Raw genomic sequence first — 72,089 nt, 5'->3', positions numbered from 1 at the left:
CTTCCCCCCCCACACACACATTTTTGACATTTCATGAGAGGGCCAGCATAATGTAGTGGTTAAGATGCTGTGTTTGGGCCAGAAACAATCCAATTTAAATTACCTTTGGGCCAGTCACTTTCTAAAATTAAGAGGCAGCCTCATGTTACTCCTGATGCTCTATACAATACAATAGCAGAGTTGGAAGGGACCTTGGAGGTCTTCTAGTCCAACCCCCTGCCTAGGCAGGAAACCCTACACCTTTTCAGACAGAAATCCAACATTTTCTTAAAGACTTCCAGTGTTGAGGCATTCACAACTTCTGGAGGCAGGTCGTTCTACTGATTAATTGTTCTCACTGTCAGGAAATTTCTCCTCAGTTCTAAGTTGCTTCTCTCCTTGATTAGTTTCCACCCATTGCTTCTTGTTCTGCCCTCAGGTGCCTTGGAGAATAGCTTGACTCCCTCTTCTTTGTGGCAACCCCTGAGATATCGGAAGACTGCTATCATGTCTCCCCTAGTCCTTTCTCTTAAGCTAATAGAACAGGCAGAAGATAGATATTTTAATGACTTGCTCTCAGTTGAAAGTGATTTCATTTCCCTGCTATGAAATCATCAGATCAGGACATGGATTATGCATCGTCATGATCTCTAAATGAGGCAAGGATCATCTAACTGTTTCATATTAGCATCTGTATTCTGCATTCTTCATTTACACCTGAATGCTATTTCAATGTCGCTACAACTAGATGATATATATATCCATGTTTCCCTGAAAATAAGACCCCTGTAAATTATTCTTCTTTTGACCCCCAAAATAAGTGTTTGACCTTATTTTCAGGGAGGTCTTATCATTTTTGAGGTGCAGGAGGCCCCTTAACTTCAGCCCCGCAGCCCATGGATCAGTTGATCCAGAGAGGGCCGGAGTTCTGTCTGTTTCTGGCACACTTTTGCCAGCCCTAGCATCACTGGGCCTGTAGCTCTTTTTGCAGCTGCCACTAAGAGAAGGGACACGGTAGCTAGGGTTTGTGGGAGTGACTTCCGCAAGGCCATTCTGCATGGATGGCAGGTGCATGTGGGAAGCATGGAACATGTTCCCCCGCCTCTCCCCCACCAGGACATGATGGGAACTGGCTGTGCATGTGCTTAAATATTTTAGGGAAGGGCTTATTTTCAGGGAGGGCTTATTTTACACATGCAGTTGAAAACCCGATTGGGCTTATTATCCAGGGAAACAGGGTAGTATACCCAATTATATAGTTCCTACTTCTCATATTTTAATCCTTCTTATCTTGTAATGTGTTTTCCTATCTAATGATGGAGCAGGGACCTGCATTAGAATTAAATCCAGAAATCTTAACCTGCCAGAGCAGGTTATCAGCTGCTATCACTCACTAGTCAGGTATCCAACTACAGAATTGATCCCAAATAATAAAGTGAGCTATAAAAGAAACTGAAAATTAGCACAGAGTGCTAAATATCATTAGCATTTGTTTCATGATAGTGTAAATAATGTGGCATTATTCATGTGAAAATACAGTACTTAGCAAAATATGAAGCAGAGAATTTCATAAGAATTTCAAGCAGCAAATTGATTACCAGTCTCTTCCATACTTCTATAAATTATCCTTGATGGGAGTGATGGTGCACTGTTATGATTACACCAGCTGCCTACCTAGTTAGAACCCACTCACCCTGGATGCCTTTCATTTTGCTTCTTATCTCATTTCTCAATTTGTTCTCATCTTTAGTTTGAATCTCTACCAATAACTGTTCTTGTTCACTAAAATAATTCAAACATCAACATTTTGTGGTTTTGCTTAAGATGCATATGGCTTGGCTAATATAATTTGACTCTCAAATGTGTTTCTTGGTTGTTGACATGTTTGATTTGGGAAAAGTCATTACTTTGATATTAATCTTATTTTCTTGATAAATGTTATATCCCAACAATACTGTTGCCTATATAATTTTTCAGACATTCATGTGTTGTGTTGCTTTAACACTGTTTTCATATTTTTGACAAAAGTAAATCCCATAGTGAGAAGCTCATACTTCCAGGCAAATGAAAAACAGGTCATCCTGTTAATCAAATATTGCTTGGAAGTATCTCAGATGGGAAAAATGAGTTATTCTGTTCTAGTCCTAATTGGTTCATTTATTTTGTGCCATGAGATTGCTGTTGACTCTTAATGACCACATAGATAGATGACTTTCTCCATGAAAAAGTCCTAACTGGTGGAAATTATATAATGGATCAGATCCTCCAAAAGTCATGAGGGGTTGCAAAATAATGTGCTAGTATTAAAATCTGAAAACGTTTCAAGCAACTGCATTACATCTCATGAGCAAAACAAATCTAAAGAAAAGCAAAATTCTTGATGGAAACTGATAGTGGGTAAAATGCACATAAACATGAGTTCTTTATCTAAGCACACAACGTGTTTGAATCACAGAGCCCAAAATAGGTCGAACTGGTCTTCTATGGCAATTGGTTGATGGAATCTGGGGAAATGATATAAAAGTTCAATTACGTTTGGCATGCTTACTTTAAGGGATGGGCCTGGAGAGTACAATTAGTCCTTTTAAAGAAATTACAGTTTCTAGATGGATTGGAAATAGTTGAAAAAGGAGAACCTGTTGGAGTGTTCTGGCATTGTACTGCAACTTGACAGTATGGCTGCTGCCAAGGCATGATAGAGGGAGATGATTATATTAATGTAGTGTTATCATTTGTATTTTAAAGCCCACTGTGCTTTGGGGAATGTGTACTTCCTTTTATTAAAAATAAAAAAGCAACACAGGCAGAGTAAGGATCAGCAAGAGGAACAGCATATTTCAAGCCAGCATGGTCTTCTGCTCTCTCCAGGATGGGTGTCACTCCAGCATTTCAGTTCAGCAATGAAGAAGGCATTTACACTAAAAGAAGTTAGAAATCAGGAATAGTCATGGAAGTTCAGAGTTTCAAGTTCAGCTGAGAATGCAGCCCCAGGGATTCTCTCCGAACAATCATGAGGGCACAACACCCAGTGCCTTTGAAGCTGGTGTTTAATTTAATACTTCTCTGCACTTGGGGGAAGAAAGTGGAAAGAAATACCAGCTCAGTAAGAATATATTAAAAGGATTTGGGATGGAAGATTGTCATGATTTGGAAATAAACCCCAGGCTCTTGGACATTTTTTTGAGCAAAGCAGAAGCTAATTAACTCTCCATACTATAGGTCTAGCTTCAGCACAGTCAGACAGGTAATTTTCCCTCTGGATACTAGCAAGGATTTGTTTTTCTCAGAATGTCCAAAACATATAATTTCCATTTTGATCCCATCTGGAAAAAAAATAAAAATAAAACCATCAAAACCAGGTTAGGTGGACCTAAAAATGTAAAGGTACCTCCCTGTAGATTTCAATAAGCAGAATTTTACAGGAGCCATCAGAATGGAATGATTTTCACAGCCACCCTGGATTAAACTTTTGCATAGTTAAAAATTCACTGCAGAGTACCTAAGAATTTGAAAGTTGCATCATTTATAATCATTTATGTTCTGGAACATTGTATATAAGAGATTGTGACCTTAAATTTTGTTAAAAGCTTACTTAGAACGATATTCAGTATGTGTTTTAAAAAAGCTGCTTCTGAAAAATAAAGGTAACAAAGATTAAGTTCAGAGAAACTTGTCAATAGGAACAAAACTTATTTTGAATCAAACTTGAATCAAAACTTATTATGATTCAAAAGGCAGTTCTGCCTTAGATATGAAAGCCGGTTGGGTGACTTGGGCCAGAGTATTAGATATGTTTGCCACCTTATTTGTAAAAATAATAAAGGGAGAATTTAAGAAAATGATCTAAATTTAAACCTGATTAAGGTTTAGGAATCGTGAGAATTTTCTACCTCCAGTTTCCCCATCCCAGCATCTTCCAGATGTTCTGAAAGTGCCCTAAATTAGGGAAATTGAATACTCGATAGGTCCAGTGCAGGACTGCAGAATATTACCCAGTAATGACAAGAAATGAAGTCTGGGAATTTATCGCAAATATGAAAATAAATAAAATTAAAGAGAAAAACAGAAAGTGCAAAAAGCAATCCAATAAAAGAAAGAAAAAAGATAAAATAAGTAAGCTTCTTCTTAACCATTATAAACTTAATTTTCCTTGTTCTCTCTTTAAGTATTGTAAAAATCTCTTCAGGCCCAATTCTTTTTCAAGCCTCAAGTCTAGAAATCATCATTTCCATTTTTTCTACTTTCAGCAAAAAGTCCATAAAGCATTTCTAGCCTTTTATGAAAAGATTTATTTTTTGAGCCTGACCAAACAGGTCAGTTTTGCATTTCTGCCATTTTCATAATCCTTTCCTCCATTATGTGTATTTCAGTATTTCACCATTGTTGCGTGTACATAATCTTCCTGCAGTTAGTGTATATAATAAAAACAGTCTTTTGTGAGTCTTTTTCAATTGGCTCTCCATAAGTTGTACTAAAAAGAGATTTGGTTTCTTTTCAAAATTAATTTTTTGAATTATTTGTTTATGGATGCAAAATGCAAATTCTGCCCTGCAACATACATAGGACAAACGAACAGGAGAATAAATGCATGCATCGCAGAACACAAGAACGCAGTAAGAAAAAAAGAAAAAAACTTCCTCCCTTTTCCAGCACCTTAAAGCTACAGGACATGAAATTAATTTTGAAGGAACCAGGTTAATCTCCTAAATTGAACACTTCATCAAGAGAATAATTATGGAAGCTATCGAAATAAAGAAACACCCCCACAACATGAATAAACGTGATGATACCTCCTGCCTACCAGACATCTGGAAACCAGCCCTAATCAACAAACAAGCCCCACCCACCACCCAGGCCATTACAACACGAAACAACAATGGACACACAGCCAGCACCAATCAGCACCAATCTACCAATCATGATGCAACCACACAACCAATCATTCCACTTACTGAAACAACACCAGCACTCCACACATCCCCACCAAGATTTATAGAAAGGCGGCAAAGCCCAAAATCCAACCTGAAGATGGCGAGTGAGACCTCGCCAAAATGTTGCGAAGATTGATTGGCCAATCAGCACCAATCTACTAATCATGATACAACTACACAGCCAATCAATCCACTTACTGAAACAAAGCCAGCACTCCACACACACACACCAAGATTTATAGAAAGATGGCAGCTCCAACCACGCTTTACTCACACAAACACAAAGCCGAAAACACCAGCCTGAAGATGGCGAGTGAGACGTCGCCGAAATACATCTTAGATAATTTCTCTGGAGTCGTATATCAACAGTACATCATTTTGTAGAAATTCTGCCTTAAATTACAATATATCCCATTTATCAATATTTTCTCCCAATGATTCATCTCTGTGTGGCTTTCTTTTTAGGCTTGCCAAATATGTGAATGGGCAAAGAAGGGCATGGATAACTGGAATGAACAACTTTCTTAGCATCCAGGACAAAAGTTACAGAGAAAAAAAATTGCAAGCAAAAATGTCCTTAGGGCTGCATCTTTATGAAATCACTTGTTTCAACTTCAGAAAGACTGGTTTTTCAATCATAATATTTTTCAATACATTTTTATTTCAAGAACATATGCAATAATAATAACTGAAAAATCTAAAATTGACTAACATCAATTTCTGTTTGCAATTGTCCTATCCAGATCATTATGAGAAAAGCTGACATTTACATTTTTCTCCTTCGCCTTTCTGTGTTACTTTCATCTCTTTAATAGTATTTTTAAACCACCATTTTCTTTGTGTCATAGATAGATAGCTGACACATCAGCAACAAAAGAAATACATTTTAATATGTTTTTGCAGTTTTGGACTTTGTAGATGAAATATAACCATTAGATAAAATGTGGGAGGAAGAGAAGTGCTGCTTACTAGCAGATTATATTAACTAGTTTGGTTAATGAAATGTCTGCAAGAAAACAACCACGCTCAGAGAGTGCCAAGGACTCCTCATTTCAATCCAAGGCTACAAATATCCTCCTGTATTGGTAATATACAAGTTTCTGCAATTCTTAATATAAGCACAACATTTGTGGAAAAGCAAGACCCGTATGCAGGTCGGCTTAATCCATTTTCCCCAGATTAACATCCTCCAGATAATTTGGGCTACAGCTGTGATGTAAAGTAATAGACTGGATTTCCTGAAGGGAAGGGGTGTCTTCCAGATGAATAAGAGACAGCTCAATTTAGATATTTTGTGCAACAGAAAGAAGGTGAAAATATTCCCTCCTTAATAGTTCTCAGAATATATGCTTGAATGTAGATAGCAGTATGTTTAAATTGGCAAAATTCTGTCTACAGATGTGAAACAATAAAGAACTCTGCTTTGCCATCCATGGTTTTCTTGTTTTGGGGGCCAGAAAACAGTTTCTATAAATCAAATGTGTGATATTTGAGTATTAACCACAGGAAATTATAGAGCAACATAGTTGGATGTCATCTAGCTGAAGAAGGTTACATTCAACTTGGATCAGATTTGTAGGTGATCTTTCTGTTCCTAGACAGGTCATCTGTTTTTTATTGCTAGACTTCAACCAATCCTCTTTGTAAACAAGAAAAAAGTCATGTCTTTATGACTTAACCAACCACTGACTCATCATTGATTGATTGATTGATTGATTGATTGATTGATTGATTATGGGCCATTAAGTCATTATTGATTGTTAGTAATCACAGATAGATTTTCTCATAATAATAGAATTCAAAGGGACTTTGGAGGTCTTCTAGTCCAACCTCCTCAAAAAGTAAGCTCTATACCATTTTAGACAAATGGTTGTCCAATCTATTCTTTAAAATCTCCAGTGTTGGAGCATCCACAGCTTCTGAAAGCAACTCATTCCAATCTTTATTTGTTCTAGAAATTTCTCCTTAGTTCTGGGTTGGTTCTCTCCTTGATTAGTTTCTATCCACTGCTTCTTGTCCCGCCATCAGGTGCTTTGGAGAATAGGTTGACCTCCTCTTTCTTGTGGTAGCCTCTCAAATTTTGGAACACTGATATCACGTTATCCCTAGTTCTTCTTTTCATTAAATTATCCATGATGATCTGTCCTTAATCTGATCTTTCAGTGCATTCATTGCCACTTAGCTGAATTCATCCATCTTACTGCTAATTATCATTTTCATATTCCTTCCCTTCCTGAGCATTGACCCTTTCCCAGATAATTCAGTCTTTGTATAATGTGTCCAAGATAGGATGAGTTGAACCTGATCATTTATGCCTTGGATTCTTTTATTCAATGATCTCTTACTTTATTTTTTTTGGCTGTTCACAGAATTCCCAGGAGGCTGCTCCAACATCAAATTCAAAAGCATCTTCATGTTGTGCTTCTTCAAAGTCCAAATTTCGCTTCCAAAGAGTGTCACAGGGATTTCAGAAGTAGTCGTTGTGACAGCTGGTATGTAACCAACCTATATAAACTTCATAAAGAGAGGTGTGTCCAATGTTTGGATAAAATGCTTAAACACTATTATTATTTGTTTTATAATTTATCTCTCAGTCTCTTGATTATGATGCTATAACTAGGCCACCATGGTTCTATACGCAGCTGTCTAGAGTTACAAGTTAAAATAGCACTCTAAGTCAAGACTCTGAAATTTGTGGCTTCAAATATTGTTACAGAGCTCTCCTCATTCCTAAATACTGGCTATGCTAGCTAAATGTTATTAAAGTTGACATTCATTCCTGAAGGCTAGAAGGATTCCACCTGTTCAGACTAGGGCTTTGTTCTCCTTAACAAAAATGATTTTAATAAAGGTTTTTTATTTAGATTGGGATTATAGTCTTTACGGCTCTGTGTATGATGTTACCTCCCTGTCTTCTCTTCAAGAGTTCACCAGCAAAGCTAACAGAATTCACCTTGATCTGTGTCTGTTGTTTTCATAAGTGAAATTACCTTCTAATTCTTACAGCAATGAACACGTTCATCTTTGCTGTATTTTTACATTGTATATAGTCGAGTAAGATAACATGCTAAGGTTAGTTAATATTAATGTTACTTAAATATTCTGTAGTATGGTATGTTTGTGGTTTTTCTGTGATTGTTGTTGGAAATATGAAAAGGATGAAGCATTTTTACCATGCAAGGTGAACTTGTGAAAAAGCAACAAAAATTGGACAACAAAATGTATGATCGTGCAAAGAATGCTCTAATGCTCACTGCCAGTTTCCATAAGGAAATTCAATAGCAAAATCAACATAAAGTTTGAATGCATTCCCATTCCCACTGCATTTTTGCCTGCCTGAAATCATTCTATTTCTCTATTTAGACAAGGTAAATGTAAGCAGAGGGGGGAAGGAAACCTTGCACACCCTCCCTGTTCCATGCTCTCTCCCACATGCCCTCCATGTCTCATGTCTGGCCCTTCTCTAGTCTGTGGGAATGACATATTGCCTGTATGTGGGGTTGACCTGATCTCTCAAGGCCATACCCACATACCCTTACAATAGGCAAAACAATTGAGTGGAAAATGTTGCATGTTGTAATGGGCTTTCTTAGTAATACTAGTTTGATTAAAGAATGTGGAATAAGATCTTTGAATAAGGAGTTCTTTTGTTTTGTTGAGAATAGAATGATAAACATAATTTCTCATCCTTTTCTTTCTTTCCCATGTTAATGCAATGCATCTCAGTTCTGAAGTCAGGTTGATTTTGTATAGACTGAGACATATATATTTTTGGGCCTGGTTTTTGCTTGTAAGGTAAAATAAACAATAGTCGGCTAATGAGCCATCACCTCATTTTGGGCATATCAAAGTCCTCTTGGGGTGGCGAGAGTAATGTTCCTTTGAGCTTTTCTCAGTTTCTCAGATCTCAACTTGCTTTATGTGGCCAGCCACAAGAGCCTCTTTTCTAATCTCTTGTGCTAATGGAATGGTACACTTCAGTGTTAATGCTGCCAACACAGCAATATATGTAATTAATATAGAAAGGAGCAAGGCTCCAGTTGTGTGATTGCTACAGTCATGTCAATTCTTTTGACCCTTCCTGGGTCAAACCAATGCACCACTTTAGATCAAACTTTAAATGTTTTATTTGGGGCAAGCTTAAGATTTATAGCAATGAATACATGGCCAGGCTTACAGTGGTGGCAGCTTTCTGTTTTTAAGACTGGGATGTCAAGACTGCAAATGCCATTTTTTTCTGCCACTCTTTCTCTGTAGTGTTACACTCCTTGACTTGTAGCCACAATTGGGACCAGAACTTCCATCGGTTGTTAAGTGAGTCACATGCATTTTTTTTGTTGCATTAATTAAACAAACCACATCATTGTTACATGAATGTGGCCTCCCCAATTTGCTTATCAAAAGCCATTGTTTACTTAGCATATGGTAAGACCAAGACAAAGAGAAGTAAATGTATACACATAACAAAAAGCCATGGAAAAGTCACATATGATGATCTCCTAAACCCAGGATACTGCAACCATTATAAATACGTGTCAGTTACCAACTGTCCAAATTTTGATCATGTAACTAGGGGGACACTGAAGTGGGCATAGTGTGAGGACAATTCACTAAACAAATGGTTATAATTTGAGGATTATCTGTATGTAAGTTAGACATTTTTTGCATTGCTCAGAGAAACTTCAGGTTTTTTCCTGTTTGGATGCTGTCGCGATATCCTTTTGTTAACCCTGCTGTTGCTTGAACTAAACATTTATTGCAGTGAAATTATACAAGATACTAAAATTGAGACTTCACAACATTTGTATTTGCTAAAGGGTCTATTATCATAAACAGGGTCATCCTTTCCAGCTTTTGGATGCATCTGCACTATAAAATGTGGACTCTTTTCAAATCAAATTTTGGAGCATCTGGAATCAAATAGGTTCCAACCATGAATCCAAAGTGAATTATGCTCTCTTCAAATTTCCTATCTCAATCTGAATAAAACTAGGGTAATTTGCACACGATGATGGATATTATTTATTTGCGGTCAGAGACCCAAACCATTACAAAGTAAAAATAAATAGAGAATATTGGGAATAAAAAAAACAATGAGTATGCAGCAATACCTAAAGAGATAACAACAGAAATTGGAAGTTAACAGTTCCAGCATGAAATTGAAGCCTTCCTTTTGGCCATTGCCAATGGACAGAATTTAGGTACTTCCCTGGTTATAAACTGGCAGAAGAGACTAGTGGAAAGCATTTTATTTTCCTCATCCACCTGATCCATTGTTTAATTAGCAGGGGCAGAGCATCAGGACAATATAATAAAAACTTGCAGAACCAACACAGCTAATCTCTGTAAACAGGGATAGAACCTGGGTTGAAGGATGATGTTATAATACTTGCCTCCAGAACTCATAGACTGCATAGCATCAAGTCTAGCCAGTGGGTCTACTGGGTGTCTATTTGTCTACTGCCTAGGCATATAAAGCTAAGGTTAAAGGGAGGAAATGCTGCTAATACACATGATCATCAGGAGAACAAACCTTTGAAGTTGAGTTGTCATTTTAAGGGGAATTCTTCACATCATTTCTAAAAACTGATTCAAGTTAGATGTCTATAGAGATTTTGGTTATCCCAAAGGTGCTTTTTCTTCCAAAAGGCAACTAAACTGTCTTGGTTTTTTTTTTCCTTTGAAAACATTTAACTTCTCACCCAAGAAGCTTCTTCAGTTCAAGTTAGTCCTATCCTTCAGAGCAGAAAACAAACAGAAGGGCTATATAGCACTTTCGGTAAACTAAATTCACATTCATACTGTAAACCAAATCAATTAAACTGGAAAGTAGCAAGAAGTCTCTCCATAGGCCCCTTTTCATCTTTGACCATGATGGATCATAGATTACAGATGTCCATGAGGAAGGCGGAAGGGGCAGAAGTGGAAATGTGTGTTGTGATGCATAACACATGACCTGCATACTTGGATCTGACCTTGGGTTGCAAGTACAAAAGGCCAAACATCATATGGTGATATTATAGCACATATTTCATTATTCCTATCTCATTGCAACTTGAATAAGGTGTCCATGTGGATTCCATTTCCATCATCTCAAGATCATCATAGCCAGCATTTTTTCCCAGTTCTCAGGAATCAGTAAAAGGAAGGGAAGTCAGGCAGTGACTTCTTTTTCTTTCCTTTTGATGTTTAGGTAAACCTGTCTGTGTGTTTGGTTTAGTTTGCATATTAAGCACACAGCTTCACCTGCAGCAATGTAATTATCACCATCCTAATCACGGTTACAAATGAAACTTTAGTTTATCTCGAATATTTTTGTTCCTGCTCTTCAAAGCTTCGCCAGTGCAAAGGCTGGTTGACTGGTGTTTTTAATATATTCATTTTGATAGGCTGGCATTTTCTTCTGACCACCATTTTGCATGTGCAAGCAAGCAAAGGCTTTCATCCAAAGGTCTGAAATCACACCATCTGAAAGCATCAAAGTACATAGAGTTGTGGCATGGTGGATATGTTTAATTGAGCAAACAATTGGGGTTTCGTGATTCCTTGACTTGAAAGAACATTCTGTATAGTGGCTGCAGGAATGCTAAGTTCAGAAATAACAGAAGAGTGAAGGGTTGTGCTGAAGGGTTTGCAACTGGGGTGAAAATATCAAGATGGCAGCTGTGACTGTATGATCAAAATCTGCCTTCTTTTTTATATATGTCGTGCACATTAAATAAAAACAGGTGGGGATTTGATGCTGCCCTGGTGGCAACCTTGACTTATTTTGGGATATACATACAAACCCAAAGATTCTAAATCTTGGAAATCTGCTTTTCTATTCCACTTGAATAGATTTTCTCTGTTCTATCATATTGGCCTAAAAGGCATCACTAAAAGGATACAGGTAGTTCCTCACTTAGCAATCACAGCTAGAACCAGCAATTCTCTCATTAAGTGAAGCAACTGTGCTCATGATCTTAATTCAGATTTTCTTTGCTTTATAGAACTGCAAAGGTCATAATACTTGGTCATAACGTTACTTTATTATCACTGTCAAAAAAAGTGTGAATGCTCACCAAACAGTTACTAAACAAGGACTACTATTACAATGAAAGTTTCATACTAAACTGGTATGTATTAAAAGCAATCATGAAGGAATGCAGCTAAACCAACTTTTCTGAGGTACACTGACAAAATGTCTACTAGGTTTTTATAGACAGTCATCATAAATCCCATTTACCCCAAAGCCTACAGATTCACCTGTGGTACACTCTACTAACTAAGGATATTCTTGATGACCTTTATAAGACCCAAATGCTTGTCTATAAATACATGTTTTAATATCATTTTTATATTATTTATTGTCAGATGGGCCTGGAAATATGCTAAGTATGCCATCCATATTTTTATACATATGAGGGCCAAGCTGTCCCTTTCGGCTAGACTTTATTGTGATAGTTGAATCACACATTTGGTACGAAGAATTTGAAAAATCATCTCAACCAGGTATAAGCAATGTGTCTGGACTTGAATTACCATCAGATCTGGCTGGGGATTGTAGAAGTTATAATTAAAACCTGAGGGTGGCACACATTTTCCTGTTCTGATCTAAATAACGAAGTATCAAGGTATTGGATGTTTTTACCTTTTTTTTCATTAGTAGCAGAGGTGGGCTGCTGCGGTTCGGCCTGATTCGAACCTATAGTGGAATTCAGGCCTGGGTTACAGAACCGGCTGCGACCAGGCTTGCCACACCTCTGAACTGGTTCCCTTGCTGCCGCTGAACTGCCGCCATTTTGGTTTTTAGTGACTGCATATGCTCGGTTCACTGTAAATTGTTCTGCGCATGTGCAAAGAACAATTTACATAGAACAGTGCATATGTGTGTTGCACACGTCTGGGGTGCACACGTTGCGCACGGGTTGCAAACTGGTAGTAAAACCGGCAGCAACCCATCCCTGATTAGTAGGTTAGTGAATCTTAGAAGATAAGCAGAATTAGACTGATTAGTATGTGGGTAAGATGCCACCAGGATTAAGCTGCCTAAGTTATCTTAGAAGTCCAAAACAAAAAACAAAACAAAACAAATTCCAAATCTATATTGTTCTATATTGTTACACACCCCCATTAAAAAAAAACCAAGACCCTATATGGAAATATTGAAGAAGTAATCAGGGTCAACCTTAATTTGAAGCAGAATTTACTATCTATTTCTGAGTAGGTGCTGAGTATTATAAGGTTTTTATGACCTCTTTTTTTAAAAAAAAAATCTACATTTTCATGTATACTGTAACCCAACATTGTTCCCCTTAAAATTTGGCAGCTCACTGCTTTTCTAGACGTCCAAAAAGCACTTAAGATCTTATCTTTCCCACAAGCACTAGGATAGGTTAAGATGGACAAAAGGATTTAATGAAGATGTTAAAAGTTTAGTGTCATTTTTAATATTTATGGTTTTAATAAATTTGTGCTGTTTTACTGATGTTATAATGCTTTTTACTGATGTTGTTTCCGACAGATAGTAAGAAACAGCTGAAATTTAGGGTGGGGATCACATCAAATATCCAAAGAACTAACACATGCTCCCTCACCCCAGAGCTTTGTTCTTTCTTATTATTCTTTTCTCTTTATACCAATGACTGCATCTCTAAGGATCCTTCTGTAAAAGTACTGAAGTTTGCAGTTGATACAACAGTCATTGGTCTCATTTGAGATGGTGATGAGTCTGCATACAGATAAGAGGTTGAACAACTGGCCTTGTGATGCAGCTGGAATAATCTGGAGCTGAACAGACAAAACTGTAGAGATGAGAGTGGATTCTAGTAGGAGTCCTCCTATTCTATATTTATATATTAGCAATATAGTAATTATTATTATTGTTGTTGTTGTTGTTGTTTTGCATGTACACTGAGAACTTTTACACCGAAGACAAATTCCTTGTGTGTCTAATTAAACTTGGCCAAACCAAGTATTCTGTTCTGTTCTGTTCTATTTTGATGAAGACTCACCTATAGTTTATCATAAGATGGGCAGCTATATAAATATTTAAGTAAAATAAAAATAAATATAGAGCCTTTGTATCTAACTTTCTCTTAATGCACTGATATAAATGCTCTGATGTTACTTTTTATAATGCAGATTGTCCTGTTATAAGTTTAAGTACATAAACTCCCTTCTAAAATGTATCTACAAAATAGGGGTTTTTGTGCAGATATTTCACAAGAAATGAATATTTCATTTGGTACTAAAAATTTTGCAAGTCCCACAGCAACTTTCTTTGAAATCTCTAATACAGCTCAACCCCATAACATAGAAAATGTATTGCTACAGTAGCCAAGTTGAAAATAAATGCACTTTATTCTTTTTTGAAGCAAGTTCCTTCATATAATACCATCAGAAGATGCTTATTAATGTACGGTGGCTGGGGAATTCTGAAGGTTGAAGTCCATACATCTTGCCATTATAAAGTTTGAAAACATTGTACTAACTCCGGAGAACACAGAATAAATGATCTTCCTTTTAAGTAAGGAAAATTATATCATATTAGTGTTTAATTATTTCTACTCAAAACTAAGCTGTTAGGTATCTAGTAATAAGTCCTCTTAACATGCTTTATTTTCAGTTGTATGTTGAACATATCAAAGTCACTAAAATTTGCTGTGAATCTTACGTGTACTCGAGAAATTTGAAGTATATATTATGTATTTCTTTAAACTGTATGTGCTGCCTGCTCCCACTTTGCATGTCTGTTCAGTACACAAACATTTGTGTGGCAGCAGATTCTGAAATGAATCAATAAGTGCCTTCAAGCTCATTCAGATATTAATACATTGAGTGGCTTCTTTTATTTAAATATGTTTACTTTTGGGATTTTTCTTTTCTTTTCCTTACGGCAAAATTGTTCATTTTTGTTTTATAATACAATAGCAGAGTTGGAAGGGACCTTGGAGGACTTATAGTCCAACCTCCTGCCTAGGCAGGAAACCCTATACCCTCTCAGACAAATGGCTATCCAACATCATCTTAAAGACTTCCAGTGTTGGGGCATTCACAACTTCTGGAGGCAAGCTGTTCCACTGATTAATTGTTCTAACTGTCAGGAAATTTCTCCTCAGTTCTAAGTTGCTTCTCTCCTTGATTAGTTTCCACCCATTGCTTCTTGTCCTACCCTCAGGTGCCTTGGAGAATAGTTTGACTCCCTCTTCTTTGTGGCAACCCCTGAGATACTGGAACACTGCTATCATGTCTCCCCTAGGTGATGTATATGTGGGTGATATTGGGAAACAGAGGTAAGATCCACTCAGTAAAAAACAAATAAGAGCCAGCTGAGTCTGCAGAAAGAATGGGTATATGTCAAACATCTACTAGATTTTCTAGGCAAGTAGGGACAGATATATTTTCAGACTTGCAAAAACCTTAAAATAAAGATAGAGCTAATTCTTCTGGGTGTGCTTCATGACTGAACTATCTCGCTAGTCTGACAGCTACAGAGAATTACCACAAATTTTAGCACCTAGAAGGAAAAGACAAGAGAGCAATGTTTTCACAATTGTTTAATCTCTTTTTCGAGGAATGAAGTATGTTTATTGTTGGAGATGAAAAAAGAGAATGTGACTCATCTCAACAAGGATACAACTCTTCAAGATTACTGGAAATCTAGATGTTCTGCTGAGTGTAAATCAGAATTTTACCACTGATGAGACTCCAGGCCAAGTTCAGAAATGGGCATAATTTGGACCTGCTGACAATGTCACTGCCTGAATCCTGCTTTTACTCTTAGTTTCTTTTACTAAAATTTAAGCTTGCCAAGATGGCAGACCTGATGACGCAACTGAAAATCTAAAGGTTTTTAGCATACATCAACATTTATCTGTTCTCTTGAAACAGAGATAATGATGAGAATGTAAAACAGAATGGGTCCAAACAGTTGTGTACACAAATTGGATAAGAGGAAGATGGCAACTGGCTGGACAATGGACCCAGAAGAGAAAGTAAGCTAATTTAGAAAAGACCTCCCTAAAGTCATTTAGCCCAAATTTTAACATGGCTTACATTCTCTGGCTAATTGTGTTCCATGGTAAGAACCTGTGTTTCGCAGGAGCAGAAAAACAGTGTTTTTATTATGAATCACCTTGAACCATGAGATGGTTGGCAAATAAAGTTGACAAATAAATTAATTGCTGACATACAAGTTTATTGTTAAAAAATCCTGATAATTGTACCACTTTGTTCCCTTTTTAATCCAAACATACAAACTACAAACTACACAAAAATATGCACTACAACTACTTTTTCAGATATGTCTTGGAGTACGTAGAATCCTTTTCAGTATGCATTCTTTTGGATTTGTTCACGTGAAGAAACTACTTTCCCATCTTCAATCTCCTCAACAACCATGCGGACTTGGCGAGATGTTTTTGGTGCTGCAAAAGAAAAAGGCATAAAGATCACATTTTCTTCAAGTAAACCCAAAGGGACACTCGCTGACATCAGTTTGTAATGATCAGGACTTGAATTTCCTAAAGCTGTCAAGAAGCTTCTGTTGAATCTTCAATTAATTACGAGGTTGTTCTAAAAGGTTTTTCCTGCTTTTTATGCTTCTCATATGTAGAGAACCAGAAAGTGTTACTGCTTCCAAATCCTACCATTTTTCTGAACTAACAATGGTTCTGTTATAGTATATAACTTGAAGGGAAAAAAAGTAGACTACTGTGATGCAATTCCCTAACTTGGTGCTTTTTTGTTAGGACTTTAGGTCCCAGAATTAACAGTACTCTCATCATGCTAGTAGGAAGAATTTGGGAGTTGCACTGGCATTATGTCAGAAAGACACTAATTTGGGAAAGACTGTAATATTACAGTGGAGTTCTTAGTAATAGGAAATTACTAGGGGAATTGGTTAAAACTACTACAGTGCCACACATGTTCATTCAAAAATAGGGATGTGTGAGATTGAGTCTTAAGGTTCAACAGCCCGAAATATACTTAAGATCATGGAATATTATAATGAGTAGTATGTCACTCAAATTGATGAACATTTGGCATACTTAGTTTTCTTGAAATATCTTCTGGCTAACTACCATGTATTAATTTCTAGATGTTCAGTATGTATGTTCTGATTTAGAAAAGACAGAAGGTGTATATAAAAGAATTGATTTACCTACTTACTTGTTATTTTAGAATAATAAAATATTTTGATTTAAAAAATAAATATCAAGAGTTGGGTTTATCACTGATTCCCCAACTATTTTTTTGACATTACACTTCTCTATACAATGGCGTCACTCCTTGATAAATATGCCCAGAAAGTTTTCACAATCTGAAATTCTCCAGATGTATTAAACTACAATTCCCATGAACCCTAATTAATATGACCTGTTGATCAAGGGAATTGCAATCTACAGTAGTACAGTCCGGAGAGCAATAAATTAATGAGAATTAGGATACAATTAAATGACTATTGTTTATTTGAGTTCCATTCTTACCAGGTTTAGCTGCATTGTATTGCGAGGAGAAGCTGTAAGAAATACAGAATTGCATGGGCCAATTAGAAACTCTGATAGTTTTTCTACCACACAATGCAATTAATGAGGCAATAACATATGTCTTATTAAACACAAAAATAGACTTCAGTCTACTGAAAACATTATTAGATACTATTATAATAAAATATTTATGTAACGTAACTTTTGACAACATGTAAAAATAATGATTACAGGACCAACAGATAGGTTTTCTAAAGAAAGGAATGCAGGATTTTTGGGAAACTGTATACTGAGGAATGAAACGAATATTAAAGATGGAAACCTGGAATAAATATGTTTCCATTTAAAAACCCTTCATCCCATATATGTCATTTTAGATCACTTCTCTTGGTTTCTCCTGCCAATCCAGCCATCTCTATCAAACCCCACCCCACTCCACCTCAACCCATTCTCTTTTACATACCTGGTTTCCTCTCCGTCCAGCAGACGACGGTAGGTGGCAATCTCCTGTTCCAGGCGTGTCTTGACATCCAGGAGAACATTGTGTTCATGGTTCTGGCGCTCCATATCACATCTCAGGCCAGACAACTCCTGCTCCACATTGGTGATCAGGCCCTGGATCTGGCAAAGCTGATTACTGTAACGGGTTTCTGTGTCCATCAATGTACTTTCCAGTGCTGATTTCTGGGGAAAGAGAAGAGCAAGAAGAATCTGAGTTGGGGTTCCAGGCATATTTAATGTTATCACAAATAACATGAACTATTTCAGGTACTAAGAAAATTCAAGGGTCTCATACATTTAAAAAAACAAGCCTGGTTTGAGTAAGTTCCACATTCTTCAGCAGATGAATGGAAAATAAGGAATCCTGGTTCAGATAGGGCCAGGTAACTTCAGCAGAGGAAAGAAGTTCCTTTAACTGATCTAGAAGGCAGAAGAAAAACTTCTACTGCCTTCTAAGAGCTTCTACCCTTAACAGGACTCATTCTTCCTCATCCAGCCCCATCATTGAAATAACCAAAATTACATCACACATTGCATAGGGAGGAAATGTCACTAAACTTTAAGTGTTCCCATACCATGCTGAATTGAGCCTGAAGATCTATCTCTAAACTTTGAATAGTACGTCTCAGTTCCACGATCTCTGACTTGCTCGACTGTAATTGTACTGTATTGGTAGCAACTTCCCGGTTTAGCTCTTCAGTCTACAAGGGGGAAACAAAGAGAAAACTTATTGTGAGACCACTAAGTGGAGAATATATGGCTTGTGTTCAATAAAGGCCTATATATTTTTAAAAGCACACCTTGCTGAAGAACCACTGCTCAGCATCTTTACGGTTCTTCTCCGCCAAAGTCTCATACTGTTCACGCATGTCTGTCAGAATCCTCGTCAAGTCCACACCAGGAGCAGCATCCATTTCCACAGTGATTTCTCCACTGACTTGCTTTCTAAAAGAATTCATTTCCTGTGGATGGAAAATATTTATCATTCATATGTATTTCTACACAAAAAAATCATAGGAAGCTGTATTATTCAGCCTACTTGTCTAACATGTATTGCCTTCTCTTGAAGTAGATATTTTGAGGACCTTTTTAGTACCTGTTTAATTTCTTGATTCTAAGAATTTTTATCTGGTTCAGTAAAATCAATTCAAAAAAGAAAACCCACCACAAAACAAAGAGCAGTATTTTAAGATGTAGTTCATTGAGAAACTCTTGCTATTTAAGCACAGAACATGAGACCTCCAATGTGAGCCCAGTGAGTCCCTTCGGGGAGAGGGGGCGGTCTATAAATTTAATAAAATAAATAAATAATAAATAAACGTCTTCACTTCCAGTTGACTTTGTGCCCAAGTCTCCCCTCGTGGGATTAGAACCCTCAGTCTCCCAGTTTCTAATTTAGTGCTTTAACTGCAACACCAAACTGGTTTCCTCAGTATTTACTGAATGCTTTTCCTCACCGTTGATAAAATTAAGTCTCTCCACCAGAATTAATTGTGGGGGGGGGGGAGATAATGGTAAAGTAAAGTAAGAAAGGTTCAGATCTCTATCATTGGCTATCTGATGGATGAATAATCCTATCTCCCTCTACTCTCTATTTCTTCTCCCAGTCCAAGTTATCAAGACTGAGAGGTATGGCAAGAGAAGACAGGGAGGAAACCATTTACCAGCTGCCTGATTGCTCCTGGAGCTTATATATGACATGTAAGAAAGGCTGTTTCAAAGATTCTTCAGATATCAAAAATGATGATGAAAATTTATTTCATTATTATGCTGCTTGACTCCCAGTAACTCTGGACTAATGGAATTACATTGGAAACAGTATTCAAAAACCATAGCTGTCTCAAATGAACAATTCCAGCCCATGATTATATTAGCAACCACATTGTTAAGGAAGCATCAGAGATCATGTTCCCACCGAACATATTGTGTCAGAAGAGGGAAAACACTCATTTAACAGCAAAGGATGATTGTAAATTTCTCAGGTATTTTCTGGGAATGAGACAAAAATCCTGAGGATATGTCATTTAAAAATAATCCACCAGTCACCTTTGTGCTGTGTTGCAGTTACAAGATTGTAAGAATAAGTCCACTGATATGTACAATCATTGGTAGAAATCTTTCTTCCTCACCTGCTTTTTTGGGAGATTCCAGGAATTGAAAATGGAAATTTTTATATATGAACATGAGCTTTAACACAGACTCACGTTTCTTTGTTACTGGTCTCTTCCTGCATTTCCACTTAAAGCCTATGACCTAAGTATTTGCATATCTTCACAAGCTGTTTTAAACATGGAGTAACATGATTTGGAATTCAGATGTCAAATTCTGAATCTGACAACAAGAAGTATTCTTTTGCAGTTGAATGGCCCGAACCAATATGGGGGGGGGGGGATTCAAAAACGTCTCTACACTTTCATTAGGGATGGATAGATTTACTGCTTTCTTGATGTTTTACCTCCTCATGGTTCTTCTTGAGATATGCCAGTTCCTCTTTCAAACTCTCAATCTGCATTTCAAGGTCTGACCTAGACAAGGTCAGTTCATCCAAGACTCTGCGCAGCCCATTGATGTCACTTTCAACATTCATACGCAGAGCTTGCTCTGTTTCAAACCTGGAAATACAAGAATTCAGCACAGAGTTAAGCCACATGTCCATTTTGAAGTCCTGATGTTACTTGCAGCTAATGAACAAATTGCTTGCAGACATGATTAAATGAACAATTAAAATGCAATATGGTCCTCTTTTGTGGAAACTGTTATATGAAACTTTATATACATATAAATATGTGTGATCAGCCTTTATGTATAATTGTTGCCTTTCATTGTTTTCTTCCTTTTTCCTATTGCTTTGTTTTTCCCTTGTGAATTCAAGTTACTAATTATCATCCATCAAGTGCTTCGTGGTCTAGCTACCTGAATCCCACTCAGTTTAATAGGTATGGTATGATCCATATCCAATTGGGAAAATATGCCAACTGATGAAACCTAGGAAGCACTTCTGTGTCACCACTATTCCCATATTATTGGGGGGTAAATATTTAAAACCTGGTTTTTATTTGTTTTTAATACTGCATTCCAATCCAGTATTTTGAATTGGGTGGCCTTACAAATCCAGAAAAGGAAAGAACGGAAAGTAAGGGGAGGGGTTCTATTTAATCCATAAACATCTTCAAAGCATGAAAGTTGATTAAAATATGACTTTGAATATATTGTTTCACAAAATACATATATCTGAATTTCTAAAAATGTGCATTTTGGCATATATTTTGGGCAGAGCGGTACAATTCCAGGGGATAATTTGTTCAGCTCAGAAATATACAATGGAATTGACAGATTCTAAGCATTAGTATATGATTCCATGAGATTTCTAAATACCCAATATCAATAACAAAAAGGATTGCTCCAAGTGTTACACGATTCCAACAATTTTACACTGAAATTTTGCACAGCCTAATGTAGCAATGCAAAATCTCGTAAATACTCATGAAATCTTGCAAGACTTTGTGTTCAAGGGCAAAGTCTCTCAAGATCTAGTTAAAAAGAGCATTGCATATCATAGGATTGCAGCCTTACTTGTTTTCAATTAAACATTTTAAATATTAATTAATTCAGGAGATTCCGGGACCATCCAGAATTTTAAAGTATGACTTGGGACCTGTGAGAGCTGTGTTCCTAACCTTGGATTAAGAAATGAAGCTGAGGTCTGGTTATTCTCAATGGAGACCAGACAAAATCTTCAGGTATCACTATCTGCTTTGATCCATTTTTTTTATTCTTTAATCTAACTTTTATCCCTTAAATCTGAAAGTCAGAATCTAGTTACTTAGTGTGTACAAAATTCCATCTGCTCAGCAAGCTATAAAAAAGAGCCTGGTGTTATTGTTTTCCATTTGTCCATGAATTTTAAAAAACCCAAAATCTTACTTGGTTCTAAAGTCATCAGCAGCCAAGCGTGCATTGTCAATCTGAAGAAGAACACCAGCATTGTCAATGGAAGCTGCTAAAATCTAGGGGGGGGAGGGAAACACAGTAAACTAAGAAGCAATCTTAAGAGGTTTTCCTATCGCCATCCTATTCACCAACTCAGGAATAGAGAAGCTGTGAACTTCAAGTTGCAGATCCACAAATCCCAGTAATATAGGTACTATGGCTATATCATAGTGAGGGACGTTGAGAATTATAGTTGAAAGACATATGAAAGACTATGGATTCTCCATCATTGTTGTTACCATTTATGATACCATCCTAACTATATTTAGGCCAAAAGCAATCATGAAATAAAAGCAGTAAAGAGAAAAAAGCAGAGATATGAGCAGATACTTATCAGGGTAAGTATGTAAGTACACTAGGCAAATGTAATACATTTGTCATATTGATCTTTGTTTGTTTAGCAAATGTAGTGTTCAAAGAGTTCTGCTAATCCCTCATTTGATCCTGGTACAAAATCATTGTTATTATTACTCAGTACTTGAGTCTGAATCCATCAGACAAGACTATACAAAAGGTGAGCTGTACAGAGCCCTGCCCTGCCCTGAAGAGCTCTCAGGAATTCAAGATTGGTGTGTGAGTAACATCCGGTATGCATCATCAGTCTCATACTCAGAATGATACAGACTTCATTTGCAACTTTTTAATGATTTCTGGAGGCTTCCATCAGTAGACAACTGGAATTAAATAATTCATATCCTAGAGCAATCTGCTGTTTTCTTGGAACTCCGTTTGCCATTTTATTATGAATGATCTAATTAACAAACCATTTCTTCTCCCTCATCAATCACCTTTATTCTAAATGTCATGAGAGACAAGGGTAGTCATTTATCCATATCTTCTACCTTTGCAGACGACCACTGCCTATTTGATTGATAGATTGATGTACTATTCGATAGATAGTACATCCTTCCTTTCTGACACCCGCCTGATTTAAAACTTGGCCAGTTTAGAAGAAGGAAAAGGATCTTCAATTAACCTATTCATAGTGACAACCTGGATAACAAATCCTGGATCACTTGATCATACCATGGCCCACAATAGCAAGATGGATCACATTTCTATGGCAGGAGCTACATTTTGTAGTACATACAGGTACATATTTTATAATTATTAGGTCTTCCCATGTCCTTTTTAGATAATGATGTACAAGTATTCATACAAAATCCACCATAGAAACATATCATATTGTCTAAAATATATAAGAATTTCCACCAAAATTTAATCCATCCATCCAGGTTTCCCATTGCAAGTTCTAGGCACACTTCACTAACATGTTCGGTGTACCAGAAATCAGATGGACTGTTCTGAATTTTGCCTTGCAACAGTAGGCCTAATCACTCCATCCCTCACCCATGATAAGCAGAACTGAAGTTAATTTTGCAAAACAGTATAAATAAAATAAATTAAATTTAAAATATTGATTTATAATATTTATAAATTTTATTTAGATAATGCATATGACTACAGAGTTCATCCTCAATGTGGATATGGAATATGGATTAACTTGGCACAAAATATATTTGGAAAAGTGTTTACCAATTAGCAATTCATGCACCTAATAAGTTTTTGTCATTATTGTTTTAAGCACACATTAACACCATAATAATGCAGTCTATAGTTCTCTATGGAGTATAAACACATACTGGCAATTTTAGCTTTCTACAAGGACTGCAAGAGGCAGGGAAACAATGTGACAAAGCCACATAGTTGTGAGTTACACAATAAGTACACTGAAACTGGAATAATGCAAGCTTTTTCATTTGCATTGCAGTGACAGAGAATTAAGATAGCAATCAACAAAGACTTTGAACATTATATTTGTTTTTTCTATGTCAATAACCAGTATGGTTTTGAATCTTTGAACCACAAATTCTTTTTTCTGGCCTTAAGAATCCATTCCTACACCCAGATTGGGAATTTTGTTCCCCTCTAATAGGCATTGAGTCATACCTTGCTCTTCAGATCTTCAATTGTTCTGAAATAGTGGCTGTAGTCGCGGTCTGGAGCAGGTGCCTGCTTCTGATACCACTCATTGATCCTAATTTCCAAATTGGTATTGGCTTCTTCTAATGCCCGGACCTTATCCAGATAGTTAGCCAAACGATCATTGAGGTTCTGCATAGTTTGCTTCTCACCTCCATTCAAAAGGACATCACCACTGACCATAGAGCCTCCACCAAAGCCCATACCAAGATTTCCACCATAACCACCAGCACCAAAACCACCACCATAGCTGCTACAGTAGTTGCTGCCCCCATAGCCACCACCAAGGGCATTGCCAACCCCAGAGGTATAGCGAGAGGAAGAGACAGAGATGCCACCAGTTCCTCCATAGATGCTTGAAGTTCTGCATCCTCCACTCAAAGGGGCAGAGGAGAGACGGGAAGAGCCCCCACCAAAACTGCATGAAGACCCTTTCTTACAGGAAGAGGAGGAAGTGTATTGCTTGATGGAGGTGGTCATTTTGCCAAAAAATAGAGCCACACAATACAGACTTCCCTGCTAAATTCTAAAAGCTTGAGAGAGATAGTGGCTCTTTCTCTGAATTCCTGCCTTATATCTAGGATGGAGGTGTTGCTAAACACACAAATATTTGGCATTCCCTCAAGATTTCATCACCCCCCTCCCCGCTCCCCCGGAATTAAAGTGAGTTTCCAGGACTATCCTTTTTCCTCTACGCATTTATTCATACTGATGTCATGTTCTGGCATAAAGATTATGCCTTGGGAGAGGGTGGGGTTTTCTTTTGATTTTACTGCTCCATTTTTCCTCCTAAATGCATCATCATCTATTATTCAGAGAAAGAGGTTCTTCACCCAGAAGAACCTTTTAAAAAATGTGAAGGATGTAAGGAAGACTCTTGAATGTTCTTCCCTTACACTTTTATCAAATATCAAATATCTCTCTGTGTGTAACATTTTAGGCTTCCTTCTAGGATTTCTTGCCTTCTTCAGATTTCTTTGGAATGTAAAATGAAAATTCTGCCAATAAAACAATACCCAATTGACTCTTGACCTTAGGAGAATGTACCTATAACAAGCTGTTCTAAATAAATATGGCTTGATAGGCTTTGCTTTCCTCTTAGCTCTACAAAGGGATGTGGTGGCTAAGGTGGCTAAACCTGTAACTCATTTTTCAACAGCTGCCCACCGACAGCAACTACCATGGTCTTTGTTAACTTGGGCAACGTCCAAACCCATATGGGATTCTTTTTCTGTTGTCTCTTCATGGTTAATGGGTTGCGAGTACTCAGTGTGGCTCCTCAGTCGAGACCTATCTGCTTGGGTGTCTCTTCTGCTTTACTTTCTGGTGGCTCAGTTGCTGAGCTTATCAATCAGAAAATTGGCAGTTCAGTGGTTCGAATCCCTAGTACTGCGTAATGGAGTGAGCTCCCGCTACTTGTCTCAACTTCTGCCAACCTAGCAGTTCGAAAGCACATAAAAAATGCAAGTAGAAAAATAGGGACCGCTTTTGGTGGGAAGGTAACAGTGATCTGTGTGCCTTCGGCATTTATTCATGCCAGCCATATGACCACAGAGACATCTTCAGACAGTGCTGGCTCTTTGGCTTTGAAACAGAGATGAGCACTGCCCCCTCGAGTCAGGAACAACTAGCACATATGTCCGAGGGGAACTTTTGTCTTTACCTTTAGCTTTACTTCAACTCTACAAACATCAGTGGTAGGTGTAAGACCAAAACTGCTTCTGCCACCACTCCTTTTTGCAAAATTTGGTTAGAAGTAGACACTGATGACATCTTATTATCCTGAAGCACCCCCATTGTTAACTATCAGGGATCTGTTAATCTTATTAATGATAAAGAAGATTGAATATGGCTGAGAATTTTGGTCTCAACTCTGAATAGCCTCACCCTATGCCCAGAAACATGGGCTAAGAGAAACCTGGCTTTTCCTGTTCAAGAGTTTCAGTTTTCAGACAGCTCTTTTGAGAGCATATGATTATCAAACTCAAAAATTATAAGTGGCTAGTTTTCAACCCAAATTCAGGTGAGAGAAAATGAGCTTTAAGAAGTGATCAAGATGATGTATTCATAGGGATGAATGAATCTTTTCCTTTTGCTTTCTCCTACATACATATTTAAGCTCTTAAATTCCTCATCTCCTTATATACAAATGTGCTGTCAGGGTTCCAAATAGCATCCAAAAGTAAATCAGAGTCCAAGGCAAAGTATTGCTCAAAGTTCGAATTTATTAAGAAAGCCATGTTGACACATCTGGGAAAACCCAAATCTGAAAGCTGCCCGGTTTTCCCCACCCAGTTGAAAGTTCAAGATCTTTTCCCACATTCACAAGTCCATCACATGGTCCAATCTCCCACTGCCATGCTGGCAGTTCCACCCACCTGATTCCAGTTAGGTGCAGAGGTGCAGAGGCAAAGGATGACCTTGTCTTTCTAGAAAGAATTTTGTTGTGACTACATAGTATGTGACTCCTTACAATCCCCCCTCCCATTTTCCCACAATAGAAAATGCAGAGCAGAATAATAAAAAGTGTTGCAGGCCAAAGACCCAAAAGAAAAGATGGCTGCAGTCCTGAAATGTGCACATTCTGGTAAACCCTTATTTTCAAAAAGTCCAAATACAGTTCTCAACCATCTTCATCAATTCCAAATCAAACAGATAAAGCTATTTCTAGAAGACAGAGAACAAAATTCTCTTTCTGACAGTAAAGTGCAGGAAAAAGATCTATCAATCTTTGTTCCACACTGTGAAAGTGGCTGAATACACAGAGATTCAAAGTCACATTTTTAAGAGTTGAGTAATCCAAATCCTATGCTGGATTAACACATTTCATCAGATTCGGTTTCTCCCGCATTCCCAGATCTCTTCTATCTAAAATCATATGTGCCATCTTTATCAAGAAATGTGTAAAATGTGAAACAATATCAGAAAGCAAACTAAACAACATTTCCATTAATGTCTAATTCAATTTTGCTGTTTTTCATGTCTGTCAGACCATGTTTGAGTTTGAATTTATAACATCAATATATCTGATACATTCCAGCACAGGGCTGGAAAGTACGCTTGCCATAACTTTATTTGACCTTGTTGGAAAACGCTGCCAAATGTTATGCTTCCATGTCCCTTTGCAAAGGTGATAATAACACCCAGGATTCTCACATTCTGTGTTGTATATAGATCATTTCTGGGAATAGAGCTGAAGGATTCTGGTTAAAAGAAGAGGAAAGTGCCCCATGTTTGTCATCACCACAATGTCAACCATGAATTTAAATCCATTTTGTTCTAATCCTTGAAGCCATTTTATTGAAGGAAGCCAGAAGCTTTTGCTAAGACCATCTGATAAAGCAGCTGTATCAAAAACCATTATCTTAAAGGGGGCAGGATTTGAGGAAATTCCTATGATTGAAAACCTAGCCAAAGAAGTAGGAAGCTCTACTTTTTTTCCTTTTTTGTTTCTACATCCATTATAATTAGTAATGTTCTTTGATTTTTAAAAAAGTAAGTCTTATTTCCCAATTTATTTTGGTGCCTGATGTAATGCACAGACATGTGGGGCCACTGATTATAAATAGTCAATATATAGACCATTTATATTATTCATATGTTAGGCATGACATCCCATAGCATCTGCCAGGTTTTTCTTTAGAGGTCTTTTCTTTAGTCTTCTTTAGAGGGCTCCTGATTCCATTCTCCATTACATACACCCATGCAAAACCAGGCGAGCATGTGTGAAAGTGCTCTATGAATGTCCCGCTAATGGTTTACTGTTTTCCAAAGCAGGTCCAAACAATTCCACCCAGCAGCTACAAATAATATGTCTTGGTTCCTTCTAACAGGAGGACCTCACTGAGCAAAAGAAAAGCTTGAAGAGACATCCTAATAGCAAAGCAAAGAGACCAGGGATGTGAGAGTCTTTTCTTAAAATTACACATCAAGATAAATGGATCGAAACAAGTCTTTACAATCTTGTTGGCTCCTCTTTAGCCAAAAATTGTAACAACAGCATGCACTGAATTATAATTAAGCCAAACATATTCTTTTTCTATTAGAATTACCAGCTCACTTTTGAATTATTAATTGCTGTGCTTTTGAGAACAGTTGAGACATGTTCCAACTATAAATCACCATTCATATCCAGCAATTCTTTTCATTGGATCTGTACTTCGGCTTGAAAGTCTCAAATTGCCTTTGAAGCTTAGAAATACAAATCTATAATCACTTTGGAAGAAAGTAGACAGGGAGTTGCTATGTAGCATCATTGGAAACATCCAACAAAAAATGAAAGAGCCCCTAATTTGGAATGATGTCTAAAGTTAGATGATTCCAGTTCATTTGCTTTGTCTGTTATATGTAGTCTGTTCTTCTTTGAAGTTGTTTTAATCTGTGTTATTGTGCCCTTGCATTGATTTATTTATATGTTTACCCAACATCCACTTAAGAGCTATTGTTGTAAGACAAGAATTAGCAGCATGGGATCCTAGTCCCACTTTTGTTATATTTTGAACTGTTTCAGTTCAGCACCAGCAAAATCTGACAAATCATTGATAATTGGGGGTATGATATCTCATGATTCTATTATTTTAAAATTTTTGCACCTTACAAAAAGCTTTAAGTTAAAAAAAACTTTAGCTACTACAAAAAAAAAATCACAGAAAATTGAGAAATGATTTTTGAAAAACATTTTGAAAATTATGACTCCAGCCACCTGGACTATGCAGTCTTACTACCCTGCCTAAGATGAAACTGCTCCAAAGGGGTATAGAAAAGAAACAAAAGAAGTAATACTTTGAAAGTATAGCCCCTGACCTTGAAAAATTTCTTGCCACTCCTATAAAGCAATTAGGGTAATACAATTAAGTTATGCAATTCTACAAATGAATCTTAATATCTTGGTTATGAAAGTGGTTTGGCTGAGAGACAATCTGAAATCATCTGCAAGCTACTCTTACTCTGTACTTATTTATTTACATTGGAATTTCAGTCTTTAACAGAAACAAATTTCATTATGTTCAGTTGACAAGTGTCTGTAGCAGTGCAGCCTTAAATTTTCCTTAGCTGTGAAGAATGTCAGAAATGTTAAGCTGTAGCAGAAAAGATATTTGAGTTCTGAGAAAGTAGAAAATATTAGCAATAAACTCAACTATCCACCCTGATTTTGTTAAGAATGTATTGAAATAAAGAGAAGTTTTGACAGCTCTTGAGGTTCTGTTACAATACCTAAATTTCATTAGAGTACATTTAAGATCAGAGGTGGTATTCAGCCAGTTCGGACCAGTTCGGTAGCGGAAATCACAGGTAGCCCCGCCCACCCCGCCTGGCTCTATGTTGTCCTATTTAGGGACATTTTTTTAACAAAGTGCACGCGTGGAAGGCACACACATACACATTTGTGAACTGGTAAGGAAGGCAAGTGAAAACCACCCCTGTTTAAGACTCTTAATAACCCTATTTCCTGAGCTTGCCTTTCTTGAAGGACTGAGAGTAAAAAAAAAAAATCACTGTATTCATATTAACAATTCTGTCCAAAAGGAAGACTTCAGTAGTAGTTTGCAGAAGCTATACTTTAAAAAAAATCTCTAGGTGTTAACTTTCTGATAAAAGAGTCACAGTGTAATTTTGTAGAGGGATTCAAATGTTATCCTGTGATAACATTTAGTAACACATTTGGTCCTACAGCTATCTAACAAAGACTTCATGGAATCAATGGGAAGAAAAATAATTTTATAAAATAAATTTATGAAGCAAATAAATTTTATAGATACATAAGCAAAATCACTTATGGACACCAAAAAACATTGATGAAGGAACAGAGGCCTAGGACAGGAACAGTGCGAACCTTTCTCATTTACATTTCTCTTTGCACCATTTACAAAGAGGGCATTTTTTGCCGTTGCCTCCATTGGGCTGGATGATAGTCTGTGTTTGTTTGGAAGATACTAATTTGAGGAATAATGTTTTAGACCAGTATTTTTGAAACCCCGGCAAATTTAAGTTGTATGGACTTCAACTCCCAGAATTCTCTAGTCGGGTGACTGTCATTCCATTTGAGAAAAGATTATTTGCTTTTTGAATTATAGCACTCTTTTTAAGAGTAAAGAAATTTCTAATGCAATTTACAATAGGATTTAGTAGCTTTGCAATTCTTTGGTGATCAGGTGATTGCTCTCCTCTCTTCTGCATTCTGCAGTCTACTCATTTCAGTTAAATCCCAAGCAAAAATATTTTGAAACGATGATTCTCATTGAGCTTTTTCAGTAGCAATGTTACTGTCCCTGTACCAATTCCACCAGACAAGGTGAAGAAACTGCTGGGAAAGCTCTCCTTCTCCTGGAGAAATGTTTGCCATAAATGGTCTTAGCCAAGATCTCCACCCACAAAATTGCTCTTCAAAGGCCATTGGAACCCATCTCTATTTATCTTGAATTCTAGCCAATAAATACATTTCCACCAGACTGCAAAGTGCAAATTATTTTGGACCATAGGAATGAATCATTCTTTCTGTTTTCTCCCAAAGCACTTTAAAAAAAAAAAAGACCTGCATTGACGTGTTGACAAGCAAAGTTTACTTCAAAAAAAATCCAACATAAGATCTCTTCAATCTACACATTATATTTCAGAAAATATTAGCCTTGCCACTGCTTGCATACATTTATTCATTATTATTTGATGATGCATATTGCCATTAGTACACCAAAGAGAACTCTGTGGTCTCTTGGTATCCATTCCATTTTCTTGGGCAAATTTTATACTTCCTACTTTAAGTGCTGGAGGCTTTCAAAACCAAATACTGTTATGATCATCATCTAAATTAAGCCCCTTTCTGGGTTTTCTCTCTTTCTGTGGATATATTGAGGCCAGAAATGTCCATTCTGATGAATGGTATCTCTCCAGGAATTCAGCTACTATCAAGAAAGAGCTGGTCTCAGTATTAAGCCAACTCAGAAAGTGTGACAAGAATGTGTATAATAACTATGGGGAATGTACCATTGCTTCGAGCTATGTAAGCCTTGTATATTACTGTAGTGGTATTATATTTCAATGTGAAAGTATCGTTTTTATTATGTTTACACTATTTTTAAATTGCTCTGATCTAAACCTATTATAAACTAAACAAGTTTACTATTGCAGAAGGACTTACTCAAGAGTGGTACTGTAAGTGCTCAGTTTGCAAGCAGAGGATCAATCTGAAGATTACACTAGCTAAAGCAGTCTTTCCTAACTGGTGTCCTTCTATAGTTGTCACAATTCCCAGCACTTATGGGATAGATTTTCCAGCAAATCTGGAGAGCATTGACTGGGTGAGATTAAACTAGAACGTTAAATTAATGAAATGATGACAATGGTTTTAACTGAGGCATTTTAGGAAAAATATTACCATGATTATGATTCAGGTATATGTTGTAATTAAGAACATATAACTGTCTGTTTCATAGTCTTGTATTCATAAATATTTATCTGCTGGTTATTTTCCAGAGTCATCAAAACTTTATGTCAGTGTCATGATACTCAGTGAACCAAACTTAATTACAGAGAGAGAAAGCAGGTAAAAGCAGCTATAGATGCTATAAATACATATAATTTCTTGTACCTTTTGGTTTCAAGGAATGAAGATAATATGAGATAGGCAACAATGCCCTATTAACTTTTCTCCATTGTAAAATCCATTTTAGAGATTCTGTTTTAGTACTTTATTTTGTCAGTTACTTTAAAATAAAGATCTTTAAAAACTTAAGGAATTTGTTAAATAAGTCATTTTTTTTTAATGAAATAGTGGGGGGAAACTTTATTAGAGCTTGTGCAATAAACCAAAGGAAGTTCAAATTGTAGAAGGAAAAGGACTGAGCAAGAATCTAGCAGTAAGAGGAGCTTCACAAAGAAGGAAAAACTGATAAGTTCACTGTGTGGGTTTAATTCCCAGAGACATGAACTTGTTCACGGGACGAGATCACTTTTCCATCTTTTATCTCCTCAATAATTGTGCGAATCTGACGGGTAGTTTTGGATCCTGCAGGGAGACAGAGGAGGAATCAAAACTTAATTGCAAAAAAGGAAAATAGAAAAGTAACTAAGAATTCCACCATCCACCATTCTTTTCTTCAGCACTCAACTAAGCAGGATTTTCAGAGGCGGAAAAAAGATAGCAAGGCTAATGCTTCACCCAAGTGATTTCTTTTTCAGAATGCTTATATTGAATATTTTACTATTTGAAAAGACAATGGTCTGCATTGATTCAGAGCTCATTGGCTATTGATTTCAAGAATAGTGATTTGCTTACAGAAAAGGGAGCTGTTTTCTAAGGCTTTTATACTGTTATTTGATAATTAAATAACTTTTGGATACTTTTTCATCTCTAGAATGAGGTTGGGTTGTTCAGCATAATCTATTTCCTTGCAGGGGGGAGAAGAGAGGCTTCTTCTACCTGTTTGCTTTAAGCAGCAGGCTTCTAGTCTGGCAGTATTTAATCGAGGCTGTTTAATTAAACAATTAATAAAATCATAATAATCAGGGTAGAGGCAGAGTAGCTTAGGCTGGTTAGAGTTAGCCTGTTGGATCAAGTGAGAACAAAACACCTATACATTCCAGCAATGCATGTTTATAAATGCAACAGGGATTATTTAACTTTTTCCTAACAAGTCTTTTTCTCCCTCTCTCCCTCCTATTTTTCACTCAACCCTCTCTGTTTTTCTTAGGCAAAGCAATCATGTCATTCTTGCAGAGTACTCCAATGGCGGGTCTTCTCAGTTTCTCAAAACATCTCCAGCATCAGCTCAAGTGTTGTTTGTATTAAGAGGATCAGGAAGGATTTGATCCTCTTGATGAACCATTGACATTACACATCCAGTCTGGTCCCCTTCTTTTTCTTTCACCAGAGTCAAAGCTCTGATATGGGAGAGGTAAGATAAATCTAGTCTGAAAGAGAGGATTCAAATAAAGGTCTGCTCGAAGAGCAGATGACCCTCCATGCATACTTTTAGAAGCCATAAAATTGTGCCTTTACTATCGTAACTAAAAGGATAAACAATAGCAATTGGCAAAGTTGTGACCCAATTTTTGTTGCAATCTCTTTTCAAACACAGAAAATTTAAAGCCATTTGAAAGATAATGTTTTAACCAACCTGAGGATCTTCCCATTCCCCCAATATCCTTTCCTTCCACCCTGAAATTAGGTAACCAATTTGCCAGTTGAGAAAACTTGACATGCTGTGCCTTGAAAATAAGGTCAGTGAAAGTTTCCCTGCCTGCCTGCATGAATCCCTCACTAAAGGCCCTCCATGGCTGCCTATGTTTATTTATTTATTTATTTATTCTTAGCGCTTATAGACCGCCCCCTCTCCCGAAAGGGACTCGCTAGATGTTAGCTAGAAAGTGTGATGCATGAAAGCATGGAGCAATAATAGCAGCGCAGTTGTAGCTGCAGCCTGATGGGCAGGCCTTCTGCTGCAGACCACTGGTGTAGATCACAAAGTCCAGGGTCCCCATGCTGTGAAATGTTAAAAGTTGCCAAGAGAAATGTCAGAGTGTGCACAGGGTGACTATGTAAGACAACCCAGGAGCAAATACAGTAAGCCGGCATAACTGCCAAATGTTCTTAGGTGAGCCAATGAAGGTTTTCTTCCGTATAATAGGAAATATGGAATTTCATTTATAGCAACATTCCATATTCTGTTTATTATATAATTCTCTGTGTTCATGGCTTCCCCCAGTATATTCTGCTCATTCCTGCATCTGCTAGCAGAGAGAGTTTCATGGTTTGCAATACGCCATTCCATCTTTCAGCCACTCTGTTTTCAGCTGGCGAGCACGGTTTCACACATCTATGCTTTATGCCTAAACTCCTTAACCATCTTTGGAAATTATCAGACATGAAACAACCACACCTTTGTTCTACAAGTCTTATCCATCCATTTCTATTGTCAGACCTAGAAGCCATATTTTACCTTTGGGACTTCAGGCCTGCCACATTTTCTACTGTGGGAAAATGGGAGGGGGGTTATACAGAGCGTGGGTGATATATTGTCAAAATAACATTCTTTCTCAGAAAGTCAAGGCCATCTTGCCCTGCAGCTCCTTTGAGGTGATTAGGAGGCATCTCCTGTTTTGGATGGTGCCTGATTGGATCCTGTGATGGATATGTGGGTGCTGGGCAGAGATTTGAACTTTCTTTTGGGTGGGGAAAACCTGGAAACTTTCAGATTCAGGTTTTCTCAGATGTGCCAATATGATATGTCTAATAAAATGGAACTTTGAGGAAACTCAAGTCTCGGAGTCTTCTTTCATTAGGGGTGTTACTTGGAACCCTAATATTTACCACAGCAAAAAAAAAAAACCATTGCCTGCCAAATTGGATGATGATGAAAGCAGAAATGGTCATAGTTTTACATAGTCCTATGGCTGAAGACACTTTTGTCTTCCTTAGTTGCTCTCCATGCAATATAGAATATTTGCCTAACAATTGGGAAGTGCTAAATTCCTTGTAGATTGCCTTTTTCCAGACTCAGCCTGACTTAATGGTAGACTGGGCCTGAGATATAGAAAATGTTGTGAGGGCACATCTTTCATCAATGGCAAAGAACTCAGTCTGGAGCTGAATCAGGGAGGTATGGGTGAGGAGATATGGGTGAGCCGTTGGTTTGGTCGCAACAATTGAATCATCACCTTGTCTATTTATTTTGCAGAGCTAGATACTCCAAGAAGGAAACTTTTAAAACTAGAATAGATTCAGGCAACAGACTAATTAAACATCAAAACTCCAGTAGATCCTTACCCTCTTTGGCTGATGAGTATTGGGGAGAAATACTACATGAAAAGAAGAAGAAGAAAAATTAGAGAAACACAAAAGGCAATGCAAAAAACAAATACAGAAGTGATTGTCAAAGTTGCTAATCTTTAATAAGGAAACAATGACACTTGATCTAAGTCTGATTTAATTCATGATAATTTCTTCATAATAAAATTACAGGAGCTATTTTAGAGTGCTGCAACACTTTAGTCATAATCGTTACATTTTCATCTGTGGCCCTGAACTCTATTGATAGACTAGTAAAGGCAAAGGATAAAGAATAAGATCTTGTTCAAGCATTGCCTTTGTCATTAACTGTATTTGATTTACAACCATTGCAATCACAGCAGCCCAACTTAGTGTATCAAGAATATGCGCTAACAAAAATTTCAAATAGTGGGAAGGCTACAAAAATCATCTTAAATAATAATTGTTAGTCCTACTCAGGCATTAAAATATATTTCAGAAATCCTACAGTTTGGTGAACCCTTCAGTAGAACTGTACTCTGATGGATCTCTAACCTTCACCATTTTCCCAATTTGCCATTTTGAGTACAATCAGTGGGACTCTTTTGACATACTAAGGTTCCTCTCCTTCCAGCAGACGACGGTAGGTGGCAATCTCCTGTTCCAGGCGTGTCTTGACATCAAGGAGAATCTTATATTCATGGTTCTGGCGCTCCATATCACATCTCAAGGTAGCCAGTTCCTCTTCCACATTGATGATCAGACCCTGGGTGTGGGCTAGCTGAACACTATAGCGAGATTCTATGTCTGCCAATGTCCCTTCCAGTGCTGCTTTCTGGGAAGAGGGAGGAATCAGAATCAGTGTTAAAAAGGAATATAAATGTTATATTTTGATAAACAAGCCATTGCAGCCCTGGCAAAACCAACATTAGGTTACAAACTACTATTTATTGAACTAAATGGTTGGGTATATATATTATTGGACGCAAATCAACCTTACAATACAATACAATACAATAACAGAGTTGGACGGGACCTTGGAGGTCTTCTAGTCCAACCACTTGCCTAGGCCATTTCAGACAAATGGCTATCCAACATCTTCTTAAAGACTTCCAGTATTAGGGCATTCACAACTTCTGGAGGCAAGTTGTTCCACTGATTAATTGTTCTAACTGTCAGGAAGTTTCTCCTCAGTTCTAAGTTGTTTCTCTCCTTGATTAGTTTCCACCCACTGCTTCTTGTCCTACCCTCAGGTGCCTTGGAGAATAGTTTGACTCCCTCTTCTTTGTGGCAACCCCTGAGATACTGGAACACTGCTATCATGTCTCCCCTAGTCCTTCTTTTTATTAAACTAGACATACCAGTTCCTGCAACCATTCTTCATAGGTTTTAGTCTCCAGTCCCCTAATCATCTTTGTTGCTCTTCTCTGCACTCTTTCTAGAGTCTCCACATCTTTTCTACATCGTGGCGACCAAAACTGAATGCAGTATTCCACGTGTGGCCTTACCAAGGCATTATAAAGTGGTATTAACCCTTCGCTTGATCTTGATTCTATCCCTCTGTTTATGCAGCCTAGGACTGTGTTGTCTTTTTTGACAGCTGCTGCACACTGCTGGCTCATATTTAAATGGTTGTCCACTAGGACTCCAAGACCTTATAATGGATTAACATAATAGTGGCATAACAGGGAGACAGAGAGACCAAAAGTGTATGGAGCCCCCACCCCAACAATTGGATATTAGCTGCCAAAGCTGCTAAGTTTTCCTCTGTATTATAACAGAATAAGAACATTGTTCGCTTTATTTGTACAATATTGATTTGATGTTTTAATCTAACCTTTTTAAGTTACTTTTTTAAAGTAACTTTTCTGTCCTTTCCTCACTTATTTCTTTGTCATAGCCTTATCCCCATTGGTAATTTTATTTCCAAAATACCATTCAAAGATCAAACACGGTCAGCCTAATATAATTGCCCGACTCTAATTTAGCACAATATGTCAATCCAGTATAAGATTCTACAAAGGTTTCCAAGTGTATTCCCATACTTAAGAGAACATGAATCCTGGGAGGAAATGTATCCCCCCACCCTCACTCACCCAAGAAATCTGTCTGCCTTGATAGCTTACTAACAGGGGGCCTCAGGACACTCTTTGAAAATGCTTTACCTATAGAAAATGAGAGCATCTTGCATATAGATTTATGCTATTGTCAAAAATGTATCATTCTTATATGTACAGTAAATACAAATAAGTGTCCAGCAAGAAAAAACTGCCTCATTCTTCCTCACCTGTTTTCTTTATCTGTTTGATAAAGAAAGAATTGGCTTTTGAAATTTTGTTTGAAAGAACATAGAATGTGGACAAATCGCCCTAGGCACCGGGAGGCAAGAGGGGAGGCGCCACGGCATCTTTGGGATGAGGCAGCTGGAAGAAAGCAAGATCTGGAGGACACAGCTGCTGTGTGGTGAGGTGGAAACTTTCCCCCGTTCCCTTACTTGGCTGAAAGGGGGGAAAAAACTGCCGGCTTTTTAAAACTGACTTTAAACCTGTTTTGGAGAAGCGTGACTGGAGGAAGGGGGATTTTTCCCCCCTTGGACAAGCGGCTTTAAATGGTTTTGCTCTCTGCCCCCAGAGGAGGAGGTGGGGGGGGAGTCAAGCAACGAAATCACACTCATAGCAAAGGCAGATTTTGGACTGCATTTGTGTAAATGAGATGATGATCTGAAAACTTTGAAAACTTTTGGATTTTGCCTTCTGATCCCGGAGCTGGCAGGGCAAGATGGTACACTTCCGTTGTCTTCATGGACACTGAAACGTGACTCCACCCATAGAAACTTCAGGCATTTTGTCTTTGTCTCCGTGGCACTCAGATAAATCTCTTGTTACATTGGACTCTGGGCTTGGAACAAAGGACTTTGCTACTTTATTGCCAGGAGCTGAATATAGAAAAGGCTCCTATCTGCTTGGACTCTCTGCCTCGTAACCTCCTCGGCGGTTCTCCTCCCTAATTGTTTCCTCTCTGTATTGACATTGTTATCTCTCTGCTCACTATAATGCCACCCAAAAGACCACCCCCGGGGAAGCCGGGTTTTGCAGTCTCCGCCCCGACATCCTCAGCGTCCAGCCCCAGCAGACAACAGACTTTAACCTCCTTGCTTCAACCCAAGCCTTCTGAGGTGGTCTTCCAGCAGATGTTTCAACAGATCTTAAAGGGACAGGAGGACTTAAAACATCAATTCAAAGAGATGAATGAGCAGCTTAGAGAGAACCAAGACCGGGCGATTAATAACTCACAGAGCCTGGATCTTTTGGAGGAAGAGACGGCTGAGATGAGGGGGGAGTTGGGGGGTGCAGAAAGGGAACAAAGAGTTAGAGAACCACCAGATGGAATTTGAAAGAATGTCCTTTTTTCTTAGGTTTCAAAATGTGATCGAGGCAGATGATGAAGATTTAAGGGACATTATGATAAACCTTTTGGCTGAATACATTAAAAAAGACAAAGAACAGATGGGGTGGGACATGGACCTGGTTTATAGAGTAAACTCAGCATACGCTAGAACACATAATGTTCCAAGGGAGGTACACATTAAATTCCTTAGAAAGACTACAAGAGATGAGATTCTGAGTGCACAAAGGGGGCAAGCATTAAAATACCAGGATAGAGAAGTAACCATTCTGAAACAGATCCCCAAGAAAGTGAGAGAGAGAAGAAAAAACTATTCGTTATTAGCGAAGAAATTATACCAGAAAGGGGTGTGGTTCAGATGGCTAATGCCTGAAGGTATGCTAGTTTTCTGGGAGGACACAAGAGTTAGAATCAACACAACCATAGAGGCTCAGGCCTTTATGGAAAAAAATAAAGCCCTCCTAGATAAACCTGATGATACTACACCAGACACACAGGACACGGGAGGGGCCGGAGCTCTGCTGGCGGGGGGAGAAGGGGCAACATCGAGAAAACTCAGATCACAAAAATGAACAAGAAAATCTGTTTAATGTAAAGTGATTGAAATTATTTGAAGATAAAAGTTTATATGCTGACAGAATACCATTGACTTGTAATAATCTAATGTATTAATAAATGAAATGTATGAGTACGGGGGGAGGGACCACCTCCTGCATATTGTAACTGCCAAAATTTGTAACTTATTCCACTACCCCTTTCCTTGTCTATTTTTCTTAAAACCAATAAAATTTTGTTTAAAAAAAAACAGGCTGAGAATGTGGTAGAAAAAAGCAATTTCATTCAAAGGGAAAAGGCAGCTTTCAACACAAGAATATAGAGCAACCCAGGGAAGAAACAAGAACATTTCTGTCCTCTCAGTGAAACAAAAACATATTCTGCACCATTACTGCAGTCTTCTTATTTAGAACATAGAGAGGGAAAAACAAAAGCAGTTTCCTGTACCGTGCTAAGCTGGGCCTGCAAGTCTATCTCTAGTCCTTGAAGGCTGCGTCGCAGTTCTATGACTTCTAATTGGTCACTCTGGAGTTGTTCCGTATTGATGGCAACTTCTCGATTCAGCTCTTCAGTCTGTTAAGAAAGGATCACTGAAATGTCATGGCGCACATATCAAAATAGCCAGCATGCTTTCAAGAGAGTATGTTCCTCTCAAAGAAGTCCCTACCTTGCTGAAGAACCACTGCTCAGCATCTCTGCGATTCTTCTCTGCCAAGCTCTCATACTGTTCTCGCATCTCGGCCAGGACCTTTGTCAGGTCCACACCAGGAACAGCATCCATTTCCACAGTGATTTCTCCACCCATTTGGCTTTGAAGAAGTCTCATTTCCTGTTTGAGTAACACCGAAGAAAAGTTCTCCTATTATCCTGAGTAATATCAGCACCTACACTATTTCTAAAATAAGTAATATTGGTTTACTTTATTTAGCACAGAGATTTCAATTTTTTGCTTAATTGATTTATTTATTGATCCGGTCTACTTGGCCACCCATCTATCCAAGAAACTTTGGGTGGCAGCCAGGATGAAAACAAAGAAATATTTATCTTAATATTTGTTGAACATCCAAAGAAGTTCCAAAAATAGTACATACAGATCAAACAGGTTATATTCCCAAAAGGAAAGATTATAACAGATAAATGCTTTAGAATATATTCATAACAAGAAAAATAAAGCATCAGTAATATTTTTAGATGTGGGGAACACTGGGCCTGGTTATTTGCAGGACCTGTTGTCTCCCATAATGTCTACACAGCCAGTTTGATCTGGCTAGATTGGTAGATTCTTGGTTTTATCGATTAAAGAATGCCATCTATCAGTGCATCTTCTCTGTAGCATTGCCTGCCCTCTGGAACAAGCAAGAATGAAACACCCTCCATCTTGCTGGGATTCCAAAAGGCAGGTAATTTAATGCTTTTATAGGCTCTTTGTCTAGGCCTTTGGTCAGGAGAGATGGCAATTCTTTCTTCCCTTTGCTTGTTCCCTCTGAGTTGGTTTTCTTTGTCATAATTGCTGCTCTATCCTATGTTTTGTGCGTGTGTTGTTTTGTATTGTTCTTTTTTTTAAGTGATTTTAATAATTCTAAACTGACCACAATTACTGCTAGTCAAGTGGCATATAAATTTAATAAATTATTATGGTTTGTCACACAGTAAGCCAAATGTTCAGACTGCATTTGGCATTTTTAATCACCTATCAAGTCCTTCACAAGAACCTGGGATAGGCAGGTGTGGATGTTTGATGGTGTTAAAGATATCATTACAGGATGTAAAGTGTTCTCAGTAAAGCTGCCCAGTTTGCAATTGACTGACGGTGATTTTTGTCAATACCAATGTTATTATTATTGTGATTGCTGACGAAAACAACTAGAAGTTTTGGTGAATTTTCTGGATTCAAAATTAACAGAAGGTTTTCCACGGAAATAATCCAGATGCCACATAACAAAAGTGAAATATCTAGGATTGTGTCTGACAAGTTACAATAAATATGTATTTCAAAATAATTATAATAAACTATGGAGAGACCTAATAGATAGATAGATAGATGATAGATAGATGATAGATAGATAGATAGATAGATAGATAGATAGATAGATAGATAGATAGATAGATAGATGATAGATAGATAGATAGATAATGATGATAGATAGATTGATAGATAGATAGATGATAGATAGATAGATAGATAGATAGATAGATAGATAGATAGATAGATAGATAGACAGACAGACAGACAGACAGACAGACAGACAGATATAGATGTAGACGTAGACATAGATATAGAGATATAGATATTGAAAAGTAGAAAAAAATAAAAATCTCTTGCCTAGAAAGAATTATGACTCTCAAAATTAACTTATTACCCAAGATATTATTTTATTTCAAATAAACCAGCAAAGAAAAATTAGTAGATGTATGTGCAGTGGGGGAGAAATTGGAATAAAATTAAAAAATTTACAGGATTCAAAAGGCAAAGTTGGGTTTGCCTTTTCAAATGACAAATCTTATCAGCAAGCAAGCTGTCATGAATAACAGAATGTCAATATTAAAAGGAACTGGCCCAGCTAACAAGATTTAGTTATTCTTAGGGCTTCATAGGTATTTACGATATAAGGAAACAATAGGAGACAAAAATCTAAAAGGGCATATTCCAAAACAAAGCTTGATAAAAAGATGGAACTCTTTAAAAAACTATTTCACCACTAGCTTCTCCACTAAAGTGCTTTTTATTCTGGGGATGACTCTAGCAAGAAACCTATAATTACATATACACATATGGTGCGTGAAGCTGGGACAAGTAACAGGAGCTCACTCTGTTACACGGTGCTAGGGATTTGAACTGTTGAACAGCCGACCTTTCTGATCGACAAGCTCAGCGTCCTTGCCATTGAGCCACCGCATCCTTTATAAATTTATCCTTTATAAATTGCTACTAAAATATAAAATGGATTCTGAACTAGTCAAACATTATATGATAAAATGCAAAGTTTTAAAGAAACAATTACAACAATGGAAATAATTATGTAAAATAAATATAATTTACCCCAAGCTATTATTAGATTTGATCTGGAAGTCTACTGAGAGCCAGTGCAACTCACACAGCAGTGCCACAGCTGCATTTAATGCTGCATTATGGATTGCATGAAGCTTCCAAACCCTCTTCAAAACCAACCCCATGTAGAGTATGATACACTAGTCAAATCAGGAGGTTACTAGATGAGTAACAATGTACAGTAACTCCTGATATGGGAATTGGTGCAGCTCGCACATAATAGCAATAGCACTTAGACTTATATACTGTTTCACAGTGCCTTACAGACCTCTCTAAGCAGTTTAAAGAATCAGCATATTGCCCCCAACAATCTGGGTCCTCGTTTTAAAATGAGGACCTTACCCACCTTGGAAGGATGGAAGGATGAGTCAAGCTTGAACCTGGTGAGATTTGATCTGCCAGATTTCAGGCAGCCGGCAGTCAGCAGAAGCACCCTGCAGTACTGCACTCTGTACTGTGGCCACTGTGCCACCACGGCTCTTAATACACAAGATATATTTCTATGAAAGCTTTCCTATGTGAGAGTGAAACTTGAAATCCTTTCCATAGTTTATCTTCTTTGCATAGTAGTTTTTTTAATTAAGAATCTGCCAGATTCTTCCAGGTTATGAACAATTTTCACTGGCTCAGGTTAGAAGAAGGTGAGACCAACTCCCATTTAATATGATCTTTTTTAAAAATAAAAGTAAACCAGATGCCTCTGAGAAACCTATGAAGACAGCCTAAGTAGTTCCCTCCTGCTCATGTAATTTATACATGGCAGCTTAAAGGCTTGATTTATCTCTCATGTCTTACTCTAGACATTCTTTTTTGTATGAACAAAGCCACCACATATGAACACATAGCCTAACTGAATATAACTGGTAACCTAAGGTCAAAACCTATTTTTTGTTTACTTAAAGAAAACAAAAATATATGAGGCCCTAGCTCTAGTCTCTCATATATGATATAGTATCTGGTCATTATAACTAGTAGCTATTAATAACCTTATGCTCCATAAATTTATCAGACTGCTTTTCAAGGAGCTTCAATTAATGGCCATCAAGGATGAACATTTTAGAATGCCCAATAGTTTACAATTTAGAAAACAATGTATATCCTCTTTTTAAAAAAAAATAGAACCTGGGGTTATCATAAGAAGCTGGGTGATAAGATATTCAAGACAGACTAAAGAAGATACTTCTTCCTATAGCAAATTAATTACAGTTAAACTATATATCCACTGAACTCATAGTAGGGTTAAGGGACTATATGTAATTCACACATACAAGTTCAATAGTTGATTAGTTGCTGGAGAACAAGGTAATATAGATAAAATAGAAATAAGCACAATGCATTCAATGGCATCAGAATACAGGCAGTCCTTGACTTACGATCACAATTGAGCCCAAAATTTCTGTTGTACAGTGAGGAATTTGTTAAATGAGTTCTGCCCTATTTTAATTACCTTTTTTGCCACAGTTGTTAAGTGAATTGCTGCAGTTGTTAAGTTAGTAACATGGATGTTAAGTGAATCTGGCTTCCCCATTGACTTTGTCTGTCAAAAGGTGATCGTGTGACCATAGCAATCATCATAAGCATGAGTCTGTTGCCAAGGGTCTGAATTTTAATCACATGACTATGGAGATGCTGCAAAGGTCATAAGTGTGGAAAAGTGGTCATAAGACACTCTTTCCAGTGCTGTTGTAACTTTGAATGGTCATTAAATGAACTATTGTAAGTAGAGGATAACCTGTAAACACCTGAGTTATCAAATCAAGGAAAGAAGAGTCAAGAACACGCAAATCAAATGTGGCATGTTTATGTGTGAATCAGGCCAAAGTCTTATTTTGTAAATAAAATCACAAATCCAAAGACTTATCTGCACTCAACTGTTCAATAGCTGTGATGCAAACTTCTCAATGAGGCACTATCTGCTATGAGTCCAAATATGTTATTGAACTTCCATAAAGCATAAACTAACTGCAAGTTCACACTCCCCATTTCAACAGTGGGTATAGAACCTGCTATGTGATGGTGACAACAGGATATCTTACCTCTTCATGATTCTTCTTCAAGTGAAGCAACTCCTCAGTGAGAAGTGCAATATCCTTTTCTAGGTGAAACCTGGATGTGGTTAGATCATCTAGAACATTGCGCAAGCCGTTGGTGTCAGATTCAACACTCATGCACAATGCATGTTCTGTCTCAAGCCTACAATCAGAAGGGAAGACTGAGTGATGATGAAAAATGTAGAAGAGACAATATTTGTCCTCATCATGATGACAGCCTTGAATGCAACCCACCCAAAACTTACTTGTTTTTGAAATCATCAGCAGTCAGTTTTGCATTATCAATCTGCAAGAGGACGTCAGCATTCTCAAATGTGGCAGAAAGAATCTGAAAACAGCATAGAAATGACTGATTGAAACCAAGAGTTTCTATAGGAATACCCTCACATTTGAAATGTCTGTGGATGCCATGTCTATCCCTCACCATAGAAAGCTGTAATCCTCAGCTCTTTAGGATGTTGAGTAGAGTTTCTACTGCGACTGTAATGTGCCAAAATCAACATCATATCTTAGTAAAAGTCTTATCAGCATACTAAACTATTGAGTTACTTCCGAGGAAACACAGTGAAAGCAACCATTTCACAATGGTTCCTGGAACTGAAAGACTAATGCCATCTCATTCGTGAAAATGTCTCATTTGTTCTACCTCCCATGTCAGAGTTGACTTTCCCTTTAATAGACAAGACACTCTGATGCCTTGGGGTTGAATTAACAGAACTGAATATAGAGAAATCTTTACCACTTGTCCAATATGATTTCTTTTCTTTTCCTTTCTTTTAAAGGAGCCCTATAAATGATTGAGCTACAGAATTGGATAAATGCCCTGTCCAAATGCAAGGTGCTTTTACTGTAGCATAAAGCTGAATATCCAGGAGAAGATATACAATAGAGGGAGAGAAGAAGCACTTGTCCATTGATTCACCCTACAAAATAGCATTTTCTTCTGCAAGGCCACTGAAACTTTGCCAAGGTATCTGAAATAAATTTTCCTAGAACGTTGTTCCTATGTTCACTATGAAGGTGTCGCATAGAGCTTTTGAACTAAGTAACAAAATGTCTTGAAAGCTAACTCAAAGTTAGCTTCCCGTTTTAGCAGATTGTTGCAGGACATACCATGTTTCCCTGAAAATAAGACAAGGTCTTATTTTCTTTTGACCCCTGAAATAAGCACTTGGCTGTATTTTCGGGGAGGTCTTCTTATTTTTGAGGTGCAGGAGGCGGCGAGCATAGTCACTGCATGGCTCCTGCTATGTTGCAATATTTTCAGGGAGAGCTTATTTTTGGGGAGGGGTTATTTTAGCGCATGCACTCAAAAGCCCGATTGGGCTTATTATCTGGGGAGGTCTTATTTTTGGGAAAACAGGGTAAGTAATTCTCATTAATTGCCTGTACTACAGTCTATAGTAGATAATCAAGACCTACACTCATAAAGCAAGATTTGTTCACTTTGGGCTATCTATATTTACCTATGCTTGGTGGTCTCATATTTATGATGCCTTGTCTACTTTTATTTTTGTCTTCACTCTATCACTCCCACATTTAGCTGGACTTTAGATAGAAATATTTTTTTACCTTCCCCTATCATGAACAAGGTTTATTTGTTATCCTTTTATAAGCTTTCCAGAGTGTGTTTTAAAATGTTGAAATATTTTTTTAAAAATCTACTGTTAGCATATTGAATGGGCATGAAGTAGAAAACTTTTCAATTTATGTCCCAAAGATACACACACAAAACAAATATCCATGTAACCCAAAATGCATTGCTTTGTGAAAATATACTCATTTTTGGACTTTACAAGATAGTTTGCATGTCCCAAAGTGTTCACACATTTGGAAAAAGCAGGCACAAAAATGCTTATTGAAAACATTGATGTGAACAATATTGCATCACACTGAAGAAAATGTGTTAGAAACATGTTATAAAGGAAAAATCATCTCAGTGTAAATTGGAAGCATACTGAATCAATAATTATGGTAAAATTAAGTGAAGACAATTTTAGATTTCACAGATTTACAGAGATTGTAACACACAGTGGGATAAATGGGCCATGTCATTTCTCCAAATATTGACTCATTCATAACACCAATTTGATGTTCATATACACTTAAAAGACTAATCATTTAACATCTACAATGGAAAGGAATACTTTGTCCTGAAATTACAAGGAATAAAAATAAAAATGAAGATTAGAGGTGATAGCAGACATGATAGCAGTGTTCCAATATCTCAGGGGCTACCACAAAGAAGAGGGAGTCAAGCTATTCTCCAAAGCACATGGGGGCAGAACAAGAAGCAATGGGTGGAAACTAATCAAGGAGAGAAGCAACCTAGAAGTAAGGAGAAATTTCCTGACAGTTAGAACAATTAATCAGTGGGACAGCTTTCCTCCAGAGGTTGTAAATGCTCCAACACTGGAGGTTTTTAAGAAGAGACTGGACAACCATTTCTCTGAAATGGTATAGAGTTTCCTTCCTGAGTAGGAGGTAAGAGGACTAGAAGACCTCTAAGATCCCTTCCGTTTTCTATTCTATTCCTATCCTATTCCTATTCCTGTTTCTATTCTATTCAATTTCTTATTCTATTCTATTCCAACCATTCCATTAACAAGAAAAGAATTAGCCTTCTCCACTCACATAGCAATTAAATTCTGGTTCCTTAAGCCCAATTTGAAAAGAGGAACCCATCAAAGGAGACACTTTTGCTAATTGCTTTTCAACTATCTTTTTTTTTAAATGCCCAATGCTATTGCTAACAAGTGCTTGTGGGCCCTTGTTAGTTACAGTCAGAGGGTTGGCATGTTTATAGATTCCCATGAAATTTCCTTGCCATACCTTGCTCCTCAGGTCTTCAATAATCCTGAAATAGTGATTGTAGTCACGGTCTGGACCAGGTGCCTGTTTCTGGTACCACTCCTTAATCTTGCCCTCCAGGCTGGCATTGGCTTCCTCCAATGCCCGCACTTTGTCCAGGTAAGCAGCCAGGCGATCATTGAGGTTCTGCATGGTTTCCTTCTCATTCCCAGCCAGAAGGCTATCACTTCCACCCACAAAACCACCAGTTCCTCCTCCAAGACTTCCACTAAGGCCCCCACCAAGGCCACCAGCAAAGGGGCTGCAGTAACTGCTGCCCCCATAAGTGCCACCTGGGGTGTTTCCAATCCCAGAGCCACAACGAGCAGTAGAAAGTGAAATACCACCAGGTCCACCATGACTGCTAGGCGAATAGCAACCTCTACCAAAATGGACCATGTTTTCCCCACTAAAGCCTTTCATAGAGGAGGAGGAAGTGCTAGTGTAGTGCCTGATGATGGTGGACATCTTGCTAGGGAATGGAGCCACCTAAAACACTGCTCTGTTCAATTCTATAAGGACTGAAAAACTAAGCGTTCACTCTCATTCCAAGCTGCTTTTATTCCCACTGTGGGGGCGGCCTTTTCTTTCTCATGCATTCCCCAGAGCTTTCATCATCTCAGACATCAAAGCCAAGTTCTACAATAATCGCTTTTTCCCCCTCAGTGTCCTATTCATGCATTCATCTCTTTCCTATACACCTTGTCCTATAAAAGGTAGTTTTGTGTTTCCCCCTCGGTCCCCAAGTGAACATTCAAGTATGCCTCAGAAACAGGAGTAGCATTGCTCAAGGGTGTAGTTGAACATGATGGAATTTTTATGTGCAAAATGCACCCAGGGAAAGATAATGAAAATGCAATCTTGCAAAGTGGGAACCATTACATCAGAAATGAGAGTCTATAGAAAGCCTGAGGCTTTTTGCAGTTATTCTACAAAATCTGGAAGGCTGACAGTTCGGAAGGCTACCTTACAGATTGCAAATTTTACAGATTGCTTCTGTACTTGTACATTAAATGATAAAGTCATACATGATGGCTATGAATTGGTGGGAGTACAGTTCTGCATATATGGGGAACCTAGGCTCTCCATCCCTGATTTAAAACAGCTTTTTTTCAAAATTGGCAATTTCAGATGTGTGGATTTCAGTTTCCAGAATTCACCATCCATCCTCCTGGCTGGGAATTCTAGAAGTTGAAGTTCACACATCAAGTTGCTGAAGTTATAAAACACGACTGTATAGAATAGATGGTAGACTACTGAGTGGAAATACAACTTTCGCAGACCCTGATTCATCTTTGATATTCCTGTGTTTACCTTGCATTCCCATAATAGTAATGTGTGAGATCCAATACTGTTCGTTAATGTTTTTTTAAGGGGGATGCAAACACTTACAACTTTGCATAACGCTTTGCAACAATGATCATGAAGAGACTGCCATTCCTTGTTGGACTGATCCTTAATTCAGAAAAAAAGCCCAACTGGACAAGGTAAATGGTTCTTGCATTATTGTTTGTATCTTTATATTCAAATTATTTCCTGAAATAAAAGTGGTATAGGGAAGTACTGATATCTGTGAAATCTTTGGCTGATATGTACAAATATGAAGTGGGGGTGGTGGAAAATGCAAACAGAATTGATTGCTGAAGCTCATGACAGATGTGATAAGGAATATCCATAATTAAGTCACTAAGCTTCTATCTCACCTAGATGAATCACATTTAAAAGGTGATCCATAGTGGATTTATTTACCCTTTTCTGAATTCTTTCCTTAGCATTAGCAACATCTAGACTTGTGATGCAACACATTGTGCAACTCAGCTTTTACTGGAGAATATGGCATCCCTAATCCTTAATCTTGCCTTCTTAATTGCACCCAAGAATGAATGGGGACTGACTGGGAAAGAGATGAATTCTGAACAAAACATTACAGATTTCTTTTATCCAGAAGGGCAATAATCCATCAAACAGAATCTGCTGCAATGTGAAATTCAGTGCTGAGCAAATCCATCCCAGATCATTTTTTTCTCAAAAAACTTTGTCCCCTATGGTGGGTTATTCAAAATATTTTGAAAAAGAGGATAAAGTTCACACCCCAATTGTTTTTGTTAGGCATAGTTTCAGATTGTATTGTTATAGAGACTTATTTGATCTTGAACCTAACGACGGCAGCAAGATTGTTGGTGGCGCAATACTGGAATAAGGAAGAGTTGCCCACTATCCAAGAATGGACATTAAAAGTAGTAAACTTAGCAGAGATGGCCAAAATGTCAGCGTATCTGAAGGACCACTCAGATGATAAATATAAGCTGGACTGGAGAAGATGGATTGACTATATTCAAAACAAATACCGGACTAAAAAAGTTCAGTTAGCTTATGAATGAAGGCATAAGGAATGTTACAATTTATTCAAAGTTAGCTTAATAAAGGGGGAGTTAAAGCACAAGAATAGTAACATGTTAAAATTAGTTAGCTTATGTTAGCGTATGGTTGTTAAATGTTTATACCCTGTATTTTGCTCTGGGAGGTCGGGGGGAGGGAGGGAGGGCGGGAAGAGGGAAGGGTAAGGGGGGTGATAATTGTAAAATTTATTTTAAAAAATTTAATAAAAGAAAAAGGAAGCCGATAAAAAAAAACTTTGTCCCCAAACATTCTTTGTTCCTTCAAGATACCTGCAAAAGAGCTCCAAAAAATTGTATACAATAATACAAAGGTATACTTTCAAAATAAATCTGTAATTGGGAAAATAATCTTGGGAGACTGGGCTCAGAGATACTCCCAGTGGTGAGATTCAACCGGTGTGACAACCAGTTTGCTTCACACTAAATCTTACCTTTTCCTGCAGCCCTGGTGAATAAAACAGCTGAGACATGGCAATCCACTCTGCCGTGCCAATAAGCAAAGGAAATATAGGATGGAATAGAGCAGGGGTAGGGTGGGGGGACACAACCTAAATAGGATCTTGACAAACTTGACAAACTTGAACATTGGGCACTATCTAATAAAATGAAATTCAGTGATGAAAAGAGTAAGGTTCTACATTTAGGCAACAAGAATGGAATGCACAGGTACAGTATAGGTGATACCTTGCTCAGTAGTAGTAACTGTGAAAGGGATCTTGGAGTCCTAATGGAGAACCATTTAAATATGAGCCAGCAGTGTGCAGCAGCTGCCCAAAAAGCCAACACAGTTCTAGGCTGCATAAACAGAGGGATAGAATCAAGATCACGTGAAGTGTTAATACCACTTTATAATGCCTTGGTAAGGCCACACTTGGAATACTGCATTCAGTTCTGGTCGCCACGATGTAAAAAAGATGTGGAGACTCTAGAAAGAGTGCAGAGAAGAGCAACAAAGATGATTAGGGGACTGGAGACTAAAACATATGAAGAATGGTTGCAGGAACTGGGTATGTTTAGCTTAAGAGAAAGAAGGACTAGGGGAGACATGATAGCATTGTTCCAATATCTCAGGGGTTGCCACAAAGAAGAGGGAGTCAAACTATTCTCCAAGGCACCTGAGGGTAGAACAAGAAGCAATGGGTGGAAACTAATCAAGGAGAGAAGCAACTTAGAACTGAGGAGAAAGTTCCTGACAGTTAGAACAATTAATCAGTGGAACAGCTTGCCTCCAGAAGTTGTGAATGCCCCAACATTTGAAGTCTTTAAGAAGATGTTGGATAGCTATTTGTCTGAAACGGTATAGGGTTTCCTGCCTAGGCAGGGGGTTGGACTAGAAGACCTCCAAGGTCCCTTCCAACTCTACTATTGTATTGTATTGTATTGCATTGTATAGGAAAATTAGGTCTCTGGAGAATTTAACATACTCCTTTTGCCCTGAAATCCCCTAACTCTTTAATGTGCTGTAAAATTCCCTTTCCCTTCTCATCTCAGAACCCAGAGACCATTCAAACCTCCAAATACCACTCCTGACAGCAAAAAGATGTTAAACAATGGCTAGATTTACACTATGTGCAACTCTATGAAGTGCTTAGCCATGTTTCTTAAATCACAATGGGTGGGTTCACTGTACAAAGCAGCAAATAAAAATGGGGCACCTGCAGTTTCCCCCCCCCCCCCAAATCACACTCCACCCATCAGATGTGGGACTTCAATTTCCAGAATTCCACCCATCTAATATGTCCATTGTTGAGAATTCATGGAACTGAAATCCACATATATGTCAAATTCCCTTCTTGCTTTAATGTGGTTTGAGGGGGGGAGGATTTTGTGTGTATATGTGCCCCAATGATACAGTTTTCTCCAAGTTTTAAGACTGAAAACATGACAACTGTTGTGTTATTCCTAAAATAACTTTAACATACCTAGTACACTCAAATCACACAAACCACAATAGTGTTGCTGCTCATGGTAAAAGATTGGTAGCACTTCAGTTCTTCAAGTCTTTGGGTGGGACCTTGAGTTTGTACCATACTCTTTGGAGAGAGGCCAAGGAAGACACTGGACAAGACAATGCTGTGGGCAGGACAAAGATCAGTTTTCCTAGATTTTGGAGGGAATTTTAGTATTTTGACTAAAATTATTTCAGAACTTATACAACTTATTTTTCCCACTTCAAAATACTACAAAACAGTACTAGCAATTGTTAGCAAAAGTAGCCAGGAGTGGCTTTTGTCCTCTCCTGCTGTAAGAACTAAGGAAGGAATCTACTAATAAAGGTTTTATGGCACCAGGTTAAATTGTTTCCAAAGTTGCTTATGATCCATATAATGATAACATACTGCCAGCCAATAGAATAGGAAAGTGTGAGACTGGTCCTGGAGAGACGCAGATTTTACTAGCCATGTAATTCATTGGGACATTTCAAGACAATCACTGTCTCCTATTCCAGCCTATCTCACATTCTTGCTGTTCTAGGAAAAAAATGGTAGGAGGCAGGGGTGGGCTTCAAAAATTTCACCAACAGGTTCTCTGCCCGGTTGCTGGTGGGCATGGCCATGGTGGGCATGGCCTAGTCAGCCTCCTGTACCATAGCAGGGGAAGGTATTTTTACCTTCCCCAAGCTCCAAAGGCTTTCCTTGACTCTCTGGGAGGGCGAGAAGTGCCTCCCCTGGGCTCCGGGGACCCTCCAGAGCCTGGAAATGGGCCTGTTTTCAGCCTTCCAGAACTTCCAGGAGGCTCATTCTTATCTCCTCCCTGAGTCTCTGCATGGGCCTTGCACTTACCTCACATCCAAACAGGCTGCATGGAGACTCGTGAGAGGGGCAGGATGGGAGGGGCCAGCCAGGGGTGGGATTTGGAGGTTATCCAAACCAGCCATAATGTTAGCTATGGGTTCTCCTGAACCCGAGCAAACCTGTAGCAGCTCACCCCTGGTAAGAGGAACCACTTTGTATATTACCAATGGAACTAGCCTATCCCACCCGGACTTGCAGAAAGAGCATGCAATAACCGTAAACTTTTCTTACTCCTCCTGACAGTTCTTTTAAATTTTAAAAACTTTAAATTTTAAATTGTGTTTTACAATTGGGGTATTTTTAATGGTGACTTTTAATTGTCCAATGTGATGTAATTTGTTACCTCCTCCGTGCATGTATGTCCTGTATATATGTATGTTTATGTGTTGTATATGTTTTATATGCTCCACTGTACGCCGCCCCGAGTCCTGTCTGGAAAGGGAGCGGCTAATAAATTTAAATTTATTATTATTATTATAAGCCCCATCAGGAAAGGAATTCCAGCTGGTTGGGTCCAAAAGAAGAATCTTTTCTGCCATGGCTCTTGATCTTTGGAACATCTTCTCTCCTGAGATGAAATCCGTTCTTATCCTTCTGACCTTCTGTAAGGGCCTGGGCTCTGTTAGAATGGCTCTGCCAGTTGGCTTGGAGTCCCAAAGGGAAAACATCAATCAATGGAGATTGATGGATTAAGAGACCTCTAATCTTTGCTGCTTTCCTCTGCACTCTTTCTAGAATCTCAACATCTTTTTTGGGATCGTATTTTGTATTTCATGTTTTGTATTGTAAAGTTTTGTATCAGATTCTGAGGTGATGCTAGAAGTATCAACAAAAGAGCATCCCATGAAAAAGACAAACAGAAGATCTTGCTCGGGATAAGAACATGCCCTACGAGGGAGTAAATTCAAATCATTCTGTACAAAATGCTAGTCAACAAAAAGGGATTGCACATCAAATCTAGAATAATAAAGGTGTTTACAATCATTCTAAAAACATATGGCAGTCTCATTGCTCCTTAATGCTTCTTGGGCATCATAAATATTCTTTAATTTTTATTTCCAATGCTGCAGAAGACAAAAGCACACTTTCTAGAAAAGTTATCTTCTAAATATTCAGGAGAAAATTTCACGTCAACCTCTTAATTTATTGGTTTTTGTATGTGACTGGAGTTTCTTCCTTGCTAGAGCATAATTCCAGAGGGAATTAAGAATGGCAAGAAACTTTGGAGACTTTTTCATAATTGATTAACCCATACTGCCTGGTTCCAACTTAGTAGTTCTTCAAAATGATAATTTGGAAACCAATGATCTACCAAATACTTTTGATTTGATAGAGATATCAAAACTGAATTATTGATGTTCTAAAGTGGCTAGAAGTTCAGCAAATCTTAGGATAGAAGAGTTTCAGCAGATATTTTCCAGTAATAGATGATTTTTTTTCTTGTACATATCTGTTCTTATTTCAGAGTTGGAAAAGGCAATAGACTGATAGATTTCCACACCACACTGATCTAAGTCTACAGCTCTATACGCAAACTTTGTAGGGCATGCCTCAGGCCTATGAGTTCCAGATTGCCACCCCAGATTGCAACTGGTCTTTGTTCCTGGTAACTTGCTGATTCACCTCATCTATTTGCAAAGAAATAAATGGGAAACTAAGCAACCATAATGCAAACACCAAAATATTCAGCTTTTTTTTTTCTGGAGAACTGACTTCCAAAGAAAACTTGTTGATGAATTGGTGGCTAATGTGTTTCCAGTTCTTCTCTATCATGCTCTCATATTTTTCAGGCTTTTCTGTCAGGCTTTGGTGAAGCCATGCTAGGACTGGCCTCTTTATCTCTATAATTCATTTAATTGCATTTAATTTTAGAGACCTCTCATTTCCAGTAATAGAAAAGTTATCAAGGTATTAATGCCAATGCCAGCTGAGAATATTTTTCAAAGTTGCAATGTTTAGTTTTACCAAAACTGGTGCCCTCACATATTCTTGAAAGACAAGTCTTAAAATGCACAAACAAACATCAAGTTAAGGAAAGTTGCTTCAAACTGATTTGCTCAGAATGATTTTGATAAATACGTTATGGTGTTAAAAATGTGGAGTCTAAGGAACCCCAGGGAACAGAATACTAGGACAATCAGAAATAAATATCTTTCTCCACATACACAGGGATGGGAAAACATGTAAGATTCTGGCTACTTCAGCACAATAATTCTGGTCAGAGGCATTGGGAGTGAGGGGTCAGAAAGTTCAAGGTTGTGATCAAAGTTGCACAACCACTACAATATTTTGACTTTTTTTTTTACACTCTCACTCCACATGCTTCTAATCCTTCTCCCATTTTAGCAATATGTTTCTTCGGGGACACTGGCTGTGGGACCTCTCACCTTCTTGTGGTTCAAGTTGTTTTTGAAGGTTTTTTTCTTTGAAACACAAATGAGCAGCAAACTACCTCTGAGGCATTTTTGAAGGGATTAAAGATTTTTTTAAAAATCAGTGAAGATTTATAAAATTGGCTTGTTTGACAGATTTAAAAGAAGAAAATAGTTATATCTGGTTATATCTACTAGATATTTCGCAATAACACTTAGATTTATATTTACTGGCAATGATTGATTGGTATAGCCTTGTTTTCCTTATCTAACAGATGAGCTATGGGAAGATGTAAAATTATGCTTTATTTTGAGACAGTGATAAGCTTTTAAAATTGTTTTTACCTGCTAGAATGAAGGAGGATATTACTTTCTCCTTTTGTTTTCCTTTTTTTCTGTTTCACACACTTCTGTCTTTTTTGTATTCTTCTATTGTATTTTTTTGTAATTTATATTGAGTCTTATTCCCCTCATTTATAATTCTTAATAAAAATTATTTGGGGGCGGGAGAACATCGAGACTTACTAGCTCCTGCAATTCTCAGAGGTCAGCCTAGTATTGTCAAGCTGCAGTGTTAGATTTGCATTATCAATGCTGGCTGAAAGAATTTAAGAGGAAGACTGAAGACAGTGGTTTGAATGTCTTACATATTAATTCCTCACTATCAAATTTACACTTAATAGAGTTGAGTTTTGTAGGACCTCTTTTGAGCAAATGAAGATTATTTACCTCTCTCTGTGTAACCTGAATTAAATGTGGATTGAGTGTGAGTCTATCACAGAGTGTTTGAAAGCGATCTAGTTTCAATTGGAGAGGGTTCAGATTTTTTTTTAGAGCGAAAATGTCTAAGTAGTTCAGCATCAGTACATAAAATTATATGGGAGATGGTTTCAACTTAATCCCTGTTGATGCTAGATTGAAGAAAAATGTAAGAGAGAATGTCTACGCAGATTCTCAGTCATCCAGGTCATGGTTGTCCCAAAGGTGCTTTTTCAAGAGGCAACTGGACTTTCTGGTTTTTCTTTCAAGACATTTAGCTTCTCACCCAAGAAGCTTCTTCAGTAAGAGAGAAGCTTCCATTATGCTAGAAAACCTGTCTGTCCGTGAATAAAGTCAAACTAACTCCCTTTTTCTCCTTACCTATTCTGACATGACATAAACGAAGACCTAACCCTTTTTAGTCACATAAACACATGTAATCTGTTTGCTGATGCTAATCCCATATTTTCACTTTTTAGGATATTGCTTGATCTTTTACCAGAACCTGATTCTTCCCTTAGGTCATAGGAGAGCATCTTCATTTGAAGATCCCACTTAGCTGACAATGTAATGAATCTTTGCATTCACTTAAAAACAGGCATCCTAAACAGTGGCCTGAGGTGAAGGCTGGCCCTGACCTTTCCCAAGCATTCCCCTGTAAGATGCATAGCTCAGTTGATAGATTTGGATAGACTATGGATTGCTCTTTGTGTTATATTGCATAGGAGATGATGGCCTTTAACTCTACCACTCTAATCTGGCCAATGATTGAAACATCTGAAGTATCTATCTATCTTATTGTAAAATGTAATCACTGAGGGTGCGAGAACAAATGATAAAGCCACAATATACGGCTTTACAAAGAATCAACAGTAAAGGAATATTAGATAGTAAAATATGTTAGAAAAAAAATCATATAGCTGAATGTTCATTATTTTATTGAGTATCACTTTTTTAAATAGGAGCAGCATGATAGCTCAGTGGTTAAGATGCTGGGCTTGTTAGCTGGAAAGCCAACGAGACCCAAGCACCATGAGATGGGGTGAGCTCCCATCCTCGCCTCAACTCTTGCCAAACTACCAGTTTGAAAGCATGCAAATACAAGTAGATAAATGGATACCGCTGCAGTGGGAAGGAAACATCCTTTTTGTGATGTCATGCTGGCCACATGACCGCAGAAATGACTTTGGACAGCACTGGTTCAGTGGCCTTGAAACAGAGATGAGAACTGCCCCCCTATTAAATTCTAGGCGTAGGAATGAGGCTGGACGCGTCTGAGATGAGGACTGCCTCGTTGTGTGAGAGGAGAAGTGGGAAGATCTAAAACGAAGCAGCTGGAGGAGGGGTAAGCTGTGTAAAGCATTTAGAGCAGAGACAATTAGAATGGCAAACCTGGAAACCTGGAAACTAAAGTTTGAACTTTAGATGCTACCATCGCGTCTTTTGACTCTGCCTTTGCCGGTGCTTTTTAACATCTTTTAACATCTGCTTTACCGGTTCCTACACCATCTTGAAACCCTCCCGAGTGAAACCCGGTTAGGCGACTAGCCCACTAACTCACCCTTTCATCTTGGGTAAGGAAAACTTCTTTGACAAACAATGATTTTATGGTACATCTACATCTTCAGCACCTGTAACCAATTAATTTTGCCCCTATGATCTCACTCTTATGTGCACGAAGCCGGAATTACTGCGGCTGCGCGAATCCCCTTTCTCGCAGGTTTGGCCTCCAGCCCTTTCGAGGGCCCACCTTGAGGACGGGTTTATTAACCCAGAGAGGTGGAGGAAGCGTAAATTAAGGGGTTTTTTAGTAAAATGTTTTTTAAGAATTTGTAGGGGTTCTGGGGTTGGGGGGTGGGTGGAGGTCAGGAGTGATGACAGAGCCAGGTCACTAGGTGTGGTCACGAGCAGAAGGAGTGGAAGGGAGGATGAGGGGGAGGATACCGTTCCTATACAGGGCTCTTTGATTCCAACGGTCGTAGGGAGGGGCAGATGCGAGGACAGATTAAGAACACGCAGTCGGTTGGGAGACCGTGGTTGTTGGTCACACCCGGTCATTTGTACCAACCCCCGCGTACTAGGTGGTCAGGAGCTGCAGACCCAGGGCCTGAGGCTGTTGTTATGCAATGCGAGGTCCGTTGTTAATAAGGCCCCCCTCATTTTCGATCTAATTCTTGAGGGGGAGCCGGACCTCGCAGGAATAACGGAGACCTGGTTGGGCCACGAGGGAGGTTTACCCCTCGTGGAAATGTGCCCTCCAGGTTACCGAGCATTTCACCAGCCCCGGGCCCAGGGAAGGGGCGGTGGGGTAGCAGTGATTATTCAGGAGGACTTAGAACCGAGGGAGTCCACTGTGCCGCAGACATCCGGGTGTGAGTCCCTTGTCGTGAGGTGGGGCCCTGGGAGACAGTTGGGCCTGCTGATAGTATACCTGGCTCCTCGCTATACATCAGCGGCCCTGCCTGAACTCCTCGAGCTGATCGCATCGGTGGCGGCTGAGACCCCCAAACTGTTAGTGATGGGGGATTTTAACCTGCCATCGATGGGAGAAGCTTCCGAGGGGGTCCGGGAGTTCATGGCTTTCATGACAGCCATGGACCTGACTCAATTGATTCAGGGCCAGACTCACGAGGGAGGCCATACTTTGGACCTTGTTTTTGTCTCTGGCCAGTGGTTGAGTGATCTGGGAGGAGGGGATTTAACCATCACTCCCCTGTCATGGTCAGATCACTCACTCCTCCGACTTGACTTCCCTGGTGCTACCCCCCGCTGCGGGGAGGCGGAACCTGAAAACATCAGATGGTTCCGCCCCAGGCGCCTGATGGAACCAGATAGGTTCCAGATGGAGCTTGGGCCACCTCCTATAGCCCTGACCCGCCCCCGGGTAGAGGACCTGGTGGACGCGTGGAATAACGCGACCACCGGAGCCTTAAACCGGGTGGCGCCTTTGCGGCCTCTCCGGCGGCAACGATCCACCCTGGCCCCTTGGTTTACCGAGGAGCTAAGGGTGATGAAGCGCCGCAAGAGACGCCTAGAGAGTCGTTGGAGATCCTCTCGTTCCGAATTTGACCGAACACAGTTACGAACCCATTTAAGGACGTACCTTGTGGCATTGAGAGCGGCCAAACGTCAATATTGTGCCGCTCTCATTGCATCCGCAGAGAACCGCCCTGCCACCCTGTTTTGGGTGTCCCGCTCCCTCCTGTTTCAGAGGCCGCGGGAGGCCCCTCTACAGGGTAGAGCAGAGGAATTTGGGAAATATCTGCAGGATAAAATCGCTCAAATCCGGAAGGATTGGGTCCCTGTCAGTGGTCTTGGCGAGACGTCCATGGCGAGTCTTGAGAGACCAGTCTGGGAGGAGTTTGACTTGGTTGACATTGAGGATTTGGACAGAATGCGTGGACGGCTGCGACCTACCACATGTTTATTGGACCCGTGCCCCTCCTGGCTTGTACTGGCATCCTGGGAGGTTACACGTGACTGGCTCCTGGGCCTAGTGAACGCTTCGTTGGGTGCGGGGTCTCTCCCGGCCGCCTTGAAAGAGGCGGTGGTGAGACCCTTACTCAAGAAGCCTTTTCTGGACCCTACGGAGCTGGCCAATTATCGTCCTGTCTCCAACCTTCCCTTTTTGGCGAAGGTTGTAGAGAGTGTGGTAGCTTATCAGTTTCCACGACATCTGGAGGAAAATGATTATCTAGACCCGCGCCAGTCCGGCTTCCGCCCCGGACACAGCACGGAGACGGCCTTGGTCGCGTTGGTGGGTGATCTCTGGAGGGCCAGAGATAGGGGTTGTTCCTCTATCCTGGTCCTATTAGACCTCTCGGCGGCTTTTGATACCATCGACCATGGTATCCTGTTCCACCGACTGGGGGGGGTTAGGGGTTCGGGGCACCGTTTTGCGGTGGTTCGGCTCCTACCTTTCTGGCCGGACGCAACGTGTGTTGGCAGGGGAGCAGAGGTCGACCCTGAGGCCGCTCACTTGTGGGGTGCCACAGGGGTCGGTCCTCTCGCCTCTCCTGTTTAACACATATATGAAGCCGTTGGGTGAGATCATCTGTGGTTTTGGGGTGGGATATCATCTGTACGCTGATGATACTCAGCTGTACATTTCCACCCCGAACCATCCCAACGAGGCCGTCGAAGTGATGTCCCGGTGCTTGGAAGCCGTACGGGTCTGGATGGATGACAACCGACTCAAGCTCAACCCCTCCAAGACGGAGTGGCTGTGGGTTCCGGCCCCCCGGTTCAACCAGTTATGTCCATCTCTGGCCATTGGGGGCGTACAACTAGCCCCCGTGGAGCGGGCGCGCAATTTGGGCGTCCTCCTGGATACCCGGCTGTCAATGGATGACCATGTGACAGCCGTGGCAAGGGGGGCGTTCCACCAGGTTCGCCTGGTGCGCCAATTGTGCCCCCTATTGGACCGGGATGCCTTACGCACAGTCACTCATGCGCTGGTGATGTCTCGCCTTGACTACTGCAATGCTCTCTACATGGGGCTTCCCTTGAGATGCACTCGGAGACTTCAGTTGGTCCAGAATGCAGCCGCGCGGGTGATTATGGGGAGTACAAGGTACTCCCATGTGACACCTCTCCTGCGCGAGCTGCACTGGCTTCCTGTGGTCTATCGGGTGCGTTTCAAGGTTTTGATAACGATCTTCAAAGCGCTCCATGGCTCAGGACCTAGTTACTTGCGGGATCGTATCTTGCCCCACACATCCCTGCGACCAATTCGCTCACACAGAGAGGGACTGCTCCAGGTGCCGTCCACCAGATAGTGTCGGGGGGCGACACCTAGGAGCAGAGCCTTCTCTGTGGTGGGCCCAGCCCTGTAGAATGACCTCCCCCCTGATATCAGGACCACCTCTGACCTCCGCTCCTTCCGCGTAAAGCTTAAGACCCACCTCTTCCAAGTAGCTGGCCTGGCTCAACCATAGTTTTATCATATCGCTCCTGACGGGTTTTTTAATTGTGTATTTTGTATTGTAATTGAGGGGATTTTAAATTGAAATTTTAAATTCTATTTTATTCATCTGTTTACCTCCTCCATGCACATGCATATGTATATGTTTATGTATTGCTTATATTTGTATATTTTTATGTGTTTTAACTGTACGCCACCCCGAGTCCTTCTGGAGAGGGTGCGGCTAATCAAATAAAATTTGAAATTTGAAATTTGAGATGAATTAGAGCGATTTATTTGCAACAGGCACAAAGCGAACTATGTACAGGAGAGATTCAGCTGCTTGACAGCTATTTATACGGAGCTGTCAAGCAGGGCAGCCAATGGTAACGGGGTAATAGCCCGCGATTCAGCCAAGCCATGTGTTAGCCAATCAGGCGCGGCACGGCTGTTACTAGCAGTCAGGCAGGGCAGACCAGTTGTAGGTCAAGGAATATAATACTTCTTCCCCCCCCGCGAGGACGCATGCGCAAACATCACGCAAGCGTAATCGCGAAGATAGGTGGGGCGCTGGCGGACCTGCCCAGAACGTCTCAGTTGAGGGTAAGTCGACAGCGGAGAAGGCTGTGCCCATGGAAGCTCCTCCCTGAAGGGAGTGGAGCTCCGGGTGTCGTCATCGAGGCCTGGTCCAAACAGTGGACACTGCGTAATAGGTAGGAAAGGGTGAGGTGGCGCGGCCGTAGGCGGGCTTGAGTGGGACTGCCGGAGTGCGGCATCAGAGCAGGAAAGGCCTGAGTTTGTGAAGGCCTGTGGAGAGGGAAAACCTGGAGGGGCCTGTCTGAAAGGGCAGGGCGCCACGGGTGGTGGCCGGCAGGCGGCGTCAGTGGAAGCGAGGTCCTGGTGGAAACGAGGCTCGCTCGAAGGGCACGGCATGTGTGTCACAGGTGGCGGAGTGCAGGAGGCCAGCTGCGAAACGTCAGTGGCCGGCCTCGCTGGGTCAGCGTGAGTCTCTGGAGACAGGCGGCGCCTTAACTGGTCCACAGGGCGCCGCCATTCGGTGCCATCGGGTAGGTGGACCCTGTAGGAACAGGGACCAGTTACAGAGGTGACGGTGGCAGGCACCCACCTTAGATCCCCCGTGTAGGACCTAGCTCAGACAGGGTCCCCCACCAAGAAGCTACGGGAAGGGGGCCCCAGGTTGCCAGGCTGTTCCCCAAAGTAGAGCGGGTACAGTCTATCTAGGGTGGTCCGCAGGCATTGGCCCATCAGCAGCTCCACCGGGGTCTTTCCAGAAATAGGGCAAGGGGTGGAGTGTTGAACCAACAGGTAAGCAGCCACCCTTGCTGGCCAGTCGCCCCGGTCCATCCGGCCCAAAGCCTCTTTGGCCAAGCAGACAGTGCGTTCTGCCCGGCCATTGCTGGCCGGATGGTACAGGGCGACAGGGGCATGGCGGATGCCCTGGGTGGCCAGGAATTCCTGGAATGTCGTGGATGAGAACCGCAGCCCGTTGTCTGAGACAACAATGCCCAGCAGGCCATGGGTGGCGAACAGGCGCCATAAAGTCCCGGACTGTGGACTCAGCTGTGGTGGAAGCCATGATAAGCTCCACCCAGCGAGAGTACGCATCCACGACGAACAGGAACATCTGGCCATGAAAGGGGGCCGGGGCAGTTCCCATTCCCTGGGCGCAGCAGCCAGAGGCGCCAGCCAGGAAAGTTGGCAGGGGGAGCACCTGGCCACCCAGGATGCTATCTCGTCGTCCAAGTGAGGCCACCAGACATAACTACGAGCTAGCGCCTTCATGCGTGCTATGCCCGGGTGGCCCTCATGGAGGCGAGACAGCACCTGGTGGCGGAGGCTAGGTGGGATGTCCACCCTGTCACTCCACAGGAGGCACCCACTGTGGAGTGACAGCTCCAGCTGCCAGGCCTTGAAGGGGGGAAGTCGTCGGACACCACCCCCTCAGACCAGCCCTGCAGGACCCAAGCCATGACCTGGGAAAGGACAGGGTCAGCCCTGGAGAGGGCAGCTACATCGCTGGCAGTCAGAAGGAGGGCCAGGTCAGCAATGGCAAGGACGGACAGGCAAGGGACCTTTCCAACTGGGAATTTTTTCAGAAATTCGGGAGTCTTGTTGGTCTGCCCGAAGTGGAACTGGGGAGGCGTGGAGAGGACTTTGATCTTGGCGCCACTGTATTGAATAGCAATGAGGGCTTTAAATGCCCGCCAGTTCTCGGGTAAGTGTAGAGAGTCCCGGCCACCGCCATCTTAGCGAGGAATAGTCGGCAACAGCAAGCAGAGTAAAATCCGCAGGGACTCCTTTACCCTTTACTTTTTTAATAAAACATGCTCTTCTGTTTTTAACATTAATTTGATCTGCAGATGTCAGCAGACTTTCGTGTTTATCAGCATTCCAACAAAATCATCCCCTACTGATTTCTGCAGATTAAACTGTTTTTAAAAGCGAAGACAGATGCTTAAACTTTATTTCTGGGTACTTAGCACACAAAACATTAGATCTCCATCTCGGGAGGTGGGGGAGCCCCTATCACTTAACAATACAAAAAGTTTTAGTTTGAGTTCTGTTCCACAGTCCAGTTCAGTTCAATCAATCCCATGGCTCTTAATGAGAGGGGTGGGGTCTTACCTTAGTTCCCCACATATGACCTTTCTCCAGTGAGGGAAACCATCCTGCCTAGAAAAAAAAAAGGAATGGTGCCCTTTTATTTCCTGCATGACCTCATGTTCACAACAATGACAGCTGGGTAGGAAAAGCTATATGAACCTATAGCAAAAACTGTACTCATATTAGTTCATTGCTTTTCTGTAATCTTACTTTGTATGCAAAGTCTTTCCCATCTCACTACACTCATTTCAACTAGCAACTGTCTGCAAAGTAAGTGAATCAGACTTGAAAAATGAAGATGTTTAAATGTGGCTCCCTCTCATCCATGTCTAACCTTGGCTGGTGTGACGGGAATTGTAGTTGGTGTCAGACATCCTTTACTTCCTCATATTTTACACAGGTGTGCTTCCGACTAAAAGCTTTTAAGAAATGGATCTACCTTTTCTGCATAAGTTCACCTGTAATTACCTAATTGTATCACCATTTGGAACTTATTTTATTGTAAACCATCTGGCCAATGGTTTAAAAAAAGACCAAAATTATTTAACAGTCCAGAATACAATGGTCAAATCCTTGAGTGGATTGCCTCATTATACCTATGTTAAATGATCTGCATTGGTTTTCAGTCTGCTACCAAGTAAAGTTCAAGGGGATGGCATTAAGAAATAATGACCTCAGGTTCAGCTTACTGTTAACACCATATTCAGCTGTATCAACCTTCTAAGTAGCTGCCCCAGTTAGGTGATGGCATCCAGGACCTTGGTTGATCTCAGAAAATTAAGCAGGTTTGGGGGGTTTTAGTGTTTTGATGGAGGAATATCAGGATATAAGGCTATACATTGGACTGGGAAATAGAAATTTCCCCCAAAAAAGATAATACCATGAAATCACTAGAAACTGAGCTGTGAAATGTCCATAAAATCACTACAGCCTTTCCGGTAGGGTTACGATCTATGCCAGGCCTGTTAAACTGGCGGGCCACGGCCACGGCCACCCCAGCGCTACAAAGGCAAAAGACGGCACAATACGTCACATGACGCAATCGAGTTTGACACCTGTGCTCTATGCCATTGATAATATCAAACAGCTGACACTCTCTCTAAAGGAAACCTTTTGTGAAATATGCAACCTTTCTTTTATTCTGAAATAATAATTGTTCCTCTGTAGATGGCACATAATCAATCCATTATGAATATAAAATGGTTGTGATTAGCAGCATTGTGCGAGTATTTTCACAATATATTTAAAAAATCAAAATGACAAAAATATGAATATTTCCCAGTTTCAGGTTGTAATTCACACACACACACACACACACACACACACATACACACACACACAAAAGACCTGCATACAAGTATGTTTTGGAGGAAAAAATGACATGATATGATAGGAGAAAGTGCTTAAAGAAAAACATACTTTAGTCAAAGAGGGAACAAATGTATGAATTTGGAAGGAAATGCTCCTAGAATGGAAAAACTGTTTTGTCAATGCAAGATTTCAGGTGTGCTTTGTTCCTGAGATCTCCAGTGGTTCTAAAATAGGGGGCTTTAACTTTCTTGCTTGTTGTACCAACCTTGATCTTAAATTCCAAATTGGTACTGGCTTCTTTCAGAGCTTCTACTTTAGTGAGCACTTAGGTCTCTTGGTTGTCAAGGAGGATGAGAGGTATTATCTAATGGTGATGGATATCTTGCCCAGCAATGAAGCCAAAACAAGACAGCCTGCTATGATTTAAAAAAAAAAAAGCAGGAGAGTTCTCTAGTTCCATGCTGTTTTAACCTCAGCATGGGGCTATTATGGCAACTGCCTTTTTTCTTACTTATTTTCCCAGTTGCTTTCATCATCCTAAATATCAAGGTCAACTCTCCAAATGTCTTTTTTTTCCAGACCTATTCTGGCTTATTCATACAGGGGCATCTTTTCAGAAGATATACCTTACCCTTTAAAGATGGTTTTGTGTTTCCTTCAGGTATGATTCAGCTACAGAATGGTAATTGCATCCAGGAAGAATCAAGAGGCTCTGAGAATGCAAAATGTCAAAAAAGAAAAAGAGAGGAGCATTGTAGCATGCAAAGAGGTAATAGGATTACAATTCTAATTTTGGTGTGGTAATGTGAGAGTTCTGATGGCAACTTCACAAAACGAACTACACTCCCATCATTGCAAGATATGTACAGTACCAAGTTAAATATTCCTTCCTCCCAATAAACATTATAGCATAGAAGGAAGAGGTATGAGTAATGTCATTCTCCTGAATTTCCCATCTGTTTCTGCCCCAATAGGGCCTGAAGCACTCATATTGCTCTGGACTTGCACATTCAATAATGCATTTGCCAATATTTAATGCTATGATAATGCATTCAAAGATCTTTGTTAAAAAATGTGTATCACATGCAACATCATTATAGGGCATCCATCTATTTGCCAAAACAAATAGACACAGGGACATTTTCCCGTCCACATGCCATCACTCTGCTGAACATTTAATTCTCACAGTACTGTGCCACAATCAACTCACAGCATTTGGTTCCTTGGTCTGAGTCATCCTTCTCTCTGTGTTATTCATTCTCCTGGATTTGTATATCAAAAGCTCCTAACAAGCTTTTCAATTTTGTCTAGTATCATGAACTCACAGATCTGAATTTGGCAATATATAGTTTTGCATATCTCTTTCCGCACCAAAATGTATAATGTATGCATTTTAACACGGAAACCAAGACCATCCCATATCCTAAGAAAATGTTTGTGGGCGACAGGCAAGTTTGTTCTATAAAGTAACTTCCATGAACTGCCTGATATTTCAGCCTTGCTTAAATTACATTCCCAATTTCCTTCTTGTTTTGTACCAGTTTGTCTTCAACGTAGATGGGTAAGGTAATAGTCCACAAGGATGAGTGGAATTGTTGTGACCCGCCAGGGGCCAGCAAGGTTGGCAGCAGAGTCAGACAGTGAGGAAGCTGGGGAGGAGTCAGTCTTGGTGGCTGGGGAAGGCTCAGACATGGGCTCTGCGTTGGAGGCAGAGATGAGGCCTAGGCCATCTGGCAGTCATCAGGTGTCTATGGAGCTATACAGCAGTGAGGCAGAGGAACAGCTAGAGCCTGTTCCCAGTGTGTGCATGGGCAGAGCTGCCAGAAGAAAAGAATAACTCAGAAATCAGGGTAGGCGTGGGATAAAATCACAGGTGGAAGGTGATTGGCCCCATCCATGGGAAATAAAAGAGGAGCAAAAGAGGAATGGGCTTTTGCAGGAAACAATGTGTTCGTTTGTCACATTCGTCACATTCATTTCAGGAGTGTGAAGATCTGTCTGTGAATCTGAGAGACTCTGTGCCCAGTCTTTCCTTGCTCAGCACCTCATTTAGAAAATATTTACATGACAGCTTTGCAAGACAGATAAGGTATGTAGTCATAAATATTCCTATGAAAGACTTGTTTGACAGGCCTTGCCAAATGTGAATGAAAGGAATTCACATTCATTTAATAAAAGGAGTTTTGTCAGGACCAGGACTCTGCCTCTTGCTTTTTGGGGAAGCCTAGGTCAGAACAGGAATTCTACTTTATTGTTATAGAGTATATTAGTAGAAACATTCAAATCTGACAGGGTTTGTCCATAGCCTCCTACCCTTGCTTTATATTGGAGTAAAGGGAAGCAATTGAGTTTCTTACTCAACCTTTCCTCTCATTCAGGCTAAGCTGATATTTATATATTTATCCTTGCATTCCTTCTTTGGGGTCCTCTGCGTATTCCCCAACAATACCATACGATCCTATTACACAACTAGATTCTTAGTACTTACACGCCTGCATAGTGAATCTAGAGCCCCACCAAATTAGACCCCTTGAATTGAAAGAAAATGTCACTATGCTTCACTTACAAACAGTTTCCACATTTTATTGCTGGCTTGGTGCATATTTTTCCGGTCTGTGTATGTATTGTATATATTAATAAGAAAAAAATAAAAAATATCAATCAATATCAATCAAGCAGGGTTAAATATAAAACATATAACCCAAACCTTTCCAAAAGGATTGGGCTATGTATCTGTCTGTTGAGGGTGGAATAAAAAACAAGAACACTGTTCCATCTTTCATGCAGAGGCTTTTTTTATTATGGACCAAATCTTGCACTTTTCCCTGCTTTATAAAATGGTAACATATTCTGAACCATGGACTTCAGAATCATGGTTGACTTTATTTTCTGCTACCCTGTATTTTTCTTATCCATTTTTTCCATCCCTGCAAGCATTATAAAGCAGCCTTCCTACCTTGTAGCCTTACTGCAGGCTAAAGACAATGGGAGTTTTAATTTAAGGTATCTGGAAGCTACTTGGCTAAGAAATGCTGCTTCATCCAGAAGACAGATGTTCTTGGGTCTTGAGAGGCACAAATTCTGAATGTTACTCATTTCCTATCACACAAACACAGCCAGAAAGCTAAAATAATGCCAACAACCTATTTGAACTCAGGTAAGAAGGAACAGCATCAACCCCAAATGTGTATCAAGGGCTCCCTCATCTGGTGTCAAATAATGGAAGTATTTTATAACCTTAAATGTCTGCTGTGAGCAGGAACAGATGGTTCAAGTCTGTATTTTAAAATCAATCAGGATTAAATGATTACACTGTACCAGATTGCAATTGCAGACAAGAAATATAAATAACTGGTACTTTTATTTATTTTTTAATTGTGATATATATTATCAGTACAAATACAACATTATATATATATATATATATATATATATATATATATATATATATATATATATATATATATATATATATATATATATATATATATATATATATATATATATATATATATATATATATATATATATATATATATATATATATATATATATATATATATATATATATATATACTGGTTTTGTTGTATTCGGGTCTTTTCCCGTGTAAAGACCCGAATACAACAAAACCAGCATACCTACACCCGTGAAAATCTACGAAAACATATATATATACACACACACACACACACACACACACCACAATTTTATAAAACTACTTCAATACAAGAGGTCATCCTAAAAACAAAGACATCTAAAAATATTATATATAAATATTATATATAAAAGCCATAGCATAAAGATCATGAATTGCTTGAAGAAGATTTTGATTTACTTATCATCTTCAGTGAAGTCAAGGAAACTACTATTTTTTTAGACCCACGAAGTTGCTGTCAGCCTACATGGGTAACATTGATTCAGATGGCCTAATGACTTAATTAAGTTTAAGGCTGCTTTCTGTGTTGGATTTTACAGACTGGAAAAAGTATGAGACAAAATACCCTTTCCACAGTGGAACATAAATGTTAAACACTATCACCAGCCTGTTTCTTATCTAGGGTGCTTGGCGCATTTAGGATGTCAAGAAAGACAATGTGTCGCAGGCCACATGACCAGCTATTTTTCAGAAGCCAACAAGGATCTAATAGTTCCTTCTATTTCAGATGAGTACAGACACACAAACACACATCTAAAATACACATTCCATATTCCATAGCAGTCCTGCTGCCTCTCTTGCGTGAAGGCAGAAAAATTTAGAAAGGAGCCATCTGACATTACTTTGGGGGTCCCAAGAAGAATCTAGAATCATTACAGTAACTGGACCAAAGCTATAGTCAGTTCCTCAGAAAGCAGAGACTGGGAGATTAGAACTGTGCTCAAGAGGCAGCCATATGCCATTTGGTTACTTCTGCTAATTTGCCATATTCAAGTGCCAGAAGACACAGTGTCTCACTTGCAGGTCCAGTTGGACTTGAGAAAGAGGGGGGGGAGGGCACACCCTTTAATTCTTTGCTTCAGGTGGCAAAATACATTGGGCTACCCCCTCATATGAAAACCAAAACTATTTGTAGACTAACAAGCTAAGCATAGCATAAAAACTTCTCATCTATGTTGTTTGCCTGAAATTACAAAACCAGGGAGTGAAATTTTTCTGGAAGGCACATTACCCTCACTTTGATCTCAAATTATCCAACTTTGGTATTATAATAATCCATATTTCACTAAAAAAATAATGTTAACACAAGGTACTCTTTTTACTGTTGCATTTTACTGTTTCATATCTATAAAGAGATATGATATCCCTAGAACTAAGGAGAAATTTCCTGACAGTTAGAACAATTAATCAGTGGAGCAATGCCTCCAGGAGTTGTGGGTGTTCGAACACTGGAGGTTTTTAAGAAGAGATTAGATAACCATTCGTCTGAAACGGTATAGGGTTTCCTGCCTGAGCCAGGGGTTGGACTAGAAGATCTCCAAGGTCCCTTCCAACTCTGTTATTCTGTTAGCTTGTATTTTGCAAAGACCAATCACTGGAAATATGATTTCTTTAAATATGTTTTCCATGTGGTTGCAAGGTTCATGTTACTGTTGTTATTACTATTAATTTTGCTCACTTCGAGTGAAGTTCTCAATGCCTGATGCAAAAAGGAGTTTCACTTATTAACCATCTTGTTGCAGAGCTGGCAGTGATTAAGAATGAGAGAGAGTGACTGGTCAAACATCCAGGTGGGTTCCATGCCTAAAGGAGAATTAGAACCTTGATTGGGCAATGAATTTATGACTTACAGTTTTTATGATTAGGGTAGATTATAAAAAAGTATGTGATGCAACTCTAGAGAAAGGTTAAAATGTTTGTTCTTGAAAAATATCAGAAGGTGCTTCTTTGTACTTTTTCTTTCTTTTCTGCTTTTCTTTAACATTCTGCCCCCTTTCTAGCATCTTTTGCTTTTTCTCTGATTTCTTCTTTTTCTTTTTTACTTCCTTTATGTTAGATTTTATGTTAGTTTTTATTTGGGGGGGGGTTATGTTTATGTTAGTTTTATTTATGGTTTTTTTAAAGTTTAGATAAAAATTATTTATAAAATATATATAAAATTTTAAAGGCCTGCAATGGGCAGAAGGGATAACTTTGAGAAATAGGAGGAAGAGTCACTACAAGGACATCCGATAAAAGAAATCTGAATTCAGGGCAGAACTGTAACCCGAGGAAACATTTTAGCAAGACCTTCCCTCAGTCTCTTATATATATAGTCAGGGAGAGGAGAAGCACTTTCAAATTTGCAAGATTCTATTACCATAAACTTATAATTAAAGTATCATTAGCATTCATTTGGTTTCATAATCTGGTCTACTCTTGAAGGGCTAAAAATTACCCAGGTCTTCTAATCCAGAACATTAACTACTACACCACAATGACTCTCAGTCTCTGGAAATATAAAACTTACTTTGTTCCTAACTCTGACTGCTTTATAAAGCTCATTCTAAGCTCTGTTTTCATCTTTTCGGTGTTTGCTTTGCAATTACTGGAAAAGGTTTTCGTACTGCATGTGAATGTAATAAAAGCATATGTGTAATTCCAGTTTTCACCCAGAGATGGTGCCAGACTTCTGTTTCAAAGGAAAAAGAGGCTGTCCCACATTCCTGGCAAAATGAAAAATTACATGACCAAACCATATGCTTAAAATGACATATAGAAAATAGAAAGATTTTTAACATGAGTGCGCACAGACCACACTATCTGTTTCAAAAACCAGGTGTGGGATTATATCAGACACCCAATCAGTGCTAATTGGGATCAGGCCAATAAATCAGATTTATTACAGTCATAAGGGGCATAAAGGCCAACATAACTTGCTACCCGGTTTGAGAAGCTTGTCTGCCTCTGCCAGTATTATGGCCTTCCTCTTGTAAAGTAACTCTTTTTTTATCAGATTGAGGTGAATTTTGTTGAAAAGCTGCACATTGGAAGAACTAAATGTGGAAAAGGTTTTTTTAAAAATCAGAATGTCCAAACCAGCCTCTTTTAATGATTGAAAGGGATGTTTTAATGGTGCTCACTTCAAAATGATATGTTGATTATTATACAGATTTACTTTTATCCCTCACCACACATTTATATTTGATGTAAGTAATACAATACAATACAATAGTAGAGTTGGAAGGGACCTTGGAGGTCTTCTAGTCCAACCCCCTGCCTAGGCAGGAAACCCTATACCGTCATGGCGTGAATAATGAAAAACACATACCCACGCACATATTTGTTTTTCAGTGAAGCAGACATATATGGTGGCTTCTGCACCACGGTGCCTTCTGCACATATCACAACATATCATTGAAGCAGACCAATCAAAAGTTCAATAAGAAGGACAACATTTATGCACCAAGAAAAATTAAATTAGGGGATTGACTACATAGTACAAGTTCATGCATGCATGCAAATTTTGTTTAAAACAGGTGTCAAACAGGAAGATAAAATAGATAACAGATTAGTTATTCAAGATAAACCTAGGGAAAATAGGTATATTTAGAAGCAGCTTGGTCCTAATAAGGTATTTTGTGAAGTATATGAATTGGCCCTTTAACTGGGCATCTCTAGTAGTAAAATGAAAACATTTGGTTCTATGCCTATTCACCATCTCTTTAGGTCTGTAATATATAGTATTTTGCTGAATGAAACATAGAGCCATTGAAATATTGTAAGATTGTGGCATTTGGTTTAGATGGAGCACAAATTGAAGATCAAATGTGAATGATTAGTTAAGGATGATGGCAAAGGTAATTTTGGAAATGTTTCAGTACAAACTTTGAATGACAATGTATGAGGTCAGAAAAGTCAGAATAGCTTTTCTACAAAGTCCCAATGCAAGGAGTTTTAAATGCATAGCACATTGTCCTGATGTAAAACTCCTGTGATATGATTCTTGGACTAACAATTATTTATTTACTAAGTTCCTTGCAATAATGAAAAGAGAAAAAGATGACTAAACCCAACTATTGGAAACCCGACTCTAATTAACAATATGGTTTACTTTTGATTTAGCACAATATATTAACCGAAGTGAGGGACATGGTGGCTCAGTGACTAATACACTGAGCTTGTCAATTAGCAAGATCAGCAGTTTGGTGGATAGAATCCCTAGTGTAACAGAGATGAGCACCGCCCACTAGAGTCAGAAACGACTAGCACATATGTGCGAGGGGAACCTTTGCCTTAACTTTATTAACTGAAGTACTTGGTTTATGGCACGTCTGCAATTCCATCATAGTATCAGCACACCTATAGAACATTTTATTTTTAATTGCCACTCCAAGTTGAATTCCAACTTATGGCATGGGATAGTAGTTTGCAAAAAGCCAATGGTTTATTAAATAAGTTAAGTGTCATATCATGTGCAGATCTACAGGTGAAATTCGAAAAATTAGAATATCGTGCAAAAGTTCATTTATTTCAGTAATGCAACTTAAAAGGTGAAACTAATATACAGTATGAGATAGTCTCATTACATGCAAAGCAAGATAGTTCAAGCCGTGATTTGTCATAATTGTGATGATTATGGCTTACAGCTCATGAAAACCCCAAATCCACAATCTCAGAAAATTAGAATATTGTGAAAAGATGTAATATTCTAGGCTCAAAGTGTCCCACTCTAATCAGCTAATTAAGCCATAACACCTGCAAAGGGTTCCTGAGCCTTTAAAAGGTCTCTCAGTCTGGTTCAGTAGGAATCACAATCATGGGAAAGACTGCTGACCTGACAGTTGTGCAGAAAACTATCATTGACACCCTCCATAAGGAGGGAAAGCCTCAAAAGGTAATTGCAAAAGAAGCTGGATGTTCACAAAGTGCTGTATCAAAGCACATTAATAGAAAGTTATGTGGAAGGGAAAAGTGTGGAAGAAAAAGGTGCACAAGCAG

The 72,089-nt window shown here is 39.2% G+C and overlaps 2 protein-coding genes across 2 annotated transcripts in view; both read right to left on the bottom strand.

Annotated features, from left to right (window-relative positions):
• Window positions 1–24,412, bottom strand: part of LOC309401560 (uncharacterized protein) — a 34,993-nt gene extending 10,581 nt beyond the window's left edge. The window contains exons 1-10 of the mRNA XM_081970630.1: window positions 23,822–24,412; window positions 21,806–21,888; window positions 20,337–20,493; window positions 18,682–18,843; window positions 18,457–18,582; window positions 17,844–18,064; window positions 17,381–17,412; window positions 16,263–16,318; window positions 15,394–15,408; window positions 7,256–7,353 (exon numbers count right to left, since the gene is read on the bottom strand). Of these exons, the coding sequence (XP_081826756.1) occupies window positions 7,256–7,353; window positions 15,394–15,408; window positions 16,263–16,318; window positions 17,381–17,412; window positions 17,844–18,064; window positions 18,457–18,582; window positions 18,682–18,843; window positions 20,337–20,493; window positions 21,806–21,888; window positions 23,822–24,334 (1,463 nt within the window). The 5' untranslated portion in view covers window positions 24,335–24,412. The remainder of the gene's footprint in view (window positions 1–7,255; window positions 7,354–15,393; window positions 15,409–16,262; window positions 16,319–17,380; window positions 17,413–17,843; window positions 18,065–18,456; window positions 18,583–18,681; window positions 18,844–20,336; window positions 20,494–21,805; window positions 21,889–23,821) is intronic.
• Window positions 24,413–31,632: 7,220 nt separating this feature from the next.
• On the bottom strand, window positions 31,633–46,976 carry LOC309401775 (keratin, type I cytoskeletal 14-like; the record flags this gene model as incomplete). Its single annotated transcript, XM_081971010.1, has 8 exons — window positions 31,633–31,856; window positions 34,617–34,648; window positions 35,213–35,433; window positions 39,006–39,131; window positions 39,226–39,387; window positions 43,644–43,800; window positions 43,904–43,986; window positions 46,491–46,976. 8 exons carry the CDS (start codon window positions 46,974–46,976, stop codon window positions 31,759–31,761), a joined length of 1,365 nt encoding a protein of 454 aa, XP_081827136.1. The 3' UTR covers window positions 31,633–31,758.
• Window positions 46,977–72,089: the final 25,113 nt, after the last annotated feature.

Source organism: Natrix helvetica (assembly GCF_964273705.1).
Source record: "Natrix helvetica genome assembly, chromosome: Z".
In the NCBI taxonomy this organism is placed as follows: domain Eukaryota; kingdom Metazoa; phylum Chordata; class Lepidosauria; order Squamata; family Natricidae; genus Natrix; species Natrix helvetica.
The sequence above is the reverse complement of the archived record's forward strand: the minus strand, read 5'-3'. Positions and strand labels throughout refer to the sequence as shown.